At 51.7% G+C, this 69131-nt stretch overlaps 2 protein-coding genes across 9 annotated transcripts; both read left to right on the top strand.

Annotated features, from left to right (window-relative positions):
* Nucleotides 1–18895: 18895 nt before the first annotated feature.
* VDAC1 (voltage dependent anion channel 1) lies at nt 18896–48665 on the top strand. Of its 8 annotated transcripts, none has more exons than XM_089334541.1 (10): nt 18896–18975; nt 19575–19620; nt 31778–31850; nt 32629–32678; nt 33518–33670; nt 33765–33817; nt 40213–40440; nt 45600–45750; nt 46920–46977; nt 47778–48665. In XM_089334541.1, exons 3-10 carry the CDS (start codon nt 31784–31786, stop codon nt 47867–47869), a joined length of 852 nt encoding a protein of 283 aa, XP_089190667.1. In that variant the 5' UTR covers nt 18896–18975; nt 19575–19620; nt 31778–31783; the 3' UTR covers nt 47870–48665.
* A 3027-nt stretch (nt 48666–51692) lies between these two features.
* On the top strand, nt 51693–68458 carry C6H5orf15 (chromosome 6 C5orf15 homolog). The gene is made up of 3 exons (XM_008255005.5): nt 51693–51864; nt 63450–63961; nt 67009–68458. Exons 1-3 carry the CDS (start codon nt 51729–51731, stop codon nt 67138–67140), a joined length of 780 nt encoding a protein of 259 aa, XP_008253227.4. The 5' UTR covers nt 51693–51728; the 3' UTR covers nt 67141–68458.
* The last annotated feature ends 673 nt before the right edge of the window (nt 68459–69131 follow it).

The raw sequence follows: 69131 nt of genomic DNA, 5'->3' as shown, positions 1-69131 counted from the left end.
GTAAAGACGAGCTCAGGGATTTTCGGTAGCCGTGTCTTTTCTGGCATCTCACGAGAAACGTGTCCAGTGTCTGCGGGAGGCCAGCGGCCTGCAGGAGGCTGGGCCAGCTGAGCCCTTGAACCCCCAACAGCTGGGCCTGGCAGTGTCACTGCTTGATAGGAGAGCAGTGGCAAGGAGTGAGCGTAGTGAATCCCTTTGTTCTAGAAGGATCCAGAACCCGGTATCTGACATTTCCTCATGAGAAGCCAAGGGTGTTGGAGTTCTTACTCTTGTATCGTTGAATCTTCTCGTGGAAGCTGCAGACCCGCTCCTCAGGAACAAACTGCGCACAGGGCTCTGCCGCCCGTACAGGGGTCTTGGCCTCCACGTCTCAGCACAGGGAAGCTAAGGGCCTGCAGGGGCACTGACGTCCTGGGCGAGTCCTCTCCGGTAAGCTGGGCTCAGCCTCAGAGGGCGTTCAGGGGAGATGTGGGCTCCACAGTTGCTACTGCTGCCTTTTTTTCCTTTCTTTTCTTTTAAATATTTATTTATTAAAAACATTTTTTTTGACAGGCAGAGTTAGTGTGAGAGAGAGAGACAAAGGTCTTCCTTTTTCCGTTGGTTCACCCCCCAAGTGGCTGCTACGGTGGGTGCGTTGCGGCTGGCGCGCTGCGCCGATCCGAGGCCAGGAGCCAGGTCTTCCATGCGGGTGCAGGGCCCAAGCACTTGGGCCATCCTCCACTGCCTTCCCGGGTCACAGCAGAAAGCTGGACTGGAAGAGGAGCAACCGGGACAGAATCTGGTGCCCCAACTGGGACTAGAACCCGGTGTGCCAGTGCCACAGGCGGAGGATTAGCCTAGTGAGCCGTGGCGCCGGCCTTAAAGATTTATTTATTTATTTGAAAGGCAGAGTTGGGCGGGGGGAAGAGAGGCAGAGAGAGAGAGAGAGAGGTCCTCCATCCTCTGGTTCACTCCCCAGATGGCTGCAATGGCCAGAGCTGGGCTGGTCTGAAGCCAGGAGCCAGGAGCTTCTTCAGGGTCTTGCCCGTGAGTGCAGGGGCCCAGGCACTTGGGCCGTCTTTGGCATGTTCTGTTGCTTTTCCAGTATGTTAGCAGGCAGCTGGAGATAGAGTAGCTGGGTGCCCACATGGATGCCGGGTTGCAGGTGGCGGCCTTACCTGCCGTGCTGGGACGCTGGCCCCAGTCCATTGCTTCTTTGAAGGTGGAGTGCTTCCCTTATACCTTGGGGGTACCTGCAGATGCCGTGTGCCTGCGCAGTGCTGCTTCTGGAGCGTTGTACAGCCTGCTAAGCCCAACCGGAATTTTGGAAATTTGGAACCGTCTCTTGGCTGTCATTCCACACTCCTCAGGTGGCCAGAGACGGGTGATTGCTCCCCTAACTGCAGGGCCCTGGGCTGTGTGTACCTCCTGGTTTGGAAGCTAGGTCCCCGCTCACTGGGCTTCTTTGGTCAGCTTCCAGCGCCACCTGGAGGCGAATCTTGTAATTGCAACTGTGTCTGCACCAGAAGGTCCTTGGTTCAATCACCTTAAAAAAACGTAGACGTCAGGGCCCATCCCAGAGCAGCTAAAGAATCACCTGTGGCTTTCTTATTATGTTATTAAAATGTAATAGAAAAAAAGGACTCACCTCTTGTGGTGAGAGCGGCGTTGGTTTTTGCTGGAGCTCTCCTGACCGTACGGCGTGAAGCACCAGCAGGTCGGCTGCCGGTCCTCTGGGAGGGTGGCCAGGGTAGGGAGAGTGCCCACGCGCTTCCACTGGCATCACCCGGACCTGCTCGTGTGGAGCAGCGCATCCTGGTGGCCGCACTGCAGAGTGTTGGAAAGCGGGCGCCGGGCGTGTGACCAGCTGGTGCGTCATTGTCGGTGCACGTTCCCCGGGGGGCCAGGGGTCCTCCGATGTTCCCGTGAGGACCTCGGAGTCACTGCTTCCCTCCCCAGCTGTTGCTGTCCCAGGTGCCTTGGGAATTGACTACCCTGTTGGTACCAAGCAGCATGCTTTGTCACGGGCTAATTAGCCATGGAGAAAGAATGTAATTGGTGAAGGATGTGCTTGGGCTGGGCAGAGGTTCAGAGAACATTCTACAAGCATTACGGCTGTTTGAACCAAGAAGAGACTTGGGAGAACCAAGTCACGTTTCCAGAATCCTTGCACATTTTCAAAGCAATGCTGAGCTCTCTGCAGAGGTGCGGCTGGGCAGGGGAAGGGGTGCTGGCATCAGGACAGGAAATGAACTCTCACCTCCTGACTGTGGCAGGCAAAATCCTATAGGCTGTGCCCGCCTTCCTGCCACCCTGCCTCTGACAGTCCCACCACGCTGGGCGGTTTGCGCTTAGCCCCCGAACTTGATGCCCCTCAGGGCCTCAGAGCTGCGCTGATTTTAATTAATTGATTATTTCTCGGTGTGTGAAATATTGCTGTGGTCGGAACTGTACAACATGGCACCTCCAAGAGGCAGTGCTTCTCTGTCCTGGCTTCTGCCTACCCCCATTGCATCACCTGTTTCTACCTGGGCTCCACAGGTAATCACCGATTGCCATCACATTTCTTTCTCACCTGTCACTGTAAAAGATTTATTTGGTTATTGATTTGAAAGGCAGTGGCAGGGAGGGAGAAAAGACCGAAAAGCAAGGACAGCTGTGGTTCTGCTGGGCCCTCTGTTGGTTTCCTGGTGCGTCTCTGACACTGGCTGTGGGTTTGGTAGCTGCAAGCAACCCACGGTTACTGTCCTATAGTTGTGTCCTGCAGAACCAGCGGATGGAAGATCGCTCCTTCTCTCGCTTTTCAAAAAAGATTTATTTATTTGAAATGCAGAATTACAGGGAGGCAGAGAGAGAGAGAGAGAGGAGAGGAGAGAGATCTTCCATCCACTGATTCCTTCCCAAATGGCTGCAAGGCCAGAGCTGTGCCGATCCGAAGCCAGGAGCCAGGAGCTTCTTCCAGGTCTCCCATGTGGATGCAGGAGCCCAAGCACTTGGGCCATCTTCTACCACTTTCCCAGGCCACAGCAGAGAGCTGGATTGGAAGTGGAGCAGCTGGGACTTGAACTGGCGCCCAGATGGGATACCGGCACTGCTATGCCACAGCACCGGCCTGTGTGTGTGTGTGTGTGTGTGTGTGTGTGTGTCTCCTTCTCTCTCTGTGGAACTATGACTGTCAAACATAAATAAATCTTAAAGTGGAGCTGGGGCCCAAGCCTTGGCCCCTCATTATGAGGTGCAGGCATCGCAGGCAGCATCCTACCTGCTGTGCCAGCTGCCCACACCCCTTGGCCATGTTCCTGATGCCCGATGGCCGCCTTAGCCTAGTGACGATTATACTGGGCAGCACAGATGGACGGCTATGCCCTTGTTGCACAAAATTCTGCAAAGTGCTGCTTTGGGCACTGAGACCCATTCCATGGCTCATGGGCCCGGTTACCAGGAATGTGGCTGCTATAATTTGGGTGGCCCCGGGTGCCGCTGGGGGCTGCTGTCTTTCCTCGGGGGGTGTGAGGCAGTTCTCCGTGACCCTTTGGTTCTCACGAGAGGGCTGTTATACAGGGAGCAAGCCTGGCCCACCTGGGCCCTCTTCCTCCAGGCTCGAGTTACAACACACTTGCTCCCATGCGTGCTCCCGCCGCCATTGCTGCTGTCCCCGTGATACAGGCGGAGGGCCGGCCCTAGAGAGCTCGTGCTGTGCCATGTGGACTTGGGACCCCCAAGGCAGTGAGCTCACCAAGCTTCTTTGCTTCGTAAGTAGCTTGTCTCAGGCATTGCCTTCTGGGGACCACAAGCTGACATGACGCAGATTCCTGTGAACACGACACATCTGTTGCTGCATAATTAATTACCTCAAAATGCAGCGGCTGCAAACCACAACCAAGCTTGATGACCTCCTGCGCTTTCTGAGTCAGGAGTTCACACATGGCCCAGAGCCGGCCGTGAAGCTGCCGTGGGGAGGCTGGTGGGGCGGTCGTCCACAGGTGTGGCTGGAGCGAGAGGGCCACTCCCTGCCGGGGCTGCCCAGTGGTGCTGTCTGTGTGTGTGTGGCAGCTGGCTCTGTCTGCCCAGGACACAGATGTTCCCTGAACCATGGGACTTGTACGTAAATCAAGACTGTCCTGGACAACCTGGCTGTCACCTCCCTGTTGGCAGTGGGCTCAGTTCCTGTCTGCACAGGCCTCTTGCAGGATTTCAGATTGCCCTGGGGACTCGATCAGGAGGCCAGCCGGGTGGGTGCACTGTGGCACGGGGGATTGAGCCACTGCTTGGGTCACCAGCAGGGGTTCGAGTCTCAGCTGTTCCACTTCCTGTGCAGCTCCCTCTCATGTACCTGGGAACGCAGCTGAAGACGGCCCATGTGCCTGGGCCACTGCCACCCACAGACGAGACTGCATGGAGTCCCTGGTCCCTGGTTTTGACCTGGCTCACCTTTGGCTCTTGTGGTCATTTAGGGAGTGAACCAACGGGTGTAAGATGTGTGTCTCCCTCTGTGTGTCAGGTGTATGAATGGATTAATCAGTCAAAAAATAAACAAAGAAAAGCAGCATAGCACCCTCAGGGGTCTGAAATCAGCGCCTGAGGATGAACGCTCCCTCACAGTCCCCCCTCCCCTGCCTCAGCTTCCTCCTCTGTGGGTGCGGGAGACTGACACCTGGGTCACCCCGGGAAAGCTGCCTTGCGGCTCCTGCCTGGCGCTAGCTTCTCCCCAGGGAGCAGCCGGCAGAGGGCCAGGCAGAAGCTCCGGGGTCGTCCCTCACCTGCCTGGGGAGTCCCGTGCCCTTGTTCCTGCTGCACTGTCCCCACGAGGGCCAAGCTGCTCACTGCTGCCTGCGGCCGAGGGAGGGGGATGGGGGGCCACCTTTGGCAGGGAGGGGAGGAGCATCCACGAGGGCGTGGCAGGTTTTACAGACTCCTTGCTGCTCTGCACCGGGACCCAGGGGGCAGGGCACAACAGCCCACACTTGACTAAGGCTCCCCCGCGACCCCTGGGGTGCCCAGGCTGGAAGTCCTCTCCCACTGTGAGCCCCTCAGGAGGAAGAGGGAGAAGGGCAAGTCCAGCCCAGAGACAGCCCTGAGCTAAGCCTGGTCCCGGAGCTCAGCTGGGGCCATGATGCCCTTCCTCAGTCTGTGAGCGGGAATCCGAGTGCCTTCTAGAAGGCCCCATCACAATGAAGCATGTTGAGAAGTTTAGGGATTTCCCTTTGTATTTCCATTTTAGGTATTTTCATTTTTTTCAAGAGATAGACAATGAGACATCTTCTGTCTTCTGCTTCATTCTGCAAAGCCCTGGAATAGCCAGGCAGAAGCCAGGAGCCCGGAACCCAGCCTAGGTCTCCTGTGTGGGTGCCAGGGACCCAGGTACCTGGGCTGGCACTGTGCCTCCCAGGGGCAAGTTAGCTGGGAGCAGATTCAGGACCTGAAACTTGGTGGCGTTCTGACATGGGTTGTGGTGTCCCAAGTGGCAACCTAATCTTTATGCAAAAAGAGAACAGGGTTTCAGTCACGGTTGGTGCAGGGATCTCTGGTGGTTTAGAAGCGCAGGCCAGCGCTGGCTCTCTTGTCTTGGCAGCTGCAGGGGCCCTCAGCCCAGCCACCACCTCACCGCAGGCTTTTCAGACCCTCTTTGCTCCAGCTGCCCCCACCCCTGTGTCATCCTATGTCTCAGTCCCTTTTTTGTCCCCGCTGTGACTCCTATCGCGTTTGCAGACACAATGTCTCTCTGCAGCCTGAGCTTTGCGTCTCTTCGATGCCTGCTGTCTCTCCAGGGCCCCGCATGCAGCTGGGACCTGTGGCGGGGGTGTGACTTTGGTGGGTCTGCTGGAAGGAGACGCTGCAGGTGACGGGAAGGTGATGGGGTGGAAGAGGGGCTGTCTGGGGATTGTCTAGTCTGAGCACTGCATGGGCTGTTGACATTGAGCTGAATCAGTGCTTCCCAGCCTGGCCGCTGTTGGGGTTCCTGGCTGGACATCCTTGTGCAGCGGTGCTGTCCCGGTGGGGTGTTGAGCAGAGCCCCTGGTCTCTCATGGAGATGTCGGCAGTACCACCCCTCTACTGCACCACCACATTGACCTTAGAGCTGGCTCAAAGAGCCAGACCAGGGGCTGGCACTGTGGTACAGCAGCCCCAGTATCCCATTTGGGCACCAGTTCGAGTCCTGGCTGCTCCATTTCTGATCCAGCTCCCTGCTGATGCACCTGGGAGAGTGGCAGAAGATGGCCCAGATGTTTGGGCCCCAGCACCCATATGAGAGACCTGGAGGAGGCTCCCGTCTCCTGGCTTCGGCCTGACCAGCCTCACCCAGTACGGCTGCTTGGGGAGGGAACCAGCAGATGGAAGATCTCTCTCTCTCTCTCTCTGTGTGTGTGACTCTGCCTTTCAAGTATATAAAATAAATCTTAAAACAAGCAAACAGGCTAACACCTTATGAGTCTGAAATCTCATAAAGATGAGCTCATCTTAGTAATGTTTCCTTGTCAGTCTGTTCTCTTTTCTGTAACTGAAGGAGACTCAGGTCCATTTTGCACTGCAGAAATGCTGTCTGGAAAATTTAAGCGTTCAGAGGCCCTGCAGGTTTAGAGTGGCAGACTTGGAGCGTGCTGCCACCTGTTGGTGAATTGGTGGCAGTGCACCCATGGCTCATCCAGGTTGAGCAACACAGGGAAGCAACCTACCCACCAGGTGGACGCCACTGAGCTGTCTGGTGAGGGCCTTTCCCTAGGACTGGGCCACAGAGGCCCCAGCGAGTTAGCCAGGAGTACAGCAGCCCGGGGAGTCCGCAGACGTGGGATGTTTTCCTACTGTGTGTGTCAAGTTTGAGTTGCCTAGACTTAGTTACTTCCCTCTCCCTTCTGTAGACACTGTGGTTTCTGCTCTGTAGACTCTGATTCAGGGTGCAGCAGGATGGGGACACTGTGGGCAGAATCTGACTTCTTGCCTTGCGACAACTGCCTCTGGGCAGACTGGTGGCGATTCCAGAGGTGACCCTCACCCTCGCGCTCAGCTTAGTGGAAAAGGCAGCAGGCTGGCGGTACCAGTGGTCAGACCCACAATCACCATCCCTCCCAAGCCCACCCCTGCCCCAGATCCACACTCACCCTCTCTCCTGAATCCACCCCCGTCCCCGTGCTTTCAAATCAGGAGCTCCTGGGTTACACAGCAGGATGTGTCACCCCACTGTGGAGCCCTGCAAGTCCTACTTCCCAGGTAAGTCTCACTCATCCATGTCTCCCTACACCTGCTGTTGCCCTTGTCCTAAGCCTGGGCTACTGCAGTAGCCCACCTGGACTGCTCTTCTGTTCTGTGTGGTGCTGCCTGGGGCCATGTCTGTTGGCATTCAGCTGCGGCTTGGCCAGGGCTTCTACCACATGTCTGCTGGTTTAGCTGTCTGGGGTAGGGATGGGGATGGGTGGCAGCTGGGGCTTTCTCTGCCGCATGTGGTCGGACCCAGGTGGTGGGCTCAAGACTGCAAGAGCAGAGAGGGGAAGCTGCCTGGCCTCTGTGGTCAGGACCCAGAGCTGGCACAGGGTCCCTTTCACCATGTTCAAGGACAGCCCCATTTCAATAGGAGAGCAAGTAGACTCCTCTTTCCTTTTTTTCTTTATAATACCTATTTATCTGAAAGAGTGACAGGGAGGGAGAGACAGAGAAAGAGTTCTTCTATTTACACTTCATTCCCCAAATACCTGCAACATTCATGGTTGGGCCAAGTTGAAGCCAAAGAACCTGGAACTCCATCCGGGTCTCCCACATGGGTGGCAAGGACGCTAGTACTTGGACCATCATCTGCTACCTCCCGGGATGCATCAGCAGGAAGCTGGATCAGAAGCAGAGCAGCCGGGACTCACAGTGCACTGGTCTGGGATGCGGGCGTGCCAAGGAGCGGCTTAAGCTGCTGCACCACAGCCCCAGCCCACGCTCCACCTCTTCACAAGGGGGAGGGTGGGAGGAACCGGCCGCCATCTTTCAGAAAACACACCACACTCACTGCCTTTGGGCTGCCTCGGGGCTCCCCATTGGATGCTTGCCCATTTCATTTGTTTGTGCTCAAAAGCAACCTAACAGAGGCCATTCCTGACCATCCTGAGTTGCTGCCCCCCCACCAGTCTCAACCTCCCGTGTGCTGTCACAGCCCTCTGTGTCATGTTCCATGTTCATTCACCAGCTGTCAGTCTGGCCCACCAGCCTTTTTAAGAAGATGTATGATTCTTAAAAGACTTATTTGTTTATTTCAAAGGCAGAGCAGCAGAAGGAGAGAGCCAGATTGAATGAGATCTTCCATCTGCTGGTTCACTGCCCAAATGGCCTCAAGGACAAGGGCTGGGCCAGGCTGAAGCCAAGAGCCAGGAGCTCCATCTGGGTATCCTACATGGGTGCAGGGACCCAAGCACTTGGGTCATCTTCTGCTGTGTTCCTAGGTACATTAGCAGGGAGCTAGTTCAGAAGAGGAGCAGACAGGACTTTAACCCTGTTCCAGTATGGGATACCAGTGTGCCAGGTGGCACGGTAACCCACTGTGCCTCAGCACTGGCCCCATAAAATAGGCTTGACTTATTTACTTTTATTTATTTGGAAGGCACAGAGACAGACAGAGATCTTCCAGCTTCTGTTCATTCCTCAAATGCGTGCTAGGGCTGGGCCAGGCTGAAAGCAGGAGCCCGGCACTCAGTATTGGTTGCTGCAGGGGTGGCGTATCCTAAATCTTTTTTTTTTTTTGACAGGCAGAGTGGACAGTGAGAGAGAGAGACAGAGAGAAAGGTCTTCCTTTGCCGTTGGTTCACCCTCCAATGGCCGCCGCTGCAGCCGGCGCACCGCGCTGATCCGATGGCAGGAGCCAGGATCCAGGTGCTTTTCCTGGTCTCCCATGGGGTGCAGGGCCCAAGCACCTGGGCCATCCTCCACTGCACTCCCTGGCCATAGCAGAGAGCTGGCCTGGAAGAGGGGCAACCGGGACAGAATCCGGCGCCCCGACCGGGACTAGAACCCGGTGTGCCGGCGCCGCAAGGTGGAGGATTAGCCTATTGAGCCATGGCGCCGGCTCCTTTTTTTAATTTTTTAATTTTTTTGACAGGCAGAGTGGACAGTGAGAGAGAGAGAGAGAATGGTCTTCCTTTGCCGTTGGTTCACCCTCCAATGGCCGCCGCTGCCAGTGCTCTGCAGCCGGCGCACCGTGCTGATCTGATGGCAGGAGCCAGGTGCTTATCCTGGTCTCCCATGGGGTGCAGGGCCCAAGTACTTGGGCCATCCTCCACTGCACTCCCTGGCCACAGCAGAGAGCTGGCCTGGAAGAGGGGCAACCGGGACAGAATCCGGCGCTCCAACCGGGACTAGAACCCGGTGTGCCTGCTCCGCAAAGCAGAGGATTAGCCTATTGAGCCACGGCGCCAGCCCATGAATGTTCTTAAGAACCTTTCTTCCAAGCCGGCGCCGTGGCTCAATAGGCTAATCCTCCACCTTGCGGCGCCGGCACACCGGGTTCTAGTCCCGGTTGGGGTGCCGGATTCTGTCCCGGTTGCCCCTCTTCCAGGCCAGCTCTCTGCTATGGCCAGGGAGTGCAGTGGAGGATGGCCCAGGTGCTTGGGCCCTGCACCCCATGGGAGACCAGGAAAAGCACCTGGATCCTGGCTCCTGCCATCGGATCAGCGCTGTGCGCCGGCTGCAGCGGCGGCCATTGGAGGGTGAACCAACGGCAAAGGAAGACCTTTCTCTCTCTGTCTCTCTCTCACTGTCCACTCCGCCTGTCAAAAAAAAAAAAAAAAAAAAAAAACCTTTCTTAATAGCAGGTATCGGTGTCCACAGTGTACACGAGTGCAGTTTAGGCAAAGTCTATCTTCCTCTGTGACTGTAAGCTCCACATGGACAGGGCTCGGGTCTGTCTGTCCCCACTACTCTGTTTTTTTTTTTTTTTTTTTTTAAGATTTTATTTATTTATTTGAGAGGTAGAATTACAGACAGTGAGAGGGAGAGACAGAGAGAAAGGTCTTCCTTCTGTTGATTCATTCCCCAGGTGGCCGCAACTGCTGGAGCTGTGCCGATCTGAAGCCAGGAGCCAGGTGCTTCTTCCCGACCTCCCACATGCATGCAGGGGCCCAAGGACTTGGGCCATCTTCTACTGCTTTCCCAGGCCACAGCAGAGAGCTGGATTGGAAGAGGAGTAGCCAGGACAAGAACCGGCGTCCATATGGGATGCTGGTGCCGCAGGCAGAGGATTAACCTACTGCGCCATGGTGCCGCCCCCCCCCCCCCCTGTTTTGCCCCCATGCTTAGTGCAGGGTTTGGAAAACTCAGCCTGTGGCATATACTGGCAGAATGAATGGCCTTTGAGTGGCAGGGGCAGGATGAGGTCAGAAGTGAAGCCCCGCCCCCTGCAGAGGCACATACAGGTGTTAGATGCTGAAGATGGGTTGCTAAGGCTTCAGTACTCATTCCCCAAAACCCAAGTTGAACTGTGACTGCTGTTTAAGCATAGGGAAGCGGGTCTTCAAAGAGCAGCTTCAGGGCCTGGCATGTGGCAGCGGGGGTCAGGCCACCTCTCGGGAAGCCCATATCCCCTCTGCCTGTTGGAGTGCTGGCTGCTCTGTTTGGATCCAGCTCCCAAGTACTGTCTCTGGGAAGGCAGTGGAATTTGGCATGTGTTCTTGGGTCTCTTCCACCCATGGGGGAGTCCCACATGGGGTTCCTGGCTCCTGGTTTCAGCCTGGCCCAGCCCTGCTGCTGCAGGCATTTGAGGGGAGTGAACCAGTGCCTGGAAAATCTTTTTCTGTGTCTCTCCCTCTCTGTCACTCTGCCTTTCAAATAAATATGTACCATAAGAAGCTGCATGACTCACGAGGGCCCCGCCTTCAGGAATGGACCCATGCCCAGATCTCAGGAGTGGATTCACCCCCTCCTCTCGTCTCCTCCTCTTCTTCCTCTCACCTTCCCTTCATTTCTGTCCGCTGTGGGTGACACAGCAAAGTGGTCCTTGCCAGATGCTGGCACAGGGGTATTGGACTTCTCTCCTCTGAACTGTGAGCCAGTGTTTCTGTTCCTCATATATTGCCCCGTCTGCGGTATTGTGTTTTTAGAAAGTGGCCTAAGAGGCGTCAAGCCCCATTTTCTGAGCTGATTCTTTCAGACCTCCAGGGGGCGGGTGGTTATGGCAGCCCCACCCTGGACTACTGTCCGGGATATTAGACAAGATGGCAGCCTCCGCCCGAGCCTGCTGCTCCAGGCTTACTCATCACATGTGCAAGTGCCAGCCCCAGCCCAGGCTCTGGGTGCTCACCACCACCTGCACATCCTCCATGCACCAGGTGACGCCCACATGCACCCCACTTTCAGAAGCATCCCCTTGCCAGTCCTGTGTCCTCATTCACGTTTTGGGTGTTGGTGTCCCTGGAGGACACCTTGTGTCTCTTAAGGCCTTCCTAGCTTTGTTGATTTTCCCAGAATGTTTTGTAACCAAGCAGCCTGTCCCATGACCTCTGGTAGGAGGTGCGCTCACCTGGCTGACAGCAAGGCCATAGAGCACAGTCCCCTGTGGCTGGGTGGGTGGGGTCGGATGAGAAAGTCACAGCAGGTGGGGAGGAAGCCACGCCAGCCTCTCTTCTCCTGCAGATGCACTGTGGGGTTCGTGTTGGGGGGCCCCTGGTTTGCAGGGGAGGATGAGGAGGAAGCCAGAGTCTCCCAGGGGTGAGGAGAGGCCTAATCACCTTACATAAGAGTCTGGAAGAACTTGTTTTGTACCCTCAGGGAGCAGAGATGCTAAGTTTGGATTTGAACCTGAAACTCTGGACCTTGCAGAGGCGTCTGAGGCTGCCCCTGCCTCAGCCGTGCTGGCTCCGCCGTCTCTGGGTGGGCAGCTGGGGACACAGTGGTGTTTGAGCAAGGAGGGACCTGGCACATTTTGGGAAGGCTTGGGCATCTCCAGAGAAAATCTTGATGGTCCACTCATGCCCTACAGTCTCCAGAGGAGGTCATGGGGGCAGGAGAGGACAGGGGACAAGGTAGGGACACTCAGGGCTCCCATTGCCATGTCTGAAACAAAGCCCTCCTCTGAAGCTGGACAGAAGAGGCGAGCACTCCCCAGCTCCTGGAGGCCACCTTGGTGGGATAAGAACTTGAACTTCTGGGCAAAGTGGCCTCAGCCAGGGCAGGCGCCTGACCTGATGGCAGATTTCAGTCAGCTGGAGAAACTCCACATATCTGTGCACACACATGCATGTGTGTGTTTCTGTGTGTGTGCATGCTTGCACATGGGCCTGCATATGTGTGCATGTATCTATGTGTCCACATGTGTGCAGTGCACGTGTATGCCTGCATGTGCATGGCTGGGTGTGTCCCTGTGTTTGCATATGTGTGTCAGTGAATGTGCAATGTGTATGTGCATTCATGTGTATTTGTGTGCTTGTGCATGTGTGCACAAAAGTATGTGTGTGTGTGAGCCATGGGTGGTGAGCATTACAAACAATGCAGTTTACAAGACCACAGTCAGATGTCAGTACCTGGGGAGGGAGCAGTCAGTAAGGTCCCTTCACTGCCGACACTAACAGCAAGTATGAGAGTCCCCAAGGCCACCCTTACATTTGAGTCTTCACTAGAAAGACACACAGCCTTCCCCCAGGTCTGTGTCATAGCCATGGCTATAGTTTTTCATTTTTTAAAGATTTATTTGAGGAGCCAGCGCTGTGACGTAGTGGATAAAGCTGCCACCTGCAGTGCCGGCATCCCACATGGGCACCAGTTCGAGTCCAGGCTGCTACAGTTCTGATCCAGCTCTCTGCTATGGCCTGGGAAAGCAATAGAAGATGGCCCAAGTAATTAGGCCCATGCACCCACATAGGAGACCCAGAGGAAGTTCCTGGCTCCTGGCTTCAGAATGTGCAGCTCCAGCCATTGCAGCCATCTGGGGAATGAACCAGGGGATGGAAGACCTCTCTCTGTCTCTGTCTCTGTCTCTGTCTCTCCTCTCTGTGTAACTCTGACTTTAAAATAAAGAAATAAATCTTTAAAAAAGAGGTTTATTTGATAGGCAGAGCTATAGAGAGAAATGGAGAGGGACAAACAGAGAGAAGTCTTTTATCTGGGTTCATTCCCCAGATGGCCGTAACCTGGAGCCAGGAGCTTCTTCCAGGACTCCCATGTGGGTGCAGGGGCCCAAACACCTGAGCTTTGGTCTGCTGCTTTCCCCGGTGCAGTAGCAAGGAGCTGGATTGGAAATGGGGCAGCCAGGACTCAAACTGGCAGCCATATGGGTGCCAGTGTCACAGGCGGAGGCCTAACCAGCAGCGCCACATGCCAGCTCCACAGTTATGGATTTTTTTTTAAAGGGGAAAGGAGAGGATTCAGATCAGCCAAGGGATGGTGCCTGCTTGGGCAGAGGCTACGGGGGCCCCTGACACCGAGTGTCTGGTTGTCGCCTTCTGGTGGCACCACGGAAGGTGCATTGCCTCCCGGCCCCCGTGTGTGGCAGCACACATGGAACTTTGCCAACCGGCATTCTTCACTGGGGTGTTGGTGGCCAGAGCGCTCCTTGTTGCTCCCAGGCTGACTGCCAAGGTAGCTGAGCTCCCTCATCCAGGGCCCTCCCAGTCCTGCTTGGCTCAAAGCTCGTGCCTAAGTCACACTGGTGGCTTATCTGGTGCAGCCAGTCCCTACCCTAAATCACACTGTTGGTTTATGTGGCGTGGCTGGCTCCCACCCTGAGTAATGACACTCCCATCCAGCGTGACATTGCAGGGTGAGAGATTGCCTTCCACAGGCTGGGGACAAAGACCAGAATCTATGATACCGCAGAGAGAGCAGTGCCCAGCCCACACAGGCCGTGAGTGTGTCCATCCTGGAGGACTGGTGACCCCCGGGGCACTTGCTTGGGGACCCCAGGCAAGCCTCCTGCGCAGAGGGCTGGTAAGCTGCTCCAAGCCCGTCAGCTGCCTTACAGGTCGTGTCATTCATCCACTAGTCTGTCATTCATTTATTCACCTCGATTGCACACTGAGGATGAGTGGGCACCCTGGAAGGACACAGAACGGGGAAGGCAGGCTGGTTCCAGGGGCAGTCAGACAACACAGAGCAAGAGATACCCCCATACTGACTGTGAGAGCAGAAACATGCCCCCTTCCTTGTGGCTGACACAGTCTTGTTGGGACCCCAACTTCATGAGCTGTGCATGGATGGGATGTCCCCTTAGCTTGTGCTTGTGCAGTGTGTAAGTCACACAACCCTCCATGGAAGGCTTGGACAGTAATTGCCTGAAAGCCAGTCCTGATGAGCAGGTATACCAGGCTGCCACCAAGACTCAGGGTTATTTAAACTCCCTCTGACCGTGTCCACATTTTATATAATAAAAGCAAGGCAGTGCAGACACCACGGCACCAGAGACTGGGACAGTGGTTAAAGGTCAGGGGGGAAGAGGTGGCTTCACCTTGCGCTCAGGGCAAACTGCATGTGTCCACTCACTGCTGGGGCTGTGAGAATGGTCCTGGGCCTTGCAACAAGGTGAGATTCCAGCCAGATTTTCCCCTCTTCACTTCATCCTTTCTGAAGGAGTCTCTAGCAGGAGGCTGTTGGATCTGCTGAGCACACCACGCCCGTCTCTGACCCGCCCGCAGCAACCTTTGCCAGGCTCGAGGGAGGCCTGCGGGTGCAGTACAGTGGCAGGGACACCTGTGCTCACTCCAAGTTGCACTCGGCAAGAGCCTCTGCCTCTTTGCATGATTGGTGGGATTTAATACATTCACCACATTACTTGAAAGTTGGAATGCAGTGGGGTGGCAGTGTGATGCACTTGCTATTTGAAAGTCAGAGTTACACAGAGAGAGGAGAGGCAGAGAGAGAGAGAGGTCCTCCATCTGCTGGTTCACTCCCCAATTGGCTGCAATGGCCGGAGCTGTGCTGATCTGAAGCCAGGAGCCAGGAACTTCCTGTGGGTCTCCCACATGGGTGCAGGAGCCCAAGGACTTGGGTTATCTTCTACTGCTTTCCCACTTTCCCAGGCTATAGCAGAGAGCTGGATCAGAAGAGGAGCAGTCAGGTTTCGAACCGGTGCGCATATGGGATGCCGGCGCTTCAGGCCAGGGTGTTAACCCGCTGTGCCACAGCGCTGGCCCCTGCTCTACTTCTGATCTAGCTTCAGGCTAATGCCACTCATGTTGGAAACCCAGATGGAACTCTTGAGAGAGAGAGAGATAGAGAGAGATAGAGAGAGAGAGAGAGAAATCGAGATCTTCCATGTGCTGGCTCACTCTCAAATGGCCACATTGGTCAGGGAAGCCAGGAGCCAGGAGCTTCTTTCATGTCTCCCACATGGGTGCAGGAGCCCAAGCATGCAGGCCATCTTCTGCTACATTCCCAGGAGCTGGATCAGAAGTGGAGCAGCTGAGACTTGAACTGACACCCATATGAGATGCTACTGTGCCACAACACTGGCCCCAGATTTTTTGTTTAAAAAAAAAAAAAAAAAAGATCATAGGGGCTGGCGCTGTGGCGTGGTGGGTTAATGCCCTAGCCTGAAGAGTCAGCATCCCATATGGGTGCCAGTTCGAGACCTGGCTGCTCCTCTTTCGATCCAGCTCTCTGCTATGGCCTGGGAAAGCAGTGGAAGATGGCCCAAGTCCTTAGGCCCCTGCACCCACGTGGGAGACCTGGAAGAAGCTCCTGCCTCCTGGCTTCGGATCGGTGCAGCTCCGATCATTGCTGCCAATTGGGGAGTGAACCATCAGATGGAAGACCTCTCTCTCTCTCTCTCTCTCTCTCTCTCTCCTCGCTCTGTGTAACTCTTTCAAATAAATAAATAAACATTTTAAAAAATATAGAAAAGATCACTGGGGTGGGCGTTTGGTGCAGCAGTTACATTGCTGCTTGGAATGTGCACATCCCCTGAGTGCTTGGCTCGAGTCCCAGCTCCTCTGCTTGCAGTCCAGCTTCCTACTAATGCAGACCCTGGAAGGCAGCAGCAGGTGGTTCACATATCTGGGTTCCTGACACCCGTGGGAGACCTGGATTGAATCCTTGGCTCTTGGCTTAGCGCTGGCCTAGCTTTGGCTTTTGCAGGCACTTGGGGAGTGAGTAGATTTCTGTTTCAAATAAAATGGAAAAAAAAAAATCCTTAACATGATCATACCCATTAAGTTCCTCTGACATTTAAAGAAATAAACCCACAGGTTCTGATCAGTTGTTGTGGACTTTTTTTAATGATTTATTTATTTATTTGAAGAACACAGTTACAGAAAAGCAGAGAGAGAGAGAGAGAGAGAGAGAGAGAGAGAGAGAGAGAGAGAGAGAGGTCTTCCATGTGCTAGTTCAGTCTCCAAATAGTCCCGATGGCCAGATCTGGGAAGACCTGAAGCCAGGAGCCAGGAGCATCTTCTGGGTCTCTCACGCGGGTGCAGGGGCCCAAGGATTTCCCCAGGCCATGGTGGGGAGCTGGATCAGAAGTGGAGCAGCTGGGACTAGAACCGGCGCCCATATGGGATGCTGGCACTGCAGGCAGTGGCTTTACCCACTACACCACAGTGCTGGCCGCGGTGTGGGCTTCTTTATTGGATGGATTATTCTGCCTGCCAAGTTTTTTCTCTCGTGTTGGTTACAGTAACACGGAGTCTATGAACATTGTAACAGAACTCCCTTCCCCAGGGCAAGTGTTTGTAATTATCTTCCCTCAAGGCTGGACCTACTTCCTGGTGCTCCAGCTGGAGGTCAGGCTGGGCTCCACCCCGGGCTGCTCCCGTGTTCCCTGCTTCCAGTTCCCGTCCTGAGGACTGTGTCTTAGCAGAACTTGGCAGCAGTAGGTCAGAGAAAAGTGGAGGTCTGCAGTTCTTACACATTGCCCAATGGCTTTCCAAAGTGTTTCATGTCTACCCAGCCTCCCTCCCTTGATTAACTACATTTGGCTTTCATGAAAAAGTTTTTTTTTTTTTTTTAATAATAAAGGCAGTATATTCTCATTAAAGAATATATGAGAAATGGAAAAAGAGCTGAAGGAGAATAATCACTTGTAGTATCAGAAATTGAAACCATTATTTTTTTAAAAAAGATTTATTTATTTATTTGAAAGGCACAGTTACAGAAAGAAGCAGACAGAGAGGTTGGTCTTCCATCCGCTGGTTCATCCCCCAGCTGACCACAATGGCCGGAGCTGTGCTGACCTGAAACCAAAAGCCAGGATCTTCTAGCTTTCCCACACAGGTGTAGGGGCCCAAGGAGTTGGGCCATCTTCTACTGCTTTCCCAGGCCATAGCAGAAAGTTGGATGGGAAGTGGAGCACCCAGGATTCAAACTGGTGCCCATATGGGATGCTGGCACTGCAGGTGGCAGCTTTACCTGCTATGCTACAACACCGGCCCCGAAACCATTAATTTTCAAAAATAGTTCATTAGTTCATTAGTATGTTTCTTTCCAGTCTTTCTCTGTGTCTGTCTGCATAGAATTCTTGTAAAACCTGGATACTTTGAAAACTTTTGGAACCATTTAAAACATGCTTTGCATGTGCAGGAGAAAATTTTGCTGGGCTTATCTTGGGATTATGTACATCCTGTCTTCCCAAGTGATCACCACTGTCCCTGTCACCCAGAGCCACATCCTTCCCTGGATGACAAGTGTTGGGGCACAAGGTGGGGAGTGTAGCCTGAGACCCTTGGCCATACATCCTCAATTCTCACTCCTACCCAGGCTCCAGTCTGAGGAATTCATTGGGAAATGGTTAGAAAGGCTAGTGCAGTAGGTTAAGCCACTGCTTGTGATACCTGCATTCCATCTGAGTGCTGGTTCACATCCCAGCTGCTCGGCTTCTGATCCAGCTCCCTGCTAAAGAGTCGGGGAATGTGGTGAAGGATAAGCCCAGGCACTTAGGTTCCTGCCACTCAAGTGGGAGACCCAGATTGAGTACTAGGTTCCCAAGTTTGGCTTGGATCATCTGTGGCTGTTGGAGCCATTTGGGGTGTGAACTTTTTTTTTTTTTAATTTTATTTATTTATTTGAGAGGTAGAGTTACAGACAGAGGGAGAGACAGAGAGAAAGGTGTTCCTTCTGTTGGTTCACTCCCCAAATGGCTGCAATGGCCAGAGCTGCACTGATCCAAATCTAGGAGCCAGGTGTTTCTTCCTGGTCTCCCACATGCATGCAGGGGCCCAAGGACTTGGGTCATCTTCTACCACTTTCCCAGGCCACAGCAGAGAGCTGGATTGGAAGTGAAGCAGCCGGGACTAGAACCGGCACCCATATGTAATGCCGGCACTGCAGGTAGAGGATTAACCTGTGCCACGGTGCTGGCCCTGGGGTGTGAACTTTTGAATGGAAGAGCTCTTTCACTTTCCCCTCTTTGCCTGTCACTCTGCCTTTCAAAAAAAAAAAAAAAAAAAAAAAAGTAAATAAATCTTTAAAAAATTCATTTGAGGGGCTGGTGCCGTGGCGCAATAGGTTAATCCTCTGGCTGCGGCATTGGCATCCCATATGGGCACCGGTTCTAGTCTTCTTCCCATCCAGCTCTCTGCTGTGGCCTGGGAAAGCAGTAGAAGGTGGCCCAAGTGCTTGGGCCCCTGCTCCTGCATGGGAGACTGGAAGAAGCACCTGGCTCCTGGCTTTGGATCGGCACAGCTCCGGCCGTCGCGGCTATTTGGGGAGTGAACCAATGGAAGAAGACCTTTCTCTCTGTCTCTCCCTCTCACTATCTGTAACTCTCTCTCTCAAATAAATAAAATCTTTAAAAAATTAATTTGAGTAAATTGTATTTTGTTTCTGCCATCACAAACCTCATATTCACTTCTGCTAATGACAAGAATCCTGCTGAGGTCAGGGACATCTGGCCCTGGAAACAGAAGGGTGGGAAGTGTCCCAACCTGTGTTCCTAGCAATGGCATTGGGTGCATTCCACCTTGTTAATTATCAACACAGCTTCTCTGAAATGAAACTTTCTCACACTGGTAGCCAATGCCACTATTAAAATTCTCATCTCCTCTTGGAAGAAAGTCTGATGCAAACCAGATTAGATGAGAAGAGAATCTGTTGGCTCAGAGAGCTGTAAGTATGGGGTGTTGGCTCCAATCTCCCAGAGGAGGGATTGGGTAGCTCCAGCTTTCTCCCCCTGCCCCACCCAGGCTTGGTCTTAGTTTAGATTTGTGAGAGAGGACATGATTGGCCCAGCTTGGTCAGGTGCTAACCCCACCCCATCAGCTCCCAGTGGAGGTGGACAGGGCAGGTGGAGGTGGTAGAGCTGGTGTGAGCTTGCCTTGGGGCAGAAGTTTATCCTGGGGGTTAGCTGGCCGCAGCTCCTGTCTCCAGCTTCCTAGGAATGCCCACCTTGGGAGGTAGTATGTGCTGGTTCAAGAAGTTGAATCCCTGGAACCCACAGGGGAGAGACCCAGCTTGAGTCTCTGGCTCACTTGTCTGCTGTGGGCAGTTGGGGAGTGAACCAGCGCCCAGGAACTCTGTCCCTCATAAAAACAACCCAACAGGCTGCTTTGCTCACGCTCGCTCAGGGATGTAGCAGGGAGGGGTCTGTGAGTCACCTTTCTAGTGCTTCCAGATTCTAGCCCAAGGCTTGCAGGTCCTCTGTTGATCCCAGCTAATTCTCTGCACCGCTCACTGAGCGCTTATTCTTTGTCTCTTGTTAAACTCAGCACTCTGAACTTGAGGCTCTAGGAGGCCAGACTTCCTGCGCAGCTGGTAAGTGCCTCACAGGGCTGGGGCCGATTCATTCCGAAACAGCCCATGGGGTCCAGCATGAGGTGCGGGGGGAAATCCTCCCTAGGCTGAGGGTCCTGAAAGGGGGCAGGGAGGGAGGACCTGGGACCCTGGCTCCCACCTCACAGCTGGGCTGCACCACCAGGCAGGACACTTGCCATCAGCGCCACCTTCCTAAGGTCCTGTCCTCCCAAACTGCCCCAGGCATGTGGCGGGGTGACTTAGCAGCTCTCCCTGCTGGCCAGTCTCTGGGCCTTTGTGCCTAGGGTGGGGACAGGCAGGTTGGGAGCAACGAGTCCCCTTCGGAAAAGGGCAATTCATGGGCCTGGGCTGGGGGGTGTCTGCCCCTTCTTCACTTGCTCAGAGCCCCTCCCCGTACAGCCTGTCCCCAGGGCCTCCTGACATCCCAACACCCGCCCATTGGAGCACCCCTGAGTCACGTGCCTCAGCCTCCATACTCCACGTGTCCCTCGATTTAGCCTCTGCCACACCGGCTGGATGTGGGTGTCTGGACTTGTCTGGCGCCTTCTCCACGACCCCAGAGCCTTCGAGGACTTGTGTAGGTAGAAGGCAAAAGGTGTGCGCCATCTTCATCCACCCCCCCAGGCCATTAACTCTGGAGGCCTGGATCAGGCGGCCTCGCGCAGGACGCTGGGGACACTCGGTGGTGAGCAAGGTCACTTGTTTACCCAACGCAGACCAGGGCTCCGCGTCTTCCCCAGGTCGCCCTCGGCTGGCGGGCAGAACCCCTGGGATATACTCGCGCCCTGAGGTCCAACAGGAGTCTGGAAAACCTCACTTGCTAAAAACGTGGTACCTTCGCCACTGGTGAATCTGGCTGCTGATTCGCAGGGTACGCTCAGGGCACAGGGGCCGAAACCCATAGTCACCGTAGCGCTGCTGCACCAACTCAGGGAGGGTCTCGCCGCTCCAAGGCCGATCCCGGGAGGGGGCCCAAGAGCTGAGCGCGGTGACTCCCAGGCCGCCGCCCAACCAGCCGGAAGAGCCCCTCCCCCTTCCCATTGCTTCCTCCGGGCCGGAGGTGCCCGCAGTGACCCGCGTGTCCCCGCGCACGCACACACCGTGCACACGCCCGCCCGCCCGCGCCCCCGGCCGCCCCGTGCCCGGGCGCACGCAGTCGTCGCGCGCCGTACAGGGTTGCAAGCTCCCGCGTCGGCGCGGGCGTTGGGGACCCCGGGGAGCGCGCCGGCGGGACAGGGGCACCCAGACCAGGGCCCGGCCGCGCGCAGGCCCGGGCGGGGCCCAGGGGCGGAGCTCGCCTGGTCGGGCGCGCAGGGCCTGGGCGGGTCCGCGCCGCCGCCGTCGGCGCCGCCCCGCCCTCGGCCCGCCGCTCGCTGCGCCCCGCTCCTCGGCGCCGCAGCCTCCGCCGCAGCCGCCACCGCTCCCGCCGCCACCGCTGCTGAGGTAGGAGCTGCGGCCTCGGGCCCGGTCTCTGCATGCGTCCTGGGCCGCGCGGGCCGGGCTCCCGGGGGGTGGAAAGCGGGAGAACCGGGCGAGGGCGACCGGCTTAGAGCCGGGCCCGGGAGGGAACGGAGCGGCTGGCGTGGGCCTCGAGGATCAGCGGCGCGCAGAGGAGGCCGCACGGGCGGACTTGGACGGGCCCGGGCTTGGGGCGCGACGCAGGGTGTGCGGAGGCGCCTGCTGCCGGGGACGAGAGGCCGTCGGGGCGGAGGGGCCGCGTGGAGGTCCGGCCTCGCGCGTCTGGGTGACCTTCTCCGGCGCGCCCTCTCTTGCTCGGCCCTAACGCCCCGGCCCAGCAGAGACCCTCGCCACCCACGCTCACCGAGTCGGGACTACGGGCCTGTGCGGGCCGCGCTGCCGCCGCTGGGCGAGCGCCTGGGGCTTCGTGCCCGCGAGCGCCCGGCCCCGCGCAGGCCTGGGGACGCTGGCGGCCGGCACCTCCCGTGCGTGCCAGCGCCGGCCGGGGCGGAACGGGCGGCCAGAGTCGGCTTAGGCCAGGGCAGGCGTTTGGCCCCAGCGAAGGAGACCCCCGCGGGGAGCGCTGTGGCCCCCGGGGCCTTTGGTCGCTCATTCATTCGCCCCCTGCGGCTGTGCGGCCCGGAAGCTGGCTCCTGACCTGGGATGTGAGGCCTGCAGTCCTAGGCGCGTGCCCAAGGTCACACAGCTGGGAGGGCGCCGAGCCTCGGCCTGCTCGCTCGTGGAGTGGGGGCGACGGCGTATCTCACCCCCGTTTGGTTTTGGGGAAGAGTAAGCCGGGGCGGTGAACACGAAGCCTTCGGAGCCGTGCCCTGCCGGGAGAAGGCCTCGCCGGAACCGACTCTCACCCTTGAGGTCAGGAGAGGGCGGGGCCGGCCCCCGCAGGCCGTTTTGCTCCACGTGGGATTCAGCGAACTTAGCTCCTGTTGCTTTGAGTGTTCTGATGGCCGGATTGTTAGCTGGCATCCGTCCAGCGGGTATTGAGGGATTTTCGGGGTAATGGGTGAGGATCCAGCTTGCTCACGCAGGCCTTGAATGCAGGGCGGCTCCACCTTAGCCTGAACCTGTTCAGCCCCAGGCCCCTCTCTCCGGAGGCCCCAGGGGAGGGGGCTCCCGTTGTGGTCCTGGCAGGGCCTGTGTGGACTTCCCCTGGGGCCTGCCTGCTGTAGCCCTGGCCAGTGAGCTGCTCTGTGGTCTGCATGTTCTCCGCGCCTGCGGTGGGGCCTCTGGCACGCAGTAGGTGCTTGAGAAGGATGTGTGGGGCAAGCACTCTTGTATCCACCCCTGGGGACAGAGGGTTGGCTTCCTGTTCCAGCAGCTGGCACGGAGCAGGTGCACATTGGGTGTTGGTGGCATTCTTGAATGGGCGCGTGTGGGAGCTGTAGGCCCTGGACCTGAGCATCCCCCGGAGGGACCCAGATCTCCCAGTCCCTGCCAGAACACAGCCCTGCCTAGCAGAGTCATAAATATTTAGACTGGAATGGGAGGTGCAACCCTGGAGCAGTGAGAAACTGACTGTTTCCTGATGTGAGCTAGCTGCTTTGTGTCCTTCCTTTTCCGTCCCCATAGGAAGCTCTGGGCTTGCAGGCAGGGGGCTGTGGGTGAATCCGGTTCTCCCAAAGGCTCTTTCTTCCACTGGTGGTGAGGGGAAGCGTGTGATGGGCTCTGTCGGAGTGTCCTGAACCAGGCACCTGGCCCCTGCGAGTGGGGACCGCTCCCAGCCATTGCTTGGTTTCACTTGTGCGCTTCCAGGAAGGGGCTGCAGGGGCAAAGCTGGGGCTCAGGGGGCCACACAGCAAGGAGACGCCTGCTGGACTCCAAGCACATGTGGACAAAGGACTTCCAGTGGGTGGTGAGGAGAGACGCTCACCTCTACTTCTAGCCATCAGTGTCCTTGAGGCACTGAAGCCCACTTTGCCCTCGGCAAGACCTCCCACGTGTGCTGTCTTTGGTGCTGGTGACTGGACGAAGCACCAGTGTGGCTGAGAGCCAGCCTAAACCTGCAGGTAGCCCGCAGGGGACTCACTGCTGTGGTAGCAGCTGAGGAAGGTGGACCAGCTGGATCGTCCTCCCTTTAGCTGCTTCTCAGGGGGGACCGGGGTGAGTGGACGGCCGAGCTCTGTTAGCGGCACTGCTGGGAAGAGGCCTGCAGAGCAGGGTTCCCCGGGGCGATTTGGTATGAGCCACCAGTTCTGGTACAGGCCAGGTCACTTTCCTGTGTCTTAGTTTCTCTGCTGTAAAAGCATGGTGGTCATTGTCACAGTCCTTGTGGGCACCCTCCTGGGGGCTGGCGGTATGTTCTGTGACCCCGAGTCCACCGCCCGTGAGCCCTCAGGGAGAGGTTCGGTTGCCATTGTACAGGTCAGGGGGAACAGAGAGGTGAGGGAACTACTCCAAGGTCACACCGGTCAGCTGAATGGAGTTGGATTCCAGGCCTGGTTTGGCCGGGGCCAGCGCCTGTGCTGTCAGCACTGCGTTTGTCACTCCAGTGGGCCATTTCGAGGAGCTGATGGATGTGAACGTGGTTTAATAAGTGGAAGTGGCTGTTCAGATGAGAGCCGTTACCCTTGTACACCGGGCAGATTGGTATAGGCCCATGGGCAGTGGACGGGGGTCTCTGGAGTCCCCGCTGTGGATCTTAAGGATAGCAGTGCTGTGTGTTCTTTAAAAGGGTCAGTTTTCCCTGGGATGAGGTGGGAGTCGCTCAGTTAAACAACACCTTGTTGTGGACAGGGAGGACTCTGGACCCTGGGGTTGATGGTGACCTTTTGGCAACCTGCTCAGGTCTTCATTAGAATAAGAGATGAGCTTGCTGGATGCTGGCTGAACACTCTGTGCTTTGTCTTAACCAACTCCTCAGTCCTCACCATGGTGCCAGGCCAGGTGCGTGTTCTCCGTGTTGGAGTTGTAGAAAAATGACAGGTGGAGAGGCTCTGACTTGCCCAAGGTCACACACCTAGAAAGTGGTCTAGGGTCCATTCCAGCCCTGAGGCTGCCTGCTCAAGTGCTGTCTGTGTTAGCCCCTCTGGGTCAAGTCAGGCAGTGGGGCTGTAGGAACGTGAGGTGCCAGAGGTCAGGCAGGACCCAGACCACGGGGCGTTGGCCACAGCCTGGGCTTTCTCCCCTCCATGGGCAGGTGGGCAGATGGGCACATGGGCTGCCCCCAGTCAGCTGCATTCTCCTGAGTCTCGCCGAAGGCCGTGCCGGTGCTGGCCCAGCTGCCAGGGCAGTTTAAAATAGAAGCAACGCTGGAAAGCTGGGCTGCCCCTGTGAGACTGTTGCGGGAGGGAGGAGGGGAGGAGAGCTGTTTTGCAAGCGCAAACCTGCTGCCAGAGCACAGGGCCGTGGTCTTTACCAGCATCCTGGAGATGGACCAGAGACTGTTCCCCTGGAGGGCCCCTTCCCTGCAAGAAGGTGTGGCTGTGTGTCTGTGAGGGTGAGCTGGCCGCGCCTCCTGCTGGGGAAGTTGCTTTTCCTTTGGCTCTAATCCCTGGCTGGTCTGATGTCCCTCCTGCAGACTGGCCAACCCACTAGCATGATGTTGGAGAAACAGCAGTGCCAAAGGCTTTTCTGTAACTCTGTCTCCCCCAGGGGAATCCTGGGATAGTGTGATGATGGAGACCGTGAGGACTGATAGCTGTGGTTTGGGCGCTTAGTGCTCAGAGCCCTTGAAGGAATCAGGATTATACTTCCATGGGGTCATCCAACAGAGTTCAAGCATTTTTGTAAAGATGTAGGTGGGGTGTGTGGTACCCAGCTAGGAGTGTGGCCTTGGGAGAGGGGGCACAGCAGTTATAGAAGCTGGGAGGAGATGGAACAGGGGCAGGGGGCTCTCTGACAGGAGCTGTGGCCATAGGTAGAGGGAAATAGTCACTGTCCACCTGAGGCCCTGCTGGAAGGGAGCCTGGCAGTGGATCCTCAGACCTTATTCTCCAAACTTCCGTCTTCTGCAAGTGCCTCCTGTTGGTTGCACCCAAGCATAAGCCCATTGCCCGCAGCCTGTAAGGCTTAGCTCCAGGGCGTGGAAGAGGCTGTTGATCTGGAGGTGCAAGCAAAGAGCTTCCAATGTAATGGGTTGTGGTCCCCACTACCCATGTTCGAGCACTTGCCCTGTGCCAGGCCTCCTAAGTGTTCCAGCAGTTGCCCTAACTGCTTGTATCACCTCCCTCGGGAAAGCACTGTTAGCCACATTTTGTAGATGAGAAGATGAGCATACAAGTACCTTGTGCAAGGCCACACAGGCGGGAAAGGACAGAAGCGCTGCCTGGAGTCGCTGCCCTGCTGCCTGGTCCCTGGATGGACTGGGAAGTGCCGTGGCAGGGAGGCTCCCGGTCTTGGGTTCCCAGTCCTGCCACACCCTTGCCCTTGGAGGGGTTTTCTTGTTAGGAGCCCTCCTAGCTGTTAGTGGCTGAGCGTGGAGGACCCACACCACTGTATTCTCCATGTCAGCCATTGCAGTGATGGCTTGCCCTTGTGGGGGGGTGCCAAGACTGGTGCCTGCCTGGGTCCTTCTGAGGGGGTCTCTGCAGGGAAAAGGGTGTATATCAGGGTGGGTCTCTGTGGGTGCTCAGTGCCTGCTTTCCCTGGGGGCTGCCCTAGCTGTTGGGCAGCTTCAGAGTGAGATGGGACAGCAGGCTTGCTGTGTCCTCCTGACCCAGGCCCTGGGCTGTTTCATGTGTGCTGGAGTCTGGGAGCTCTGCCTGGTCCTGCCTCCTGGGCAGGGTTTGCCACCTGCTAGGGGGTCACCTGTAGGTGAACCTGCTTCCGTAGGCCTTGCCAGATAACCTTGCCATCCCAGTGTGGTTGGAATCTGTTCTTGGAACCAGTGTAGACTCTGGGTAACTTTTCCTTGTGGTGTCTCTGCTGTGACTGCCTGTTGGAACCAACATGGCACAGCATGGCTGAATTTCAGAACCTGACTGACTTTTCCAGTTTTCTGTCTGAAACTTAAAAATATAAATAGATGTGGCTTAAATAGTGAAGTAAAATAAGTGGGCATCATATTTGCTTTATTTTTATTTGAGGGATACTGAGGGCTGTCTTCAGTGTGCTGCTTCAGTCTCCAAATGCCTGCAGTAGCTGGGCTGGGTCAGATTGAAGCCAGGAGCCTGGAGCCTGGAGCCTCATCTGCTGTCTTCTAAGGTCTGCAAGAGCAGGAAACTGGAGTTAGGAGTTGGAATGAGGCATCAGACCCAGGCACCCTGGTGCTGGTATCTCAGCTGGTGTCCTAACCTCTGTGCCAAATGCTTAACCCCACATTTTTTTTTTTCTGATTTATTTATTTATTTGACAAAATTACAGACAGTGTGAGAGAGAAACAGAGAGAAAGCTTCTGTTGGTTCACTCCCCAAATGGCCACTACGGCCAGTGCTGTGCCAATCCGAAGCCAGGAACTAGGTGCTTCTTCCTGGTCTCCCATGCGGGTGCAGGGGCCAAAGCACTTGGGTCATCCTCCACTGCCTTCCCGGGCCACAGCAGAGAGCTGGACTGGAAGAGGAGCAACCGGGACTAGACCCCGGTGCCCAATATGGGATGCCGGTGCCACAGGCAGAGGATTAACCAAGTGAGCCACGGCGCGGCCCCCCCCCCCCTTTTGATTATCGTGTGGTTTCTTTACTTTGCAGGTACTTCAAATTGTGGTCACCCACCACCCTGCTGATGGCATTTAGGTTACTCCTGAGCATTGTGTTACAAGTGCTGGGGCTGGAAGTGTGCACATCACACCTCCTTGGGTGCCTTGTTTACTACTGTGGGGTGGATTCCTGGGAGTGGAATTGCCACTAGGGTTACTGCTGGGCGATTGTCCTTTGAGAAGTGCACCTGTTGTGTTCTCACTTGGCATGAAGGAGAGTCACTGGTTTCTATAGGCTCACTGACACTGGATATTGACCTTTGTATTTTTGCCAATCTGCTCATTAAGTGAGCTTCCCAAACAGATGTGGCAGGCACCCCGCAGTGGCTCCCAGGGGCTCTGGGAGTAAAGTCCAGCCTTGGTTTTGAGGTCAGACATAGAGCCCTCTTCCAGAGTTGGTCAGACTCCAGCCTGAGCTCAGCTCCCTACCCCAAGGTGGGGACTGGAGTGGGCAGTGGGAGTCTCCCTCCTCTCCCTTTCTATAGCAGTGCTGGTACTGCAGGTACCTCCTTCCTGGTTACATTGTAATGTGTTTAGACGCTGTTATCAGATACAAAGTTTCTACCCACCCCTTACAGTGATACTTTGATGCTCATTAACTCATCAAATAGCAGTTTGTATCAAATGCCTGTTATTTCTGGGGCCTTGGCATCCTTTATTTGTTATGGAGAGGCAGAGGTGGTCTGCTGGTTCACTCCCGAAATGGCCGCAATAGTGGGTCTGAGCCAATCCGAAGCCAGGAGCCAGGAGCTTCCTCTGGGTCTCCCATGTGGGTTCAGGGACCCAAGCATTGGACCATCTTCTGCTTTCCTAGGCCATAGAGAGATCTGGATCGGAAGTGGAGTAGCCAGGACTTGAACCAGCCCATATAAGATGCCAGCAGTGCAGGCTGTGGATTTACTGGCTACGCCACAGTACCAACCACTATTTATTTATTTGAAAGGCAGAGTTACAGAGAGAGGTGAGACAGGGATACAGAGACAGGGAGAGATCTTCCATCTGCTGGTTCACTCTCCAAATGGCTCCAACAACCAGGCCTGGGACAGGCTGAAGCCAGGAGCTTTAGAACTCCATCCAGGCCTCACCTATGGGTGGCAGGGACCCAAGTACTTAAGCTATCATCTGCTGTCTTCCCACCTGCATTAGCAGGGAACTGGATCAGAAGTGTAGCAGCTGGGACTTGAACTGGCGCTCATGCTTGCTTGTACAGGATACCTGCACTGCAGGCGGCAGCATAACCTGTGCCACAATGCTTACTCATGCTTTGGCATCTTAACACATGTAGCTTTTGAGTTTTTGAAAATTATGTATTATGTGAGAGGCAGAGGAGTAGTTGGAGATCTTCCATCTGCTGGTTCACTCCCCAAATACATATCACAGCTGGAGCTGAGCCAAACTGAAGCCAGTAGCCCAGCACTCCACCCAGGTCCCCTGTGGAGACCTTCCTAGTGACAGGGCTTGAGCTGCCCTCTGCTGCCTCCTAGGTGTCCGTTTGTAGGAAGCTGGATTGGAAGTAGAGTAGCTGGGATTCAAACCAAACATCCCGCTATGGGGTACAGCTGAAGCCACTGTGCCAAACACCCACTGTGTTTGCCATATTTGGGATAAATTTATGCATGACAGGTTCTGGAGTGCTTTGAGTTCAAGGATGTGACTTGGGGGTAGGTGTGTGCGAGGGGTGGGGACACTAAGCAGGGCAGCTGTGACTGTCAAGCAGCTGGTGCGTCAGGGAGGGTGTGTGCCCCCAGATGGAGGTTACGTAAGTGTGTTATGCAGACCGTGCTGGCTGATACACTATCCCTGGCCTCCGAGTGTACACTGTGGGCTGGATTTTCATTCCTTAGCTGGAGTGGAGGTTGAATAACTTCTCAAGGTCAGCCAGAGGAAGGTTTGGTAGGTGAGCAGGCAGCCTGTAGAGGATCCTGGGACTCGTGTCTCTTGGTGTAGCTGGCTTGTCCTTCTCAAAGCCATCAGTGATTGCCTGCAGGCTGGCTCATCCTGGTCCTGCTCCTCCCTTTTCCCCCACTCATCCTTGGGAACTGAGTCCTTGGGCTCTGCTTGGAGCCTTCAGCAGGCAGAGAGACCTGGTCCTGTCTTCCCCAGGCCGCCTTCTGGTTTGTGTCTGCATGTCAGACTGCCCCACTTCATGGTTGGTCTCCAGAGGCTGGATTTGGAAGACCTGTGGGCAGAGACAGATAGGCTCTGGGACCTGCACAGACCTGAGTGATTGGAGCAGATCAGATGGAAGGAGGGACTGGGAGGGGCCAGGGCTAGGGTTCCACTTCCGAGTCAGCACCGGCAGGGTTCAGTGAGGAAGCGCGGTGCCTAGTTTTCTTTCCCGCAGTCCTGGATGATCATTATTCCTGCCTGAAGATTACTTCTGCAGTGGGTTCTGAGAACCATGAAAATGGGTGTTTTCTGGGTGCTGTTGAGTTGTCAGGAAACTGAGGCTTTTAGGGAGAGGCTGTGCTGTGTCAGGCTTTTCCTGAGTCTGGTCAGATAAATGCAGCAAGGGTCTGGCCTGTGTGGGGTAGGGGAGAGGGAAGGGGGTGGTGCATGCAGTTGGGCCCCTTGTGAAGAGGTCGGGCATCTTTCTGTGCTCCAAGGGCAATTGACTCCATGCCCCGTGCTTGCTCCTGTGCGAGATTCCTCTGCAAGGTGCTGTACTGGGGCGGGGGTGGGGTGGGGTGGGGTGGGGTGGGGATGCTACTTGGGCATGCACACGCCTCCCTGAGGGTCTCTGGCTAAGCAGGTGAAGAAGCGATGTGACACAGATGTGAGAAAACAGCATCTGGAATTGCTAACATGAAGGGCACATAAGAAAGTGTTCTGGCTCATGAGCAGTTCACCTGCCAGCAGCTCATACCAGTGAATGGGCAGTTGTGGCACCTGAAGGAGGGAAGTCCCCAGCCCCAGGAGAGCCTGGCTGTATCTGAGCTCTGCCCTCCCTACTCCCTTGACCTTGGCAGTAATCTCCTTAGTGGCTGATGTTTGCTGCAGCTGGAGTGTATTTTGACAGGTGGCTTTGCTTGCTGGGTTTTGAGGATTAGTGATAAGAGAGGGCATTTGGGGTATATTAAATGATGGGTGTGCTGCCTTTTCCCTGGGCAGTGAACCAGTGCATGTGTGAAGGCTACTGTATGGGTGCAGTTTCTGGGGTGGATCTTCTATGGGGCCAGGGCCAGGAGCAAGTCTTTGGTGACCCAGCCCATGGCCCAGGATTGCTCCTCCTCTGCCCCCAGGGCATAGCACCAAAGAGGGCTTCCTGGTGGTTTTGTGCTGGTTTCTTCCCAAAGAGGGCCAGGTGTGGTGGCTGAGGCATTGCCACCATGAGGCAGGGGGTATCTGTCAAGGACTTGGAGCCCGCAGGTTTGGGAGGAAGGAGCAAGCTGGGATAGTTCAGACTTCAGAAAGACCAGCGAGGCAGCCCATCTTCCCTGCTCTGATCCTAATGTGGGCTGAGCCGCCTATGGTTCCAGCCTGGTCATGTGCAAGAAATAACAACAACAGCAGCAACAAAAATAGGACGGAGTAAACAGCTCACTGCACTTCTCTGCTCTCACACTAAAATGAGCTGGGAACAAATGAGCAAAGCTCTGAAAGAACGAGATGGGACCCAGAGTGTGGTTTTGTGATCTGAAATTGTGGTGCTCTGTGGTTTGTTGTACAGCAGACCCGGTGCCCTGTGGGCTCCCTGCAATGTCTCTGAAGTGAAGGCCTGGGTCACAGCTTCCGGTTGTGATAGTGACGCCTGGGTCATCTGAGCTCTTTACAGTGGGATCCTGGTCACCAGTGACTGCAGTGTGTTTATGCATGCATACTTGGGCGTATGACATCCACTGTGGTCATTTCAGCATACTGTATTTTAAAAATGAATGGAACTGTCCTTTGGGTTCATTGAGAGGAATGATTCTGGAGATGGAAAAGGGTGACAAGTGGCACTGTTCTCATGAATAACTCTCTCCCTCTGGACAGAGCACACAGGTCGTTCTTCAGGATTGGGATTTTAATTCTGTGTGCACAGTCTCAGAATATTGCCTTCTAGGGGTTCTGTGTGGACAAGGACTATTTGAATCATTGCTTTTTATTTTTTTTTTTTTTAAACTTATTTATTTGAAAGGCAGAGTGACGGGGGAGGGAAAGACAGGGACAGAAACAGAGAGAGAAAGATCTTCCATCTGCTGTTTGAATTCCCAGTCACAGCTGGGCTATGCTAGAGCCAGGAGCTTGGAACTCCATCCAGGTCTCCCATGTGAGTGACAGGAACCTGAGTACTTGAGCCATCATCTGCTGCCTCCCAGGCTCATTAACGGGAATTAGATTAGAAGTGGAGGTGGGACTGGCTCTCGGACACTCCTTCATGGGATGTGGGCATCCACAGGGGCACGTAGCCACTGCCGCACAGTGGGTCAAGTGCCCATCTTGCTATCCCTCAGCACCAATTGAAGTTACATTTCCTGGAGGGTGCGGCTGGATTTCTGTCCACGAGGCATGGCCTGCTTGGTGAGGAATGCGGCTCCCTTCCTGTGGGCTCCCCTCAAGGGCAGAAGCTGTGTGAGAAGTTGGGTTTGTCTGGCACCTGTGTCTGTTGAGCTGTAGAATCAGAACCATGCAGAAGACTTGCAGCCATGAAAGGCTCTATTTCTCCTCCACACCTTTAATGTCCTAGCGGCCCCCATCCTTAATGATCGGTTTTATTGGCAAGAGCTCTGCAGTTCAGCCGAGAAGCTGACTCATGGGAGTGCGTCTGTGGCAGGTAATTCATTCAGCAAATATTTACGGGCTCCTACTGTGCCCTGGGCCTGCCTCAGTCCTGGAGAAGCCCAGCAGAGGTGGCCGAACCTCCGTCAGCAGGGGCTTACTGGGGCCTCAAGCCCTAGCTGCAAACAGAGGTACAAGACAGTGCATACTGCTGCTTGTACCTGGGAGCGTGAGGCACCCGGAATGTCTTTTTTAATTGGCTGTTAATTGTAGCTAATAATTTTTATTGATTGTAAACTAATTTCCATAATTACCAGCATATTTATTCTGGCGGTTCTTTTATTGCAGTAGAAGATGGCTGTACCTCCCACGTATGCCGATCTTGGCAAATCTGCCAGGGATGTCTTCACCAAGGGCTACGGTGAGTGGAGCTGGGAGAGGGCCGTCTTCAGCTCACAGGCTGGGTAGGCATGTTTGCAGTTTTACCCATAACAGTTTGGGAGACCCCTGTCGGTCAGCTGTTGGGCGCTTTTTTTTTTTTTTTTTAAGAAGATTTATTTATTTGAAAGTCAGAGTTACACAGAGAAGGAGAGGCAGAGAGAGAGAGAGAGAGAGAGAGAGACAGAAGTCTTCCAACCACTGGTTCACTCCCTAGTTGGCTACAACAGCTGGAGCTGCACCAGCGGAAGCCATGAGCTTCCTCCATGTCTCCCATGGAGGTGCAGGACCCCAAGGATTTGGGTCACCTTCTGCTGTTTTCCCAGGCCATAGCAGAGAGCTGGATTGGAAGTGGAGCAGCCAGGACTTGAACCAGTGCCCATATGGGATGCTGGCATTGCAGGTGCCGGCCTCTTGGGCACTTCTGTGCCAGGGAGGGAGATGAGCTCTGCTGGTTGTGCCCCTGTCGGGGCAGGCCTATGGTTTGCTGCTGATGAGTGGACCCTAGTGTCTTCCCTTCCACAGGTGCAGCAGCTCTGTGGGTACAGATTCTAAATTTAGCCCACTGTGTGCGTGAAGCCGATGGGTGTGTCTCTGCTGGCTGTGGGACACCTTCCTCTCAGCCCCACGGGGAGTGCAGGTGACGCCCACGTGGGGCCCAGGTGGGGTCAGCACCCAGAGTGTTTCGAAAGGGCAGAAGGGCGGAGATGCTGTTTTTGGTTTCATTGTTTCACCTGTTAACTGCAGTCTTCTTTCTGTAGGATTTGGCTTAATAAAGCTTGATTTGAAAACAAAGTCCGAGAATGGATTGGTAAGTTGTCTCACTCCCACAGAACATGTGTGCTTATTGTTAACCACTTAACTGCCCAGGTGTGCCTGGCAAGGCCAGAACAATGTGCTGTCTGAGATTGGGGAGGTTTGTGGTCATCACAGTCATGGGGTCCACACTGGGGGTCCCCAACTCAGCAGCTGGTAGCACTCAGAACATCACAGCAGACCTCATGTAGTTCCAGTTTTCCTTGGATTTCTTGTTATAAAATTGACTTGTGCCTAACTACATAATTATTAAGAAAACTCACTGGTCCCCTTTATTTATTTGATTATTTATTGTTTAAAGATTTATTTGAAAGGCAGAGTGACAGTGAGAGATCTTCCATCTGCTGGTTCACTCCCCAGATGGCTACAGCAGCTAGGCTGAAGCCAGGAGCCAGGACTCCATCTGGATCTCACTTGAGTGACTGGGGCACGAACACTTGGGCCATCTTCTGCTGCTTTCTCAGACACGTTAACAGGGAGCTGAATCAGAAGCAGAGCATTGTATAGGTGTCCGTATTGGCTGCTGGCTTTGCAGGGGACAGTCAACCTGCTGTGCCACAGCGCCAGCCCATGGTTCCCCTTAGGTTGTGCATGGAGTCACTGTTGGAAGGAAGGAGTTTTGGGCTTGAATTACTGCTCTGTCAGCCTTAGCCCGGTGCTGCTTCTCTGTCCTCGGCTGGAGGCGGGATGGAATGGGAGTGCCGAGTTACAGGGGAGGGAGGCAGCTGTTGCCCCCCACTGCCGGTATCTCGTTGTCGCGTGAAGGCAGTTCCAGTGGTTAGGGATGGAGTGGGTCCTGGGGTGCAGGCTGTGACTCATATCTCTTGTTTGTAGGAATTTACAAGCTCAGGCTCAGCCAACACTGAGACCACCAAAGTGACGGGCAGTCTGGAAACCAAGTACAGGTGGACTGAGTACGGGCTGACGTTTACGGAGAAATGGAACACCGACAACACGCTGGGCACCGAGATCACCGTGGAAGACCAGGTACTGCAGCCTGTGCCGAGATGTGGGTTCGTGAACGCACACCTGCTGGCCTGCCTTGTCACTAAACTCGCTGCTGGTTTTCTTTTCTGTTCAGCTTGCACGTGGACTGAAGCTGACCTTCGATTCCTCCTTCTCGCCTAACACTGGGTAAGAGTCTCTTATCTCCACAAGGACCTTCTGTGATGTTGCAGGCACTGGAAGCTGTTTGTGACAAAGGGTTTTGGGGATGGGCCTAACATCCTCTGTGACCTGTGAGTTTGAGTTCTGTGGTTTCGATATAGTCCCGGGACATACTCATGGCCATTCATGAATGGACTGTGCTCTGATGAGCACTGCTTGGTTCGGGAATGATGTTTCCTGGACAGACATGTTTTCCAGTTCCTCCTGCACTTGTTCCAGGCCCCTCTAGGGATCTGAGGGTATCCAGGCCTTGGGTGTTAAGCCACACCCCACCTTCCTGACCCACAGGGTCTTCCTTTCTTTGGCTCATCAGCCAGCAATATTTCGTAATCAAGATTCTGCCCTGTTTGTGTTTTCCTGGCCTCGGCCGTGGGGGCTGTAGGATTTCTGCTTGAGTAATGCTGTATTTTATGTGCTGAGGCTGCTGCTAATGTGAGTGGTTGAAGCTGAGGGATAACAGGTGATGTTTGGAAGCCAGGCTAACTGGTTCCTGTTCCCAGCCCCCTCTGTCAGGCTGGCTTCTTGCTCAGGGACCCTGAGACGGGGAAGGTCTGACCTGCACTTTTCTGCCCCAGGCCCTTGGCCACCAGCAGAGCAGGCTTGTTTGTTGTTACTGGGGCCTCAGTTCCTAGGTGCTTGTCTACGTGGCAGAAGGAGCCGTTCTTGTCCCCTGTACAAGCTTGCTTTTTCCTGCTCCAAGTGGTCGTCTACTGACCCTGGGGAAAATTATCCACTGATGAGGGATCAGGGCATGGACTGAATTTTAATCTTTAATTTTTTTAGTTAGTAAAAATTAAAATGAACATATAAAATCTACCATCTCAGCCATCTCTGAGTGTGCAGTTCAGTGGCATGATGAGGTTCATTGCTTGCCATCCTGTGTTGTTTTCTTCCCTTCCTCTTGCCTTTTTTTTTCACCTTCCAAAAGTTTGCTCGCAGGAGGATCTACCAAGTCCAGGCTCTTCTGTGTTCTCTCTGCTGCAGCTGCTCCTGCCAGGACTATGCCTTCTTGCTTGTCCCTTTGCCCCCAGCACTGTGTGGTGATCATGGTCATGGTCGTTACCCATGGGGTTTCCAGTAGGCTCAGGGGCTGCAGGACACACCCAGAGGCTGTGCCAGCTGATCTGAGTTGGTGCACTTTGGGATTTGTAAAGGATTTCCCATTAGTTTTGAGAGGTTTGTGGAGAAGGCTCCAGACCCTGCAGTAAGAAACACAGCAAAGTTTTTTTTTATTTTGAGATAATTTCATACTTATAAAATGCAGTAAAAATAATATGTCAAATTCTGTTACATCCTTCTCTCAGCCTTACATTAACATAGAACAAATTAATGCGGCTATGCTACGGTGGCCAAACCTGCTGTCTCCTGATGCCTTGCTGATCGCGATCCGGCTCTGGATCCCGCATGGCACTTAGGGGTCTGGTCTCCTCATCTCCTCTAATCTGGGGCATATTTGTGATTTTTCTTTGGTTTTCATGACCTTGACGCTTTTGAAGAAGAGTGGCCAGTTTTGCAGAATGTCCTTCAGTTTGGATTTGTGTGACATTTCCTCGTGTGTAGGTTTAGGTTGTGCGTCTTCGGGAGCTGCAGACGCAATGCATCCCTGGGTCCTCGGTGCACGTCTCAGGAAGAGTGTGGTGACATGCCCCAGTGCTGGCCCTGCCCGCCTCAGTTTTGCTCTTTTTCTTTATTTTTTAAAGTTTTATTTATTGAAAAGGCATAGTAGCAGAGAGAGGCAGAGACAGAGATCTTTCATCTGCTGGTTTATTTTCCAAATAAAAATGCAGCCAGGATCCAGGACCAACATCCAGGTCTCCCAGTGGGTAGCAGGGGCCCTGGTACTTGGGGCATCATCTGCTGCTGTCCAGAGGTGTTAGCGGAAATCTGGATTGGAAGTGGAATAGCCAGGGCTTGAATCGGCACTTTGATATAGGCTGTTGGTGGTGCGAGGGCTGGCTTAACCCACTGTGTCACAGCACTGGCCCCTGGTAATACAACTTCTATCACTTCGGTGTAGTGATGCCTGCCCGCTCTTTCCACTGTAAAGCTGCTGTTTCTTCTTTGTGATGAACAAGTGTCTTGTGTGTTCTATTTGTCTGTTTTGTCTCACAAGATAGTAGCATCCACTGGTGAAGTCTTGCAAGCAACGATTAGGTTTGGCATTTGATGAATTTATATTCCTGTCGCGTTTCACTTACTAATTAATTGGAATTCTGATTTAGGGAAGCACTGTCCCTTCTGCCCCTGTGAATGTCTGTATTCACGTGGATTCATGGATGTGGATTTTATCCTCAGGGCTAAATCCTGTTATTATTTATGTTGTTGCTCAAGTTGCCCTGCCTGTGCCATTGGGTGCTCCTTCAGGTTGACATCCTGCGTACTTGTGCTTGTTCTTTTTTTTTTTTTTTTTTTTGACAGGCAGAGTGGACAGTGAGAGAGAGAGACAGAAAGAAAGGTCTCTCTTTGCCGTTGGTTCACCCTCCAGTGGCCGCTGCGGCCGGTGCACCGCACTGATCCAATGGCAGGAGCCAGGTGCTTCTCCTGGTCTCCCATGGGGTGCAGGGCCCAAGCACTTGGGCCATCCTCCACTGCACTCCCGGGCCACAGCAGAGGGCTGGCCTGGAAGAGGAGCAACCGGGACAGAATCCGGTGCCCCGACTGGGACTAGAACCTGGTGTGCTGGCGCCGCAAGGCGGAGGATTAGCCTAGTGAGCCGCGGTGCTGGCCGCCTCCTTGTTCTTCTGGTTAGTTCTGTATTTCTGGGTTCAGAAGATGTCCTGGTCTTATGTTAGATGTGTTCCTCCTGCTGTTGCTGTCAGCTCTTTCTCCAAGAAGCCCTGGAGAATGATCCGTTGGAGAATGATGTGGGGATGCTCAGCCTGAGGGTGCCTGCTGTGTGTCTTGCTGGCCCTGGGTGTTCAGGGCTGATTTTGCTGACTGCTGTTGGAGCTTGGAAAGGAATGGTGGCTTGCACAGTGACTGAGGGTGCAGCTCAAGAAACATCTGGTGCTTGGAAGTTGCGGAGTGTGGACCACTCCTGGGTGACGCTGCGACCTCATTAGCAACTGGCACCTACCCTGCATGTCTGCCCAGCTGAAGCCGGCTTGGTAGTCACAGAGCAGATTCATACATCTCAGGTGCTTGTCAGATTAGCACCACTGTTTAAATAGCTTAAACAAAATCCCCTTAATGTGGACAGAGGAAAGACTCCACAGCCATGATACGCAGCGATAGAAAGAGTAGAGCCCTGTGGATAGGCCTGAGCCCTGGCCCCAGCACTGCCCCTTTCTTTGAGGATCTTGAGCTGCTGGCTGGAATCCAGTGAGACAGTGGGTGGTGCAGTTGGTGAGCAGAGACCTTGCCATAGGCCTCACAGCTTGTGAGTGCAGCGACTTTTTATCTGGCGCTTGGAGGATGCCTGATGGGTATGTTTCTTGCCCCCCCTCCAAAAAAAAAATTCAATTTCTTTTCCTTTTTTAAAGATTTTTTTTTTTTTTTGAAAGGCAGAGTTGAGGGGTGGGAAAGAGAGAGAGAGAGAGATTGAGATTGAGATTGTATTTGCAGGTTCACTCTGCAGCGGTCGGTGCTGGTCCAGGCTGAAGTCGGGAGTCTGGAGCTCCTTTCAGGTCTCCCACGTGGGTGCCAGGGGCCAAGGCACCTGGGCCATCTTCATGGTGGTGGTCCAACCTAACGCACCACAAGGCCAGCCCTTTCCCTCTCTTTTTAAATGTCAGCACCTCAACAGCTGTCTCACCAGTCACACTGCCCAGCTGGGTGCCAAGTGGACACTTAACCAAAACCCAAGCTCTTTCCCCCCAAGAACAGGGAGACCAAGGTAGGTTTATTTACAATGTTTCTTACCGAGAGAAACTCTGGTTGGCTGTTCCTTCTTCCCTTTGAAGCTTTCCAAACTTGAAACTGAGGTCCTGAGGCACAAATTTCACTGTTGCTTGGGAAGTGTGTTAGCTTCTTTTTCAATTGTGACTACTAAAAGTCTTGTCTGATTGAGAACTTAGAATATTTAACCTTTAATATTATTTTACTATGGAAAGTCTCAAACATACAGAGTATACAGAGTATGAAACATACAGAGTATACAGAGTATGCTAAGTCCTTGTCTTGTTCCTGTCTGCTGGTTTTGTGATTGCCAGCCCCAGGCTGATCATATTGTATTTAGACGGCCAGAAAGACGAATCCCCTCCACCCTTACGTTATTTTAAGTGAAAACAGCTCATAATTTCATCTGGAATTACTTCAGTGTGCATTTCTAAATGCTAAGGATCCTTTATAAAGAAGCGTAACCATCACCCCAGTATTGCGTGGGAAAACACTAGTCTTAGTTCCTCGATGCTGTCAGATCTGTAGTCTGCTCGGATTTTCGTGACTTCCACAGATCAGAGTCATCGTGGGAAGCTGCAGGTGCCCCCGCTTCCGGCTCTCCTCTTCTACCTTGTCCTTGACTTGTTGACACGAGGTCCTGGTTCCTGTGGAGTTGCAGATCCACTGGGTTTCCTGTGTGTGACTGTGTGGTGTCATTTAACTTGTTTCGCTGCCCCCTGTGTTTTCTGGTAATCTGCAGGTCCAGGGGCCTCATCTCATTGAGACTCCTGTAGGGACGGGCTAAAACCTGGGGGCGTCGTGTGCTTCCCGTGGGGTGCTGGTGCCGATCGACATTCAGTAACTCTTTGGAGAGTGTGTGAGGGGGACACTTCCACTTTCAGAATTCCCTCTTCACTTTCAGCTTGAGTCTTTAAATAAGGAGAACCTACTGCTTAACTGGTTACTTTGAAGTATAGTTATTACTGTAAGAAAGGTATAATGAATGTTTAATCCTTTTTTTTAAAGATTTATTTATTTATTTGAAAGTCAGTTACAGAGAGGCAGAGGCAGAGAGAGAGAGAGAGAGGTCTTCCATCCGCTGGTTTACTCCCCAGTTGGCCGCAATGGGGGATTCTACCAAGATGAGCCAGGAGCTTCTTCCGGGTCTCCCATGTGGGTGCAGGGGCCCAAGGACTTAGGCCATCTTCTGCTGCTTTTCTAGGCCATAGCAGAGAGTTGGATTGGAAGTGGAGCAGCCAGGTCTCGAACCAGCACCCATATGGGATGCCAGCACTGCAGGCGGCGGCTTTACCCGCTATGCCACAGCACTGGCACCTAATCCTTTTTTTTTTTTTTTTTTTTTTTGACAGGGTTAGGCAGTGAGGGAGAGAGACAGAGAGAAAGCTCTTCCTTCCATTGGTTCACCCCCAAAATGGCCGCAACGGCCGGAGCTACTCCAATCCGAAGCCAGGAGCCAGGCATTTCTTCCTGGTCTCCCATGTGGGTGCAGGTGTCCAAATACTTAGGCCGTCCTCCACTGCCTTCCTGGGCCACAGCAGAGAGCTGGACTGGAAGAGGAACAACCAGAACTAGAACCCAGTGCCCATATGGGATGCTGGTGCCGCAGGTGGAGGATTAACCAAGTGAGCCACTGTGCTGGCCCCACCTAATCCTTTTTTAATTTACATTTTTGGGAGTAACCAATTGGTTCTCTAAAGGTGATGAGTATATGTGTTGTGAATTCCCAGATAAGCCTAATTGACATGTTCCAGTCCACTGCTAATATTGTTCTTATTTAAATAATCTTTTTTTTAAAGGTTTATTTATTTATTTGAAAGGCAGAGTCACAGAGGCTGAGTCAGAAAGAGAGAGAGAGAGACATCTTCCCTCTCCTGGTTCATTTCCCAAATGGCTGCAACAGCCAGAACGGGGCCAATCCAAAGCCAGGAGCCTAAGGCTTCTTCCTGGTCTTCCACATGGGTGCAGGGCGCAAGGACTTTACTGCTTTCCCAGGCCATCCATAGCAGAGAGCTGGATCAGAAGTGGAGCAGCCAGGACTCAAACCAGCACCCATATGGGATGCTGACACTGCAGGCTGATGCTTGACATACTACACCACAGTGCCAGCCCCACGATCTTTTTCTTTGAAGATTTATTTATTTATTTGAAAGTCAGAGTTAGTGAGAGGAGAGACAGAGAGACAGAGGCCTTCCATCTGTGGTTCACTCACCAAATGGCTGCAACGACTGAAGCTGGGACAGTCTGGAGCTTCTTCTGGGTCTCCCACGTGGGTGCGGTGGCCCAAGGATTTGGGCCATCTTCTACTGTTTTCCCAGGCTGTTAATAGGGAGTTGGATCAGAAGTGGAGCAGCTGGGGCTCAAACTAGTGCCCATATGGGATGCCGGCACTGCAGATGGAGGTTTTACCCAGTCTGTCACAGTACTGGCCCCCTAAACTGGGATTAAAAAAAACTTTGGATTTCTTGGAATGATTCCCCCAAGATGAGTTTGTTTTGATTTTAATACAGTTTCTTTTCTTTCAGGAAAAAAAATGCTAAAATCAAGACAGGCTACAAGCGGGAGCACATCAACCTGGGCTGCGACGTGGATTTCGACATCGCTGGGCCCTCCATCCGGGGTGCTCTGGTGCTGGGTTATGAGGGCTGGCTGGCTGGCTACCAGATGAACTTTGAGACTGCCAAGTCCCGAGTCACCCAGAGCAACTTTGCCGTCGGCTACAAGACCGATGAATTCCAGCTCCACACTAATGTGTAAGTGTATATGTGTGGGGTTCGAGTGAGTGTGGTGGGGAAGTGCTTTGTATTGTTAGCTTTTTAAAGATTTATTTATTGGAAAGGCGGAGTGACACAGAGAGGGATAGACAGAGGGAGAGATCTTCCTTCCACTGGGTCACTCCCCAAACACCTGTAACAAGGCAGGGCTGGGCCAGGCCAACACCAGGGGCCAGGAACTCCATCCTGGTCTCCCATGCGGGTGGCAGGGACTCAGTGTTTGAGCCGTCATCTGCTGCCTCCCAGGCTTGTTAGCTGGAAGCAGGGTGGCTGTGAGTTGATCCTGGGCACTCTGGTATGAAAATCGGGTGTCCCAAGCAGTGGCTTACCCTGCTGTGCCACAGTGCCAGTTTCCATTGTTTTTAAGTCTGTTTTTAAAATGAATTCTTTTTTTTAGAAGATAGAAATATTTTCCAGACGCTGGTTCACTCCTCAAATGGCTGCATTGATCTGGCTGGACCAGGAGATTCTTCTGGGTCTCCCACTTGGGTGCAGGGGCCCTGGCACTTGAGTCATTTTCCTTTGCTTTCCCAGACACATTAGCAGGGAACTGGATTGGAAGTGGAGCAGCTGGGTGTCAAACCAGTGCCCTTGTGGGATGCCAGCACTGTAGGCCATGGCTTTAACCTGCTGTGCCAAAGTACTGCCCCCCCCCCTTTTTTTTTTGCAGATTTATTTGTTTATTTGAAAGGCAGAGTGACACAGAGGAAGAGAGAACTCTTTGATCTGCTGCTTCACTCCCCAAATGTCCACAGCTACCAGGGCTGGGCCAGGCCGAAGTTAGGACCCAGGAGCTCCACCAGGGTCTCCCCTGTTAGTGTCAGGGCCCAAGCCCTGCTTTCCTAGGTGCATTAGCAGAGAGCTGGATCATAGCACAACAGTTGGGACTCAAGCCAGCACTCTGATATGGGACCTCGTGTCACAAGCAGTAGCTTAAACTTCTGTGCAACAGTGCCAGCCCTCTGAGTCCACCTTTTAATCACTGCAAAATTAGTTTGTTGGCATTCCATGAGCCAGATGGCTTGCTAGTATTTGTGTGTTTCCCACCTATCCATTTCCTGAAGTGTCTTGGGTTTTCGTCCTTAAAAAAGTTTGTTATTTATTTGGAAGGCATGATAATAGAGACAAAGAGATCTTCCATCTGCTGGTTCATTCCCCAAATGCCTGCAGTCGCTAGGGCTGGACCAGGCTGAGGCCAGGAGCCAGGAACTCTATCCTGGTCTCCCGGGAGGGTGGCAAGAAACCAAGCACTTGGGCTGTCATCTGCTGACTCCCAGGTGCATTAGCAGGAAGCTGGATTGGAAGCAGAGTAGCTGTGACTTGAAATTATGCAATCTGATATGGGAAGCGGGTGCCTCAGATGGCGTCTTGTCTTGGTGCACCAAACCTGTACCTGCTTAGGTGCTTCCTATTCTGCGAACACTAGTGTCGCTGCTGATACGCACAGCATGACTGACTATCACAGCACGAGCACAGTGTCCATCAGGAGGGTCCCTTCCCTGGTGTTTGCGGGGCCCTGGGGTCCTTTCCGTTTCAGTTTCCTGTGGAGTGTAGACGTGGCTTCTGTCTCCATCATAACGCAGCATCTTCTCTGCAGGCTGCAGCGTTTGGAAGTCGAACTTCTGGCAGCACGGTGAAGGGAAGGGAAGATTGCGGATGAGTGCGACGTTTGTAGTTGAGCTTGAGAGTTGGATTGGCTTTTGGTTAAGGGAAGCAGCGTTTTCACCCATAAAAGTCCTGTTTTAGTTCTAGAGGAGAAACCTACAGCACCAGTTACCAAGTTTCTTTCTTTCCACTAGAGGTCACTGGTGGTGCAGCCGGAACTTAAATTGGCATCAGAATGGGATGCTGACACCTGGCACTGCAGGTGGCGGCCTTACCTTCTGTGCCACATCACAGGCCCCAGAATTCTTTTTTTTAATTTTGTTTATTTATTTGAAAGGGGGAAGAAAGAGAGTCAGACAGAGAGAATGAACTGCCTGTAGTGGCCAGGGCTGGGTCAGGTGAAAGCTGGAAGTCAGGAACTTAATGCAAGTCTCCGGTGTGTGTGGCAGGGACCCAACTACCTCCGAGGGTACACAGCAGCAGGAGGCTAGAATAGGGTGCAGAGTCAGGACTTGACCCTAGGCACTTCCACATGGGATGCAGGCGTCTTAGCCACAAGGCCAGGTGCCCGCCCCAGAAGCATTTTTTAAACTTAGATTTTGGTCTGGAATGGGAAGCACTAGCTTGGGTTGGAATTAGGAACTGGCATTGATTCTAGGAGGAACGGGGGCTATTAGCCGTCTCCCGCAGATGCCTGAGCGCCACCGTTTAACAGAAACAGGTGGGCGTGGTTTGTTTCTGGAGCTGGTTTGGGGGCGGCTGACAGCTCACTAGGGCTGCTCTGCAGTAGTTCAGAGTTGTGCACCTGGTCTTTCTGCCATAGAGATGAACTTGAATGAGAGATTCATTGTGTTTGCAGTTTTTAAAAAGATTTATTTATATATTTGAAAGGTGAAAGAGAGAGAGATTGATCGATCGATCTGTCTTCCATCTGCTGGTTCATTCTCCAAATGGCTGCAATGGTGAGGCTGGGCCAGGCTGAAGCCAGGAGCCCAGAACTCCAACCAGGCTTTTTATGGGGGTGGCAGGGGCCTGAGTACTTGCCACCAGTACTCAGGTGTATTGAAAGGGAGCTGGATCAGAAGTGGAGCAGCCAGGACTTGAACTGGAGCTCTGATATGGGTTGCTTTTGTCACCAGCACTGGCTTAACTGACAGACAGCACCACAGTGCTGGCCCCTGTTTATGGTTGCGCATACCCAGCATGGGGAGGCAGCATTGCGTTCTTGGTTTTATAATATTCTGTAAAAGCTGACCTTTTAAAAAAGGTACATATATAAGCTCAAGAAAATTTCCCCTCTCAAATGTTACACTAAAGTCACTCAAAAATCATTTTCAAAAGCTGCCATTTGGCAGTGTGCTTGCTGTCTGAGGAAGACGGCGTTCCCTGTGGACGCACGGTGGCTGTCTGGCAGAATGTCAGGTGGAAACCGAGGATTCAGAATGTATTCATGCGTCTACTTCAGGGAGAATATGTGTGAAGAGCAGCGAGTTTGTACTGAAACAGCAATAATTTGTTCTGGTATCCTTAAGCCCTGTGTTGTATTCCAAAGCACATACATTCTGACTTCATGGTTACCAGTGCCATTCCCACTGGAAATACTCCACAAACGATGAGGCAGAACTGTACGCTGGTTTTGTGGTAAAGGTGTTGGAGAGGGGCTGGCACTGTGGTGCAGCGGGTTAAGCCACTGCTGCATCGACAGCCTTCCATGACAGAGCATGAGTTTGAGTCTGGCTGCTCCACTTCCTATCCAGCTCTCCGCTAATGTGCCTGAGAAAGCAGTGGATGGAGGCGCAAGTCCTTGGGCTCCTGCCACCGATGTGGGAGACACAGATGGAGTTCCAGCCCTGGCCATTGCAGCTTAAGATTTATTTATTTATTTGAAAAGCAGAGTAACAGAGAGAGGGGGAGAGACAGAGAGATCTTCCGTTCTCTGAGTCACTCCTCAAATGGCCGTAGTGGCCGGTACTGGGTCAGATCTGCCAAGAACTGGGAACTTTTGGGTCTCCCAGGTGGGATGGATGCACGGGTCCAAATACTTGGTTCATCTTCCACAGCTTTTCCTGGGTTGTTAGCAGAGAGCTGAATCAGAAGGGGAGCAGTTAGGACATGAACCAGCACCAATACGGGATGCCGGTGTCGCAGGTGGTAGCCTTATCCACAGTGCCACAAAGGCAGCCCTTGGTAAATAAATCTTAAAAAAAAAAATGTTGGAGAGAATCCAGGCAAGCTTGAAGGCCAGCTGGTGCCAGGAGCATGGTTATTCCTTTTTTGAAATTAAATCTTGAAATTTTGAAATTAAAATCTTCCTTGTATTTTTATCAAAGGAGCCCGAGCCTGTGGTTAGAAACTCGGTACTAAAGGAGCAGTCAGTCTGACCCGCCTCAGCCTGCTCATCCCAGCTCCCCGGTGGCAGGCATGTTGTCTGTATTGGTGTCCCTGGTTCCCTGTGGAGATAGGTGCTTCTGGCCAGCATCCGTGTGCACTGTGCCTGTGAACAGCACAAGCAGTAGTAATAGGTGATGTGTGTGCAGCCCCCGACCCACAGGCAAGGACAGACCTCTTGGAGCTTGTCATGTACTCCTCTGGGGTGGAGGTGGCGATGGCACACCAGTGTGTACCAAGGCTGTTCTGCAGCTCCGCTGATCCGGGCAGGCTTCTCAGTTCTGAGAGCTTGGTCAGGGTCTCCAAAGAGGAGGAGTGGAGCAGGGATGGGAAGGGGATAATCCCAGTAGTGGAGGCAGTGTCCTGTGTGTGGGAGAGGGGAGAGGGTGTGGCCCATGGGGTCTCCTTCCCCATAGCAAGAGGCTCCTTCTGAAGTGTCCTGGGATGTAGGATGCAGCGGGGGTCAGCGGAGTGCCCGGGTGTGTGGTGGGTGGTCTGAACTGTAGGGTACGCTCTTGCTCCACGGGGCTGTGCTTCCAGCTGTGTCCCCGGCCGTGGCTGTGCCATTTCCAGCTGTGTCTCCAGCTGTGGCTGTGCCGTTTCCAGCTGTGTCCCCGGCCATGGCTGCAGCAGATGGCACTGAGCGCTTTTGCCTGCCTTGTGAGGGACTCGAGTGGCCCGGCCTTTCCTGCCTTCCCTGGTGGGGGTCTCTTCCCGTTCCTGCTTCTCCCCTAGCATTTTTATGATGGAGTCATTGATAAAAGTAATAGCCTATAGCAGTAGAAAAGAGAAACCATCCCAAACCCTGGTGCCCCAGCTGCTGCTTCTATTTTAGCGAGTGTTTGGAAGCAGATTTGAAGTTCGCTGCAGCTTGGATAGTTGGCTGGGTACCTTTGGGTGCTCCCAGCAGAGGGCTGAAATAGCTTTTCCATCCTTCTGAACCTTCCAGACGCCATTCTTCCTCAGTAGGCCTTATGTAACGTGCTACCTGTTCTGTGAAACTCGGTGAACTTCTGCCTCGCTCAGGACCAGCGATTGGTTCCGTCCGTCTCCAGCGTCCCTGTGTCCTGGGTGACTCAGGCGTCTCTGCCAGGGCCAGCCCACCGGCCTGGGCAGATGGGCATCGGTGCTGTGTGTGTTTGCAGGAACGACGGAACGGAGTTTGGCGGCTCCATTTACCAGAAGGTGAACAAGAAGCTGGAGACGGCCGTCAATCTTGCCTGGACAGCAGGAAACAGTAACACTCGCTTCGGAATAGCAGCCAAGTATCAGATCGACCCTGACGCCTGCTTCTCGGTGGGTACCTGTGTGATCATGCCTCTCAGGCCTGCCTGTTCTGGAGGCTGGAACCCTCAGGATTGCCGGAGTTCTGTGCTTTGGCTTGGAGATTTTCCTGCTGTGCAGTGGGGATAATGATTCCCGTGGGTGCCAGGCACCATGGGCAGCCTTTACACCTAATCCCATCTGGATAGATGCGTAAGAATCATCCCTGTTTTTATAACTGAAAGCCAGACGCTTTGGGAGATGAGTGGCTTCCCCCGGGCGTGCAGCAGCAAGGGCGGGCCCGAGGTTTGAGGCAGATGGGCAGGCTGTCGGGCCCTTTCCTGTCACCTGGCCCATTCCGCCTGACCCGCCGGGTTTTAAGCTGTCTTGCATTGCATATTGAGACATCAGTGGTCAGTTGCTGTCTTACCTTGTAAGCCCCCTGGAGTTGCTCACAGGCCTTTGGCACGGTTCTGCCGTAAGTCGTGTTGGCTCACGGCACTGCAGGCCACATCTGTCCAGGGGAGAATGAGGAAGTCTCGTGTTGCAGAGAGGTTTCTCTTCTTGGTGGCATCATTTATGGACAGCCCTGTTGAGCTGGGAGCTGGATTTGGCTCCCTTCATGCTCGGTGCATGGACACAAGGGAAAGGGGGCCTCACTGCTAATGAGCACAGAGGGTCGGCCAAGAGGCTTTGTTCTGGGGAGGCGTGTCAGGCTGCAGAGCACCATTTGAGCAGGAGAGCGCACACCTTGGTTTGATGTATCTTTTATTGAATTTAATGAATATTTGATTGAAGGGGTCATTGGAAAGATGATTTGATTCTGAAATCCACAGGTTTTTTTTTTTTCTTTTTTTTTTTTTTTTTAAGATTTGTTTATTTATTTTAAAGGGAGAGGAAGAGACAGTGAGAGATCTTCTATCTGCTGGTTCACTCCCCAAATGGCCAGTGTCTAAGGCTGTGCCAGGCTGAAGCCAGAAGCCAGGAGCTTCTTCCTGGTCTCCCATGTGGGTGGCAGGGGCCCAAGCACTTGGGCAGCATTCTGCTGTTTTTCTCAGGTTATTAGCAGGGTGCTCATACAGGATGCCTGTGTCTCAGGCAGCGGCTTTACCTACTGTGCCGTAGCGCCAGCCCCTGGGGTTGCTTTTGGAGATGGAAATGTGAAGAACTTACTGTTTTAACTGTCTGATCTTTCTGTCTAGGCAAAAGTGAACAACTCCAGCCTGATAGGATTAGGATACACTCAGACCCTAAAGCCAGGTATGTCTTGGTTGTGTGAAAGCACTTACCATGGTGCTAGCTTGCTGCTTGATCTTTTCGCTTCTCCAGTGCCTGTGTAGTATATTGTAAATGAGTATATGTGAGGTTTTATAATTGAACGTTTGCAAAACGGTGCAGGGCCACCATAAAGCATTGAGAGAATATGAGAAATAGGAACCTGGAGAAAAAGATGGCCCGGCAAACATCTGTTAAATTTTTGGATATTTTCTTCCATCCCTTTTCCATTGTGTATCCAGTGCGAGTTGTCAGGACCGGCCTGGAAAGCATCCCCATTTAAGACAAAGGAATAGGGAAAGGGGTTTGCAGGTTTCCTCTGTATGGCTGGGTACACCAGTTTATGTTGTATTGGAGCTTCAGGAGATAATACCACCTTTGAACCCCAGTATCTGAAATTCAGAATCAAGCTGCAAAAAGCAGTTTGTTGAATCTTAAGACTCCAGGGGGCTCCCTGGATTCAGGCTACTGCAGGGAGAGGCGGTTGATTGCCTGTGCATGTGTGCGCTGTGAGTGTGATGCATGCCCGCAGGTCTGACGGTGTGGTACCAGCAGTGGAAAAGACTCACTGTAGTGGGGGAGGATGGGAGGGGAAAGGAGAGTGTGATTCCAGAACTGAATTCAGGCAGGTGTTCTGTGGAATAATTGGGGTTGTTTCATGAGGACCCAAGGCCCACGTAGTTTGGCCTGGTGGTGACAGCTGGAACGAGTTCTGAGTCTGGGGTTCACCGCCTCTCTTCTTTCCTCCACTCTTCCCCTCTCCCGTTCCCTGGGCCCCTCTGCAGGTATCAAACTGACGCTCTCAGCTCTGCTGGATGGCAAGAACGTCAACGCTGGCGGCCACAAGCTTGGTCTAGGACTGGAGTTTCAGGCATAAATGAATCCTGTGCAAGCGTTTAATTTTAAACTATTTTGCAGCATAGCTACCTTCAGAATTTAGTGTACCTTTTGATGTTGTCTGTCTGGGATGCAAGTGTTGCTCAGTATCACGGTAGAGCTTCAGGTTACAGGTGTTACCCTGCGGAGGTACAGAAGAAACCCCAGTCCAAGGAGAGGTCCTTGCAGCTGCAGACTTGGGGGATTTAGTGACTCCCAGAGATGCCAGGTTTCTTTTTTATCTACAAATGGATGCAATGGAAGCTGATACTGTGTAGACACTTTGTAAATCCACATTGAGTGAATGGAACCGTGGCCTCCTAACCTGCGGATGAGAGGCTTGTAGCTTGATAGGGTGTACAGACTCATCCGAAAGGGACTTTTTAGACAGATCTTCATGACCTTGCCCCACCCCAGTCCATCATCTCCTCTTTTACACCAAAAGTAGTTTGCTGGGTGTGGTAGCTGTGTCCTTCGTGCCATTCAGGGGTGGAGAGGGTGGATGTGACGAAGCCAACGATTCAGACTCAGTTCCTTCTTGTGTTGCTCAGAGCATGAAATCACTTCTGCAGCTCAGGCGAAGCGTGGGGCAGAGCCGGTGTGATTGTGATCCTGGGGTGACAACACCCGGAATCTAAATTGGACTTCTGTTGTATTCTCACCACTCAGTTTATTTTTTAGCAGTTTAATGGGTACATTTTAGAGTCTTTCATTTTGTGTGGAATTAGATTCCTCCCCTTCAAATGCTGTAATTAACATCACTTAAAATAAAACTTGAATAAAATATTGAAACCTCATCTTCCTTCTGTTGTCTTTATTAAGAAAACAAGAACAGGGCATTTGTTTAGATGGGTTCTTTGTCCCTTTACACTGTGTGTGTGTGTGTGTGTGCACGCGCGCGCTCTTGCTGCCTAACAAGTTGCCATAAACTTGCTTCTTCAACCAGTGCCCTATACAAGCATGTCTGGGCTCTCCGTTCTCACTGCGCCGACATCAGGGTGTCAGGCTTGTCTGGGGTCTCATCGAGAGGAATGGGGTCCTCTTCAAGGTTCACGTGATTGTGGCAGAATTCATTTGTTTCAGTTGTGGGATGGAGGTCCCTGCTTCCCTGCTGGTTGTCAGCTAGGAGCCGCCCCTGGCACCTCGAAGCCACTGGCACTCCTTGCCGTGTGGCCCCCTCCACCTCCAAAGCCAGCGACAGAAAGGTTTCCTGGTGTTGGTGCCTTACAGTTTGAAGCTCCTCCAAGGAGAGCCCCGCCCCCTTCAGGTCTTCCCACTGAATGAAATCTCCCTTTCTCAGAGTTAACTGGAAAAAAAAACCCTAGTTGCAGGCATGCGATTCCATTGTCTTCACAGGTCCCTCACTGGGTCATTGAAGGGGTCATTTTGGAATTCTGCCATTTATCCACATATATATATGTGTATATATATATATATATATATATATTTAAAGATTTATTTATTTATTTGAAAGGTGGTGTTACAGAGAGGGAGAGGCAGAGAGAAGTCTTAGTCTGATGGTTCACTCCCTAAACAGCCATAAAGTGGCCAGGAGCCAGGAGCTCCATCCAGGTCTCCCACGTGGGTGCTGGGGTCCGAGCACTTGGGCCATCTTTTGCTGCTCTCCCAAGCACATTAGCAGCGAGCTGGATCAGAAGTGGATCAGTCAGGACTTGAACAGGTACCCATATGGTATCATGTCACTGCAGGCAGTTTATTAACCTGCTACACCTTAGTGCCAGCACCTCCATATAGTTTTAATGATTGTTGAAATTTCTAATACAGGGACTAGTAATGAACTCCATACTTTATCCAGCTTCAGCAAATAGGAATTTTTTTCTACTCATAATTTATGTTGGATGTGACATTCAAAACAGATATCAGATTTGTTTTTGCATTTGGTATAACTAATCTCCCCACACTGTGGACCTCAGGATCCCTCCTACTGTTTCAGTTTTATGGGACTTGCAGCTATTTCTGAGTGGATGTTAGAGTTTGTGCAGAGGTTTTGGCATGTAGTGGTGGCTGAGCATATAGTCAGGTGCCAGGCCCAGCATTGTATGAGTCCATCTTTTTGTTATATTGGGGGAGAAAAGGTTTAGCTCAGGCTACAGTTGGAGTTCACAGTTCGGGATGGGGCAGCCCCAGGAGTCTGGCCTCTGTTGGAGGCTGGCCGTGGTTGAGTGTGTGCACAGGAGTGATCACATGGTGAGATGGTGAGCTAGGAAGCAGAGACGTTAGGCCAAACTGAGCTTCCACACTGAGCCCTCTGTGGGGAGCTCCCTTCTGAAGGCCAGCCCCCAGCAACCTGAAGCCCTCCTGCCAGGCCCAGCCCTTCAATGCTGTAATTACATCGAGTTTCCACTCTTACTCCCAGAGCTGTTAACATAGGACTTCAGTTTGACATCTGCGTGAGTGTGGGGAGCCCAGTCCTGGTCAATGTATTCTATATCAAGGGCCCTCTGAACACGGAGTGTTTCCCTCGCCAGCCACTGTTGGGCAGCATGTTGGAATCCTATCTTGCCAAATGCCTTGGGTTCCTAACATCTCATCAGTTAAGAGAATGAGGCAATCTGGCAGGAGTTCAAGTGGCTGAAGTTCAAGTGCACAAAGACTCAGGAAAGAGGACTGAAGTGTGTTATTGGGGGGGAAAAAAGCCCTGTGGAATTCTGAAGCAAAGTCCAGTGTCCAGTCGACCAGAAGCCTTATTCGTGAAGCCGGCTGGTGGTTTCTGTGCTCACAGAAGGGAAAACTGCCCGGGGGCACTCAGACTTTGTACCTTGGCTAACCTGGAAGGTTTGCAATAAGGGCACCATTCAGTCTGGGCTTGGGGTGGACCGTGAGAAATGAGCAGCTGAATGAATGCTTAGTTTTTTAAAACACAGAGTCTGTGTTTCTGAGCTGTCACTGGGGCCAGATCCATGCTTCAGGAACCCAGAATGAGGAGTGAACACAGAGCCTTGGCTGTGAACGGAAAGAGGCCACCCTGGCAAAGGTGTGGACCCAACAGAGGTCTTGCTTTGTGCCACACTGGTTCTCCTGCACACTGCCAGAATGCACACACAGACCGAAGCATTGTGCCTGGCCCCTGAGGGACTTCTGCAAGGTTCTAAGTTTGCATTTACAACATGAAAAAGTCACAGAAGCTTGTTTTTGAAATGTGGGACTATTTATCAGGGCAACCCCGTGCCCCACCTCAACACCGCTTTGCCGTCACGTAGGAGTGTCGCCCGACAGAACTTCAAAAAAACTGGTGGCAAACGGAGTTACAAGCTAGGTTTCTGTTGGTGCCAGTTTTGAGATCTATAAATAGTCCCCCCCCCCCCCCCCCGTAATACACATTTCCCCGAGCTTCTGACGACGCCCTCGTGTATCTTAGGCTAGAGTTCCCTCACGGACACGCAGGGCTGGGGAGGGGGCTCTGCTAACTGCCGCATCCTGCACTACGCAAGGAACTAAGGCTTTGTTGGAAATAACACATGATGGTGGGCGAGGACCCGCAAAGGCGGTTCTGACCCCGCCACCCTGGCAGGCTCACTGTTAGCCTCTGGGGACCGGGCAGTTCGCTGAGTCCACATGCAGTCGGAGCTTCTTTTTAAAAAAGCTCAACTCAGTTTCTATTGGCTGTACAATACCCCAAGATGCGGGGGCTCTGAAAGGGGGTCGCTCCCCACCCCTGACCCGCGCCAGCGGCGAGTGGCTCCCTCTTATTCCCCTTCCTTGTTCCCCTTTCCAGCGCCCCGCCCCCGGCTGCGACGTCATCGCTCCGGGACGTCTATTTCTAGGGTCGCGGCGCATGACGCATTTTGACGTCATGACGTAGCGCCTAGCAACAGCGCAGGCTCCCAGCCGGATCCGTTATGGCAGCTGCCGCCGTGGGAAGGATGAGGGGGACCGCGCTAACGAAGCTGCTCCCCAGACCCTGCATCCAGGCCCCCGGGCGGCTGATGCCGCCGCTTGTCCTGGCGCTCCTGCTTGCATCCGCCGAGTCCAGTGGTAAAGGGGGCGCGGCGGTACGGCGGGCCCGGGGAGGCGGGGAGGGCCCAGTCGCGGGCCGGGCCGCGGGAAAGGGCGTTTCCGAGCGCTTTGAGCCGGAGCGTGGTCGTCGTGGGTCCGAGGAGGGAGCGTGGGGTCTGAAGGAGGCCAAGGTGGCGGGGTGTCCCCGAGCCCGGGCAGCGCGGCTTGGAGACGCGGGGCGCACAGCGTGTGGATGGGCGGGGTGGGAGGAGTGCCCGTGGCGGTGGGGTCCAGGGGGGCTGCACGAGGGGCTGCCCCGCGGAATAGCGGCGTGGGGCCCCGAGGGTCTTTGAAGTGGCAGGTTAGGACGGTCCAGGGGAAGGGGCGCAGGAGACAGGGCTGAGGGGATGGCCCGGGGTAGGGGGTGTGGCGCCTCCTGAGCGCGAGGCAGGGTGAAGGTGTCCGGAGCGAGCTGGGCGGGGGCCGGCCCCCATGGCTTGTCTCAGCGGCTCTGAGGTCCGCGAGGTTCTCGTGGTTGGCGCTGGGCTTCTGGGCCCCGGGAGGGCTTAGGAGAAGGGAGGCGTTTGGCAGCCCTTTCGCCGTGCCTTGCGTTAACCAGGACGCCCCTGCCTCGTTTGACCTGATCTGCAGGATTTAACTCAGGAGATTTCTTTTCGTGCCGGTGTTACGGTGTAGATCACGGTAACTGCAAGATTTATGGAGACATTTGGAGATCTAGAAACGAAGGCCTGAGGCTTCGTGGGAGACAGTCACTCAGAAGAACTTAGAATGATTAAGCAGTATCGTGTTTCGTAGTTCTATTTTTCCTTCCAGCCAAGACACAACCCTGCTTTTCTTCCTCAGCTTTTTTTTTTTTTTTTTTTATATATTTAGATGAAAAACAGTGCGAGCCGAGGTAGTGTTTTCCTGCTCGCCGGCCGTGGGAGCCTGCCCGGTGTGTGGTCAGGGACGCCCAGGGCAGGGCAGGGCAGGGCAGTCGGATTGCCCTCCCCAAGGTGCCTGCGCGTCTCAGGGAATTAACTAGTTCCCCTCCCCAGAGGGAAACCCCAGCTCTTCTGGCTGCTGAAGTTGCTCAGTAGCATCAGACGCGTGTCCTGGTCGTTCAGACTTCTAGGAAAGAAATGGCAAGCACATCGCCTGCTGGAATGCTGAAAAGCCCATTCAGCGGGATGTATGTCTGCTAGCTAACTTCAGAGACAACTTTTCCCCCTAAGAGACGATTGAACATTTTGTGATACTAAGGTGCCCTTTGTCTCCTTTTTTTAGAGCCCCTAAATAATACCTGTCTATTTTGGGGAATCTTTATCTTTTTAATCAAGTCTCTCTGTATTCCAATTTTAAATGTGTTGCATTCACGTTGTTCTCTACAGCAAGTAAATGAAAGTGAACATACAAGCTTTTCCTTCTTTTTTGTTTTAAAGATTTTATGTATATATTTGAGAGAGAGGGGGGGGGGGTTTCCATCCTTTGGTTCACTCCCCACGTGACTGCAATAGCTGAAACTGAGCTGATCCGAAGCCAGGAGCCAGGAGCTTCTTCCGGGTCTCCTGTGCAGGTGCAGGGGCCTAAGGTCTTGGGTCATCTTCTGCTGCTTTCTCAGGCCACAGCAAAGAGCTGGGTCAGAAGAGGAGCAGCCATATGAATCAGCACCCATATGGGATGCTGGCACTGCAGGCAGATGCGTAACCTACAACACCACTTTTAAAATGTTTTATACAGTGAATGCTCTTTCCAGGAAAGGGAAGTGGCATTAACAGTGCATCCTACTGCTATGCCACAGCGCCGCCCCGTACATGCTTTTCACAGGGGCAGCTTGGTGGCAGTGTAGGGTTTGCAAAGCTGGGGGTAATACAAGTATATTCTGTAAGCCTGCCTGCTGGTGGACTGATTCCTGGATTATCAGCCTTGTAAATTTGAAACAAGTGTAGAAAGTGACCACACTAGGTTTATTTGAGTTTGTTCCATAACAGGTTTCTTAAGATTTCAGTACTGGACTGTGTGTTCTTGTTTGTAAGAATGTTTAAGTTTTATGTTTTTATTTTGATGGAGTCTAAAAAGATGAGCTTAAATGTTTTGGAGCACTAGGTGGCTACCTCCTAACCAGGTTTTGCCGTACCGTTTAAGAAGTGCCTGCTTCTCAGCACTGGCCGTTGTAGGGTTCCCATGTGATGGCCTGCATTTAATGTGCAACACGTTTAACCTGAAGGCACGCTTTCTCATACCCGTGTCTGAGTGAATGCTCAGGCTCCTCTGCATTCTCAGGTTTGAGAAGTGCCAATGTAATTTTATGTTAAGGCAGTTTTGAAAATGAGACCAGTAGGAGAGGAGACTTACATTCAGTTTTGGATTGCTAACTTTTAATTAGGGAGATAGTATCGATTAGTGAGGTGTACAACCCAAAGCTTTAGAGTCGAATGTAGCCTATGTGGTTTTTGAAAAAGATTTATCTCTTTATTTACTTGGAAGGCAGAATTACAAGGGAGAGACAGAGACAGGGAGAACTTCTGTCCTCAGGCTTACGCCTCAGATGGCTGCAGTAAGCCGGCGCTTAGCCAGGCTGGGGCCAGGAGTCGTGAGCTTCGTCTGGGTCTCCCATGTGGGTGGCAGGGGCCCAAACACATGGGGCATCTTCTGCTGCTTTTCACAGGCCATTAGCAGAGAGCTGGATCATCAGTGATGCAGCTGGGACATGAACCGATGCCCATATGGGAAGCTTAATGGGAAGCCGGCATTGCAGGCAGTGGGTTTACCCAGCTATGCTGGAATGCCCGTCCCTGAGGTAGTGTGTGTGTGTGTGTGTGTGTGTGTGTATATTTTATAGAAGCCCAGCAGTCAATTTTTATAGTGTTTTTTTTTAAAGTGTTGCTTTCAGATTTCTCTTATTTATTTGAAAGTCAGAGTTACAGGGAGAAGTAGAGACAGAGAGAGAGGTCTTCCATCCGCTGGTTCACTCCCCAAATGGCTGCAACAGCCGGAGCTGAGGTGATCCGAAGCCAGGAACCTGGAACTTCTGGGTCTCCCATGTGGGTGCAGGGGCCCAAGGACTTGAGCCATCCTCTGCTGCTTTCCTAGGCACATTAGCAGGGAGTTGGATCGGAAGTGGAGCAGCCGGGACTTGAACCGGCACCAATAAGGGATGCCGGCACTGCAGGTCAGGGCCTTAACCAACCATGCTACAGCACCGGCCCCAACAGTCAGTTTCATAAAGGCGGACTTGTCACTTCAGTTGTTGGAAATACTCTTCATATTTGGGTCAGTTTCTTTGATTTGAAGGAGAGGAAATCTGGGAGGTTGACCTGCTTTGTGCCAAATGTTTCAGATGAATTTTATTTTCTTGTGTTGTATTTGTGGATTACTTTCAAGTTTGTGCTCCTTGAATAATACTTATTTTGCTCCTACTTGATACTAGATAGAGCAGTTGAAGAATGAATGTGGTGGAGGGATTCCCTAGAAGAATGAGTTGGGGGCTGGTGCTGTGACACAGTGGGTTAAGCCGCTGTCTGCAGCACCAGTGTCCCCTAAAGGTGTCAGTTCGAGTGCCAGCTGCTCCACTTCCTCTCCAGTACTCTGCTGATGCCCTGGGAAAGCAGCAGAAGGTGGCCCAGTTTCCTGGGCCCTTGACGGAGTCAGCCTGGCTCAGCCCCAGTTGTGGTGGCCGTTTAGGGACTGAACCAACAGAAGATCTCTCTGTCTCTCCCTTTCTCTCTAAATCTGACTTTCAAATAAGTAAATAAATAAATATTTTCTTTTTAATTAATTATTTGAGGGTCATAGTTACAGAGAGAGGAGAAAGAGAGGGAGGAAGAGAGAGAGAGAGATCTTCCATCTGCTGGTTCACTCCCCAGATGGCCATTATGACTGGGCTAGGTCTCCACGGCTTCCTCCAGGTCTCCCATGTGGGTGCAGGGGCCAAAGGACTTGGGCCATCCTCCTCTGCTTTCCCAGGAGCACTAGCAGGGAGCTGGATTGGAAGTGAAGCATCCAGGACTTGAACTGGTGCCTGTATGGGATGCGGACACTGCAGACAGGAGATTAACCCACTGTGCCGCAGCACCAGCCCCCAATAAATAAATCGTAAAAAAAAAAAAAAAAAGTGGGGTCTTGCCTGTCTGCGATCGCAGGGAAGGGCTTTTCAGGGGCTGCATTTTGGGCAGAGACGCTACTTGGGGTGGACTGTGAGAATTTGTGGAGAGAGCTGGGTAGAGAGCACACCGAGTGACTACTTACTGCATAGCTGCTTCCTCTGAAGTAGGCAGTGGGTAGAGCAGGTAGGGAGATGAGTAAGAGATCACGGGAGTGAGGTAATGGGGGCCAGAGCACGTAGGATCCTGTAGACTCTTACAAAGGCTTTGAATTCTGAGAGAAGTGGAGAGCCCCTGGAGGGCTTTGAGTGGAATGACATCGTGTGGTTTCAGTTTTTACAGGCCGGCCTGGCTGCTGTGTGGAGTGCAGACAGTAGGGGTTAAGGTGAAGCAGGCAGGTCAGGCGATGGTGGCCTGGACGGGACGGCAGCAGCAGAGGAGTGACAAGCCTTCAAATTCTGCATCGGTTTTGAAGGTAGAGTAACAACAGATGGATGCAGAGTGTTCAGGAAAGAACAAAGCTTTTTTTTTTTTTTTAAAGTGGAATGTAGAAATTAATTATTTTTATTATTATTTTTTTGACAGGCAGAGTGGACAGTGAGAGAGAGAGAGAGAGAGACAGAGAGAAAGGTCTTCCTTTGCCGTTGGTTCACCCTCCAATGGCCGCCACGGCTGGCGCGCTGCGGCCGGCGCTGATCCGAAGGCAGGAGCCAGGTGCTTCTCCTGGTCTCCCATGGGGTGCAGGGCCCAAGCACTTGGGCCATCCTCCACTGCACTCCCTGGCCACAGCAGAGAGCTGGCCTGGAAGAGGGGCAACCGGGACAGAATTCGGCACCCCGACCGAGACTAGAACCTGGGGTGCTGGCGCCGCAGGTGGAGGATTAGCCTATTGAGCCGCAGCGCTGGCCTAGAAATCAATTTTTAAGCTTTTTGTTTTGGGATAATTATAGATTTGTTTGCAGTGTTAGGAAATAATGTGGAGCTCCTCTGTGTCCTTTTCCCAGTTTCCCTCAGTCAGAACCAGCAGTAGCATCTTGTAAAACTCTAATGTGAGGGAACTTCAGAACCTTTGGGGAAAATGCGTGTGATGAAGAAACTATGCGTAGATTTCAAAATTTGTTTTTGTACCAAAATAAACTTTTAATTCAGGTTTTCCAGGATTTTTTTGAAGCCCCTGCATACAGTATCACAGCCAGCACATTGCCGTTGATACAGTCACATTCCAGGTGTTTCTGTCACCACAGGGATGTCTGTGTTCCCTTCTGAGGACACCCCCACTTCCTGCCCGACTTCCTCCTGCACTCCTGGCGAGCACTGATTGGTTTTCCAATTAGAATCTCCTGTGGGCCGGCGCCGCGGCTCACTAGGCTAATCCTCCACCTAGCGGCGCCGGCACACCGGGTTCTAGTCCCGGTCGGGGCGCCGGATTCTGTCCTGGTTGCCCCTCTTCCAGGCCAGCTCTCTGCTGTGGCCAGGGAGTGCAGTGGAGGATGGCCCAAGTGCTTGGGCCCTGCACCCCATGGGAGACCAGGAGAAGTACCTGGCTCCTGCCATCAGATCAGTGCGGTGTGCCGGCCGCAGCGCGGCGGCCATTGGAGGGTGAACCAACGGCAAAGGAAGACCTTTCTCTCTGTCTCTCTCTCTCACTGTCCACTCTGCCTGTCAAAAAAAAAAAAAAAAAAATCTCCTGTACATGGAATCATGCAATGTGTGACTTTTGGGGTTGACTTTTCCGCTCAGCACAGTTCTCGGAGATTTGTCCAGGGTATTGTGTGCCAGGGCTTGGTTCCATTCTGTTGCTGAGTAGGATTCTGTGGTGTGGGTGCACCACACCTTATTCATCTGCGGAAGGCAGTCTGGTTGTTTCCACCTTTTGGCTATTGTAAATAAAGCTGCTGTAGACATTTGTATACAGATTTCTGTGTGAGCATAGGTGTCCGTTTTCTCTGGGATAGATGCCCAGGAGTGCAGTTTTGGGTTCTACGGTAGTTGCATATTTAGTTTTTTAAAGGCATTGCCAGCCTGTTTTCTGGAGTGGCTGTCTTGTTTTACATTCTTATCAGCAATATGCATGTGATCCAGTTTTTCTGCATCTTTGCCAACATTTAATGCCTTTTTTATATTTTATTTTAGTCATTCTGATTGGTGTGTAGAAGTCTGAATTGTGGTTTTAAGTTGCATTCCACTCTGGCCAATGACCTTACCACGTGCTCGTTTGCCATCTGTTTGTCATCTTGGGTGGAATGTCACTTCATGTCTTTTGCCCATTTTCTCATTAGATTATTTGTTTTTTTACTTTTGAGTTTTGAGAATTCTTTATATTTCTAGAACTAGTCTTTGTTGGGAGTGATATTTTCCACCATAGAGCAAAAAGTTTCATTTTGAAGATGTCCAGTTTTTTTTCTGTTATATATATTGCTTTTTTTTTTCTAAGATTTTATTCAATTATTTGAGAGGCAGAGTTATAGACAGGGAGGGAGAGACAGAGAGAAAGGTCTTCCATCTGCTTGCTCACCCCCCAATGGCTGCAACGGCTGGTGCAGAGCCAATCTGAAGTTAGGAGCCAGGAGCTTCTTCTGCGTCTTCCACATGGGTGCAGGGGCCCAAGCACTTGGGCCATCTTCTACCGTGTTCCCAGGCCATAACATAGAGCTGGATCAAAAGAGGAGCAGCTGGGACTAGAACTGGTGCCTCCATGGGATGCCGGTGCTGCAAGCAGAGGCTTAGCCCACCCACTGCAGCACCGGCCCCATGCAGATTGCTTTTACTGTCAAGTATAAGAACTTTTTTTGCCTAGCCTTAGGTCAAAGATTTTTTCAGTCTTTTTTTTTTTTTTTCTGATAGCTTTGTTTTACATTTATATATGCAATCCAGTTTTGGTTAACTTTTGTATAGAATGTAAGACTTCAGTTGGTGTTCATTTGGTTTGTTAATAGGAGGAGTCTTCAGAAATCTCATGGAATGTATACTATGAAAAAATGTGCATAGATATCCAAAATTTTTTGCACCCAAATAAACTTGCCTTTTAATCCCTTTTCCATGAACTTTTGGAAGTACCTGTATATGGTATTTTTTTTTTTTTAACAAATTGAGATCAAAGTGCATGTAATTTTAAGACAAGATTCATTTATTTAAAATACACACACACACACAAACAGAAAGTGAGAGAGAGAACAATCTTCTCTCTGCTGGTTCATTCCCCAAATAGCTGCAACAGCTAGGGCTGGGTTAGGCCAAATCCAGGAGCCAGGAACTTGTCTGGGAGTCTCACGTGGGTGGCAGAAACTTGAGCCATCATCCGGCGCTTCCCATGTGCATCAGCAGGGGCCAGGTCAGAACCAGGCTGGGACTCTGCTGTGCTCTCCTCTGGGGTGTGCACATTCCAAACAGTGGCTTAGCCTGTTGTTCCCAGCACCTGCCCCAAATACACCTCACTGTTCATGGTATGTAACTTTTTATGTATTGCTGATTCCTGTTTGCTCGCTTATTAAGAATTTTAGCATCTATGTGCATGGGAAATACTGATAGATAGTTTTTCTGTGTGGTCTTTGGTTTGGGTACATGGGTCATACTAGCTTCATAAAATGAATTGGGAAGTGTCTCCTTTTTTATTCTCTTGGACAGACTGTATAATTGGTATTCTTGTTTAAGCATTTGGTAAAATTCTCCCGTGAAACCGTATGAGCTTGGAGATTTATTTCTTCGGAATTTTAAAACCTAAGAGTTCAATTCCCTCAATAGTTAGGTGGCTATTCAGATGATTTATTTCATATCGTGTGAGTTGTGGTAGTTTGTGTTTTCCGAGAAATTTGTGCATTTCATCTGAGTTGTCACATTGAATTTGTAGACTCATTTATGGTATTCCATCATTCTGCAAGGAGGCAGTTGGATTCATGAGTCTAGAGTTTTGATAGTTTGTGGACATTCTAATTCCTTCCTTTTTCTGAGACAAGTTAGGAAGTGATGTCTTCAGTTGAAATTGAGGATATTAGAGACTGTGTTGGAATTTTGAGGTCAGGAGAATGTGAATTGAGAAGGGTAAGTGGACTAGGAAAATACATTATCAATGCTAGCATTAAACGTATGATTGAATCTTTGTCATTAATTAAAAAAAATTATTTATTTGAAAGGCAGAGTTTTAGAGAGAAAGGGAGAGACAGAGAATGATCTTTGATCTGCTGGTTCACTCCCCAAATGGCTGCAGTGGCCAAGGCTGGGCCAGGCTGAAACCAGTAGCCAGGAGTTTTAGCCATATCTCTCACACTTGCTGGCAGGGGCCTATACACTTGACCCATCTTCTGTTTTACCCAGGCCATTAGCAGGGGGCTGGGTTGGAAGTGGGGTAGCCAGAACTCTAACTGGCACCCATATGTGATACAAGTATCTCGGCATCACAGGCAACTGCTTAACCTGCTACCCAACAGTGGCGGCCCCAGAATTAAATTTAAAATGGAATGGAAGCAGTGACATGGTTGTATATTTCTTTCCAGCTGTGTTCAGCTGCTTGGTGCAGAGGAGGAGTATTGAGTTTGATTAAACCAGCATTGACTGTAGCTGAACCAATTGAATGGGCAGAATGAGGGGAAGAGAATTGATGGTGAATGTGAGGGATTATATTGGTGGGCCACAGAACTGAGTCTAGGTAAAGACAGTGTATTAGTCAGGATTTGGTTTTGGTGGTGAGGGTGAAAAGGTGGTAGGCCCAAAAGGTTGAGGGTCTTGATGGATTGAGAATACCAGGGAATGAAGTGGAAGACTAGGTCACATTGGCCAGCAGGATGCATGAAGTGGGATTATGGAAGTGTGATGATAGTCAGTGACCGTGGGAGTCAGTGACTGTGGAAGGAGCGGGCTAATTCATCAGAAGACATGGGTAAGGATTTTCAAGTCAGGGTGGGGGTCCTTGTCTTGGACTCAGGGAGCTCTAAAAAGGGGAGCTGTAACTGTTAAGAACTAGGGACATGACGTTGGAGTTGGTGGATGAAAGTGGATGATGGCTAAAGATAAGAGAATGGAAGTGGGCGGCATCTGGGCAGAGGCATGGGAGCACAGTGTGAAGGCAGCGAGGAGGATGGCTCTCTCCCAGACTCGTGTGGCAAATGAGAGGAGAAATGCTCTTCATTCTAGGGACTGCGGGGAAAGTGTGTCCTGCAGGGAGAGCCAGCCTCCATCAGAACAGGGAAGTGAAAGGAGACAAAGAGACACTAGTTGACTGTCCATTCTAGGTTTCATTTCCACCTCTGTTTTACATTCACATGACATTTTATCCCAACACTCAGATGCAGAGAAACAATTCTTTTTATTTCTTTTTAAAGATTTATTTATTTGAAAGGCAAAGCTACAGAGAGGCAGAGGCAAAGAGAGAGAGAGAGGTCTTCCATTCGCTAGTTCACTCCCCAGAAGGCTGCAGCGTTCAGAGCTGAATGTATCCAGAGCCAGGAGCCAGGAGCTTCTTCCGGGTCTTCCACGCAGGTGCAGGGGCCCAAGCACTTGGGTCATCTTTTACTGCTTTCCCAGGCCATAGCAGAGAGCTGGATCAGAAGTGCAGCATATGTGGGCACATATGGGATGCTGCCAGCACTGCAGGCAGTGGCTTTACCCACTATGCCAACAGTTCTTTTTAAAAGTCAAGATTGGTTAATTGATTCCCAGTTATTTTAACTTTTATTTTAAATGTGTTTTCCTCCACCTTGGCAGAAAATTAAATTTATCAGAGAAATAGTAATTTTTAAATTCCTGAATCATAATGAAGTTGAAGTGATAAATATAAATTTTTTTAAAGATTTATTTTATTTATATGAAAGAGAGTTACAGAGTGAAGGAGGGAGGGAGGGAGCGATCGAGCGAGCGAGAGATCTTCCATCCACTGGTTTACTCCCCAAATGGCCACACCCATTGGAGCTGAGCCCATCTGATGCCAGGAGCCAGGAGCTTCTTCCAGGTCTCCCATGTGGGTGCAGGAACCCAAGCACTTGGGCCATCCTCCACCACTTTCCCAGGCACATTAGCAGGGAGCTGGATAGGAAGTGGAATAGCCAGGATACTGGCGCTGCAGGCTGAGGCTTTAATCTGCTGTGCCACAGCACTGGCCTTGTAAAAATTCTTTTCAGAAGTTCCTGTTAAGAGTTTTCTGAAGGATGTACTTTTCTCTGAAGGGAGGAGAGGACTTCCTCTTTGCTTACAGCCCTGACTAAATACAGACAGAGCTTGTAGACTCAAAAGGCTTCCATAGCCTTGGCAGCTCATGACAAGAGCCTCAGGTGATCACTGACTTCATAAATAAGAGTGTCAGTTGTTAAATCAACAACAGGAATCACTGTGCTCTCCATGTAGGACCTCTGTCCTTAATGAGTCCTACTATGAGAATTAACGGTAAAACTTGTCTTCAAACAGTACTTTGTACTTTGTGTGAGTGCAAACTGTTAAAATCTTTACTTAGTATAGAGTTGAATAAATCTTAAAAAAAAGTTTTCTGAGTAATATACTCCATGAAAGTTGTATTTATTTCTCTTCTAGTTTAAAATTTCAGTGAATGTAACTATTGAACCTGTTTCAGGAGTTTTACTAATTTATTAAATTACTCAGTTGAAGTCAGCTATTTGTTTTTTATATATAGGTAGTCAGCTGTGATCCACAAACTAGAGTATTAACATCAACAGAGAGCTGTCTGTTAGGCTGGCACCTTGTGTGCCAGCACCATGCTGTGAGAGCCCTGCAGGGAGTTGATACAATCTCATACTTAGAAAATCCTTTCGTGTAATTTGATAGATTCGGAAGATCTCAGTGGAGGTGTTTGGACCTCCCAGGACAGTGTTTTCTTGGCTTTAAGGCATGATAGATGTCCTTGAGGTTCTTCAACAGCTCCTCTTTTAGTTTATAGCTGAGAAGGATCATTAAATTCAACAGGTGTTCCCCTGTGGGATCTTCCTCTGTTCATTCTTCTTGGTTTATAGAGTTTCTTATGGAAAAAAGAAACTTTTACTTAAGTAAGTGTTACAGGGTAGGTGATAGCATAGGGAAATAAGAACTTCTCTTTGTGTTACCTACTTTCCAATACCTAGATTGGCTTCCTTGATCCTTAAAATAGTCTAGTTGGCATTGAGCTTCCAAGTTCCAGTTCTGATTCCTATTCTTTGGGATGTTCCCTTTCTTCTTCCTAAGGGTTTGGGGTGGAGTCTGAATGACGATGCCTGCTGTGAAAGTGCAGCCGCAGGGATGGGGCAGGGCTGTGCGTGGAATTGGCCACTGTGACCTACAGTCAGCTACCTCCCTGTGTTCTGGGTTTCAGGCTGTGTAGCACAGTCGGTCCTTTATGCTGCTGAAGTTGTCACTGTCTGGCAAACATTGCTATTTGATGAATAATTGGCTGAGAACTGGAACTGATGGCTAGCTGTGGAGACTTAGTAACTAGTTCTCAAGAGAGAGTTATAGAAATTTAGCAGAGAGAAAAGTACATGGTGAAAATGTAGGTAAGAAGGCATTTAGCTAGGTCTGGAGTGTATTGTTATTCATTTATTTCAGCTGCGTCACAGAACCAACCTGGATCCCTCTCAGATGCTTCTGTTCCGGACCTCCGTGACTCAGCGCCTGGAAACCAAAGCAAGCCTGTTGCCCATGTCAGTACCACGCTGCCCCCCACAACCAGTGCCGAGCAGAGCAGAGGAGCCTCTGCAGCCCCCCGTGCCTCCCCTACCACTTCTCTGTCCCGAGAGGATCCTGAGAGCAATGAGGACCCTCGCATAGAGGACGAGGATCTTCTCACGCTCGACAGTTCACCGCCCACCGCCAGAGGCTCTCCGGACAATGGAGACTACGGGGAGCCAGACTACGACTGGACCACTGGCCCCAGGGACGACGAGGCTGACGAGAGCTTGGAAGAAAACAGGGGTTACATGGAAATTGAACAGTCAGTGAAGTCTTTTAAGACCCCGTCCTCAAATATGGAAGAGGAAGATAGCCATTTCTTTTTCCATCTTATTATCTTCGCCTTTTGTGTCGCTGTTGTTTACGTTACATATCACAATAAGAGGAAGGTAAGTTTGGGGTCTTTCAGTGCCTCCACTTGCTCTTTATTATCTTATAAAAATATTTATTTGAGAGGCAGGGGGACTTGTACACCTACAGAGAAAGAGGGAGAGAGGGAGAAGGGGAGAGGGGAGGAGAGAGAGAGAGACAGAGAGAGAGAGAGTGAGTGAGTGCCTATTCCCATTTGCTGGTTTATTCTCAAATGCCCGCAGTGGCCAGGGCTGATCCAGGCTGAGACCAAGAGCAGGGAACTTAATCCAGGTCTCTCAAGTGGGAGGCAGAGACACAAGCACTTGAACCATCACCTCTGCCTCCTAGGTGTGCATTAGCAGGAAGTTGGAATGGAGAGTGGACCCAGGAATCCCAACAGAGATGCAGGCATCTTAACTGCCAGGCCAAATGCTTGCCCCTCAGTCATGTTTCTTTTTAAAAAGATTTTATTTATTTCTTTGAGAGGCAAAGTTACAGACAGAGAGAAAGGTCTTCCACCTACTGCTTCATTCCCCAAATGGCCCCATTAGCTGGAGCTGGGCCAATCTGAAGCCAGGAACCAGGAGCTTCTTCCTAGTCTCTCATGCGGGCACAGGGGCCCAGCACTTGCGCCATCTTCCACTACTTTCTCAGGCCATAGCAGAGAGCTGGTTTAGAAGAGGAGCAGCCAGGACACAAACTGGCACCATATGGGATGCCAGTGCTACAGTGCCAGCCCCAGTCAGTCATGTTTCTTATCAATGCTTTTGATTCAGGATTTTTCCATTTTTAGCTAGGTTTAAATTAATGGTAAAATATTGAGATGTTTAATAACTTTATAAACCTGTGGTATATTTTAACAACTTTTACAGACAGAAAGTTTGACTATATATACTTCTAAAATATAGTTAATTCAGTGATTTCTTAGTGGGCAAAACCAAAGTCCATTGGTTTTTTTTTTTTTTTTAAAGCTTATTTTAATTTATTGGAAAGGCAGAATGACAGAAGAAGAGAGAAGAGAGAGATTCAGAGAAAGAGATTGACATCTTCCATCCTCTGGTTTGGACCCCAGATGTCTGCAATAGCTGTTGCTGGGCCAGACTGAAGTCAGGAGCTAGGAATTCCAGCCAGGTCTCCTCTAGGGAAGGCAGGAACTCAAGTACTTGAGCCGTCATCTGCTACCTGCCAGGGCGTTCATTAGCAGGAAGCTGGGACAGAAGCCGAGTAGCTGGGACTTGAACTTGCAGTTGGATACGAGATGTGGGCAGCCAGTCCCAAACCTTAACCCACTGAGCCACAATGCTGACCCCCAAAGCCCGGTGATGTTTTTTTTTTTTATTAAGGTTTTATGTTTTTTTTTTTTTTTCTTTCTCTTTTTAAAAGATTTATTTATTTATTTGAAAGAGTTACACAGAGAGAGGAGAGGCAGAGAGAAAGAGAGGTCTTTCATCTGCTGGTTCACTCCCCAACTGGCTGCAGTGGCCAGAACTGTGCCGATCCAAAGCCAGGAGCCAGGAGCTTCTTCTGGGTCTTCCACGTGGGTGCAGGGTTCTAAGGACTTGGGCCATCTTCTACTGCTTTCCCAGGCCATAGCAGAGAGCTGGATTGGAAGTGGAGCAGCCGGGACACCAACCGGCTCCCATATGGGATGCCGGTGCTTCAGGCCAGGGCATTAACCCACTGTGCCACAGCGCCGGCCCCGAGGTTTTGTGTTTTAATTTAGTGTTGCTGCTTCAGTGGGAGCACTCATGGAGAAAATGTTCATTTAATCAGTTTGGATTTTAATTAAGCATGAACTTAGAAGATTTTCTAGTAAGTTTTTCTCTGGTTATAAAAGTATTACACTTTTATTTTAGGAAATTCAGAAAACAGGAGAGTTTAGAAGATTGAAAACTACTCCTCAGAACATTATGAACACTTTGGTGTAGCTTTGATCTATAAATAAGAATATATTCATCCAGGGGCCAATGCTGGAGCCCAGTGGGGACCCACGTGGGAGACCCAGAAGAAGCTCCTGGCTCCTGGGTTTGGACCAGCGCAGCTCTGACTGTTGTGGCTGTCTGGGGAGTGAACCAGAGGGTGAAGACCCGTCTCTCTTTTTGCCTCTGCTTCTGCCTCTGTAACTCTGCCTTTCAAATAAATATGTAAATCTTTAAAAAAAAATCTTTAAGTGGATTCTATTTCATAGAATTTTGAATCATGCTTTTCTACGTAACAAATCACGAGCGATTTCCATATCATTAATTTTAAAAATTAATATTATTAATATTCTTTAAAACGTGATTGGATAGCTGCATAGTTGATTCAGTTATTTTCCTATTGGATATTGAAATGGTTTCTAATTTTTGGTTCAGAAATGGTATTGTGATGACCATTTCTATGCTGGAATTAGTTTGCTGGATTCTGTGAGGCCAAGGAGTTGTGAATGGGTTATGTAGTGTGCCTGGAGTGTGTAGTCCCAGACTGAGTAGGTTCGTCTTTCACAGTGCGGAAAGGTAGACAGCACAGTCTGTTTTTTAATACTTAGTGGTTGGGAAATCTCAATTCTTGATTTTATTGTAACTTCCTTTGGGATTCCCTGCAAGGTACTCTTATTTGGGGCCTTGCTTTTCTTACCTGAGAAGTGGCAAAACTGGACCCCATCATTTCAAAATGTCTTCCTTCTTTGAGAATCAGTGAATCTAATAATAGAGAATGGTAAACAAACTCTTCTGGTTATTTGTAGTGACTGATCTGGCACTGGCTTTGTGCGTATTTGTAGGTGAGAGGGTTTGGGATGTGTGTGATTTCTCTCCCAGTTCGGCCTTGTCATGAACAACTGACAGATGAGAGCACGCAGGGTCCTGGGCTCTGACTCACGCTGCTGAGTAACTTAGTCTCTGCAGAGGGAGCTCCGGAACCTCAGTCTTTAATAATTAAAGCACTGCCTAACCTGTGTGCAAGAGGGGAAGCAAAATAGCCTTTTTGTTTTTGATAATCACTTTTTGTTTTTGGGAGCCTGAAAGAGATTTCATTTGTCATAAAAACTTCTGCCATGTCTTCTGTTTTCTTTTTTGTATGTCTCATTAATTTTGCTTTATTCCAGATTTTCCTTCTAGTTCAAAGCAGGAAATGGCGTGACGGCCTTTGTTCCAAAACAGTGGAATACCATCGTCTAGACCAGAATGTTAACGAGGCAATGCCCTCTCTGAAGATTACCAATGATTATATTTTTTAAAGCACTGTGACTTGAGTTTGCTTATTATGTAATTTTATTTGCTCGACTTTTTTATATGATATTGTGTAGATGTTTGCCATAGGAATTGGTACTGAAATGAGAAATGGATCTCTCTTTTCCCTTGGTGCTTTGGAAATTAAATGTCACAAGCGAGGGGTGTATAATTTTTTCCTCACCTGTAGAGCTGAGTTCAGTCAGGTGTTCACAATGTGAGTTAAGCATTCCCTTATATTTATGCTGTTTTTGTTGTTTTAGATTTATTATACTTTTTCTAGAAGTAATGCTACTTGTAAAAGATCCCAGACTTGTAATGGAATTCTAGCGTATCCGGTACTGCTGACTCAGTCACTCTCTGCCATCCAAGTACTAAGTTTTAAGTGCACATATCTTTGTGGCCCCAAACTATAATGGATGAGGACATATGTGATAATGCTTTGCATTTAAGTAACCTTTTTTTCTTTCAAGAAAACTGCTTTGGATATTTTTAGGTAGTTTAACATGATTTAAGATAATGTTGTTCAATCTGACCACATTTTGAGAGAGACCATTAAGTGTGTCTAGAAATTCTGGCACTAGTGACTCTGCAGTTTGCAGTGGATGTAGATGAAGTGTTCCATAGATACCAGCTTTTGGTTTGAATTACTGAATTAAATTCAGAGACAGAAGCTGAGGTAAAAAAGGCAGAACGTGGACTTTGCTTGGCAACTGGTGATAGCATGGGTTCCTTCAAGGTTTCAAGCAGTGGGCAGATACTGAAATTCTATCACATGTGTTCCTGTGTTACTATATGGAAATTGGAATAAACCGTAGGGCTGCTAGCACTTAATATTGTCTCTAACTCTTTGAAATTAAAATTATACTTGAATGAAGTGTTTGTGTACATCAAGGATAAACATGTACCATGACTTTACCCCAATGCTTGTTTTATTTTCTTTCTCCTTTTTTTGGTAACAGCAACTGGGAAATAGTTACTATATTGTAGCCTATCTTTTCATTTAAAAATGATCAATATGTAAATATGTGATTTGAACCACGGTTGACTGACAGGTATCACCACAACTTTTCAGAAAACGCATCCCCCAGTGTCCATTAAACAAAGCCCAGGTGAGCCGGTGGGCGTGTGTGCTCGGTGTAGCAGTGGTGGCAGCAGGGCCGACGTCCTCCTCCGGGGTGGACGACCTGCTGTCCCGACGAGGAGGGAAGCACAATGGAAACACCGCAACTGTTCTGTTGCAGGAGGGTTTTTCATATCGGAAATTGTATTATTTAATATTTTGAATAAGATTTTAAAAAAATAAATGGCAAAGATATAAATCCATGATTTTCTAAGTGTGCTTCATTCCAGTGGGGACATCTGGATGGTGCCAGGGGCGGGGTGCTGGGTCTGTGAGGGAGCCCACCTGGCCGGCCACGGCTGTCCCCCTCAGCGGTGGGGCTCGCCTCCAGGGTCTCCTAGTCCCAGTCCTCCTCTAGGTCCAGTCTTTAGGTCCAGTTGACTGCTGGGTGTTGAAGGTCCCTGAAAGCTGGGCGGAGGGAGGGGCTCCCTGTGCTCTGGGACGGGGGCTTCTCCAACCTGGAGGAGGGTCCTCCGAAGTGAGCCCAGGTGGCCTGGTTTTCCCAGTGGTGCGTTGTTTGCCCTCCTAGTTCCAGGGCTGTAGCGAAGCAGCTTCCGACGTCTGGGGCTTCCGCTCTTACGTTGGTTAAAAACACTGCCAGGGGCCTGGCAAGGTGCCGGCCCTGCTTCACGCGGTCTCATGGAGTGTCCTGGCCTCTTGTGGTGTCTGCCCTTTGCCACGCTTGCCTTCCGCGTGACTGGGCACCACACGCCGCGTCGGCACTGCAGGCATGGTAGCCTGCCCTTCTCCCACTTCACTGTCTCAGCTGCAGAGGAGCCTGGGTAGAATCTTAGGAGGGGGCCGAAGCAGCCCGGCAGGCGTGTCCTGACAGGGGTTTCTTCATGTGAGGTGTGAACTGATGAGGGTGGGCTCGAG

The sequence above is a fragment of the Oryctolagus cuniculus genome, chromosome 6 (assembly GCF_051225735.1).
Source record: "Oryctolagus cuniculus isolate XC-2025 breed Fujian yellow rabbit chromosome 6, ASM5122573v1, whole genome shotgun sequence".
In the NCBI taxonomy this organism is placed as follows: Eukaryota; Metazoa; Chordata; class Mammalia; order Lagomorpha; family Leporidae; genus Oryctolagus; species Oryctolagus cuniculus.
Note: the sequence above shows the minus strand (reverse complement) of the source record. Positions and strands in the feature narration are given on the sequence as shown.

Excerpts from the sequence above, each read along its gene's own strand:
- VDAC1 (XM_089334541.1), top strand. The coding sequence starts at position 31,784 with ATGGCTGTACCTCCCACGTATGCCGATCTTGGCAAATCTGCCAGGGAT. Across the intron at positions 32,679-33,517 it reads CAAAGTCCGAGAATGGATTG|GAATTTACAAGCTCAGGCTC; the intron begins GTAAGTTGTCTC and ends TCTTGTTTGTAG. Across the intron at positions 45,751-46,919 it reads ACCCTGACGCCTGCTTCTCG|GCAAAAGTGAACAACTCCAG; the intron begins GTGGGTACCTGT and ends CTTTCTGTCTAG.
- C6H5orf15 (XM_008255005.5), top strand. The coding sequence starts at position 51,729 with ATGGCAGCTGCCGCCGTGGGAAGGATGAGGGGGACCGCGCTAACGAAG. Across the intron at positions 51,865-63,449 it reads TGCATCCGCCGAGTCCAGTG|CTGCGTCACAGAACCAACCT; the intron begins GTAAAGGGGGCG and ends CATTTATTTCAG. Across the intron at positions 63,962-67,008 it reads CATATCACAATAAGAGGAAG|ATTTTCCTTCTAGTTCAAAG; the intron begins GTAAGTTTGGGG and ends GCTTTATTCCAG.